Below are 72,089 nucleotides of genomic sequence, written 5' to 3'. Positions count from 1 at the left end.
CTAACCTGTCATTGATGTGGACCCCCCAGGTACTGGTAGGAGTGCACTACTTCTACATCCACATCCTGGGCATGTTGTTTGGGAAGCGGCACACTATCTGGGAGGGTACCACAGTGTCAACACAGAAATCACTGAGTCCCTCAATATCATCCATATTGGCACGTTTCTTCCGTACCATGCCCAAGCACGATTGTCCCCCTTCCCTACTCCCCCACTGGCCTGCACTCACACTGTACATTCACGTTCTGGGCCTGGGCGCATTTTCGTCACTTTTGTGCGACTTTGGGTAAATACGAAACAAGATCCGAACATGGAGTGATTTTCCTTATTTTGTGTTTTTTTTGGGAGTCTTGTGGGGCAGGATAATGCACAGCCCTCGTACAGATTTATTGAGTGTGCAGCATAGCATTTTGCTGCTAGTCATGCTGCACATACAAGAAGATTTTAATGGAGACAAATGATGTTAAGGGAGAAATTTGCAGCTTCTCTTGCAAACTACATAGACTTTCATAGGCTTTAGTTCACGTTCATCTGTAAGGTGGGAATAAAAACCTGTTTTTAACTCAAATTATATTGAATGAAATAATGTTGCATCATTGATATCATGTCTGTGATCCGTGCTCAGGCACATTTAGCGATCACACTCTTCTAGAATCCTACCAAACTGTGCTCTAGCCCACCTCTTCCAAGCGTGCCAGGGCACGATACAGTTGGCTCGGCACAGAGCGATCACGCTAGTCAAACAAGCTAGACAATGGGGGTTTGGGATACAAGTGGACAAACGTGCTCAGGCACGGAACAAATTGCAAGTGTGAGTACACCCAAAATGGCTTGCACAGCATTTCTCAGTCCCTTATTTGGAAGCAGTCATTCAGAGTCATTCAAGTCTCCAGGCTCCATTTCCTCACTATCCTAGTGGTTACGGGTGTGGCAGACGGCCAGGACCCTTGCCCAGCCGGAACGCCTCCTTTGTATATGGTCCGGGGGAAGAGGCATGGACTGAACAGTACCTCCCCAAGGACGCTAGATGGCAGCCTCCCTGGGTGGTAGTGGTGCCTCGGATTCCCACAGGGCTCCATGGAAGATGGAGTTGTCTACGACCCTGTTGGGATCCAGGGTTGCTGCCAGGGGGTGCTGCAGTGGTTCCTGAGCCCATGTGGGTGGTTCTTCCGCCACAACCGGAAGTGCAGCTGGAAATGGGTCATCAAACATCTGGACCAATTCTGGGTGGGCTATAAAAGGAGCCAGCAACCACCACTCCGGGAGCCAGAGTCGGGAGGATGGAGACAAAGCTAGCCAGAGAGGAGTGGTGGAGAAAAAGAGAGAGTAGAAGAATTGTGTGGTACTGTACTTGTGGGACTGTGTTGTACCTGTGGGGAACTGGGAAGGCGTTACCCACAGGCGAAGAAATAGAAAATAAAAACTATTATTTGTTTTACCAGTGTGCCTCCTGCGTCTTTGTGTGTCGGGTTGAGCGCTGGTACAGCGCCTTTTGTTATATGGGTTATCATCTAATAACACTCTTAGAGTTACGGGTAAAATGGATGATTGTGATCAGATCTGCTCAAAGTTTACACTTGTAGTTCTTTGCACTATGTTAGCAAATTCTAATAGTATAAAGAGCTATGTTGACTTACTCTGAGTACCAGCCTGTATGATAGTTTAAGTTTAACAAGATCAAATTAGTCCAATGAGGGAGATGTGCTCTTTACTGCCTTAGTTTACAATGCTGCTGGGACAGGCTGCCCCACACATTTTAAGTGGTCTAAGTAGGTTGGACACTATTACGTAAAGGTAAAATTAAGTTTAAAATGAAGTTTCATGGACTTTAGTTCAGAATTTAACACAACTGTTCCCCAGAAGCTGATTGTGAAACTGAGTGGGTTAAGGCAAACACCTCCATCTGTAATTGGACCTTGGATTTCCTGAAAGAGATGCCCCAGTCAGTTCAGATTGGCTGCCACACTTCCAGCTCCATCATCCTGAATACTGGAGCTCCTCAAGGCTGCATGCTCAGTCCTCAGTTCTTCACTCTGCCAGCTCATGACTGTATAGCCTCACTTGACTTTAGGTAAACCATCAAGTTCGTTGATGAAACAACTGTGCTTGGTTTGATAAGCTGGAATCACGAGTCGGCAAACAGAGAGGAGATAGAACAGCTGGCCATTTGGTGCCGAGACAACAATCTATCACTCCACATTGATAAGGCTAAAGAATTTATTGTTGATAAAAAAACTCAGACTGACGACCTGCCAGTCTGCATCAATGGCTCCTCTGTGAAGACTGTAAAGAGTGCCGACTTCCTCAGACTGTAAAGAGTGCCAACTTCCTCAGTGAGCACATAATTGATGACGTCACATGGACTAACAATACCACTTTAACTAAAAAGGCCAAGCTGAGACTATACTTTTCTGGGTGACTCAAGCAAGCCAGCTTCACCATATTTCAGAGAGGCATGCTTGAGAGTGTTCTGACCAGCTGCATTATGGTTTGGTATGGCGAATGTAGCATGTCTGACTGCAAGAGACAACAGAAAATACCGAGGTCAGTGGAGAATATTATCAGGGTTCCTTTCTCTTCTCTAGAAGACACATTCTCCAAATGCTGTGTCTTTAAGGCCTGTCCAAAACATGTGGGTTTAGAAAATGGATGAATTTCCTTCCCTTAATGTGCAAATCATCTGAGAATTGAACATTGTCGGGAAATGGCCAGGAGCTTCACAAATTTGGATTAATCAGGTGGTGGCCTACAATATTCTACAAAAATATGTGATGACACTGATTGGTTAATGTTTTCCCAAAGTATCAGTCTGCTCTGCCGTAATGACTAATCTGCAATTTCTGACCACTGTTGCTGTCAACAATTTAATCAGACTGCAATCACATGCAGCATTTTTTTTGGGTACCACTAAGATTTGTGTCTATAGAGTGGATCTTATTTTTCTTGTGCATTTCCCTAGATTCATATACTGAATGCCCATTTCATTTTATACTTTAGTTTTCATTGTTTCTTATGGGATTCCTGTTTAAAACTGCTGCTTTCACCAAAACCTTAGACGGCCATTCCTGTTGAAGGGAAGGTTTGTTGAGGAGTGGTGTTGTTCTACTAGTGAGAGATTCCTGGTTCTCACCAACCTTCTCGCAAGCTTTCAAGAAATGGACAAAAGAGCTTGTTGAGAGACTAGTGACAAGTGCAAAAGTGAGACTCTCAACATTAATTATTGAGAAACTGGCCCAATATCTTGTATGTACTGTAGGACGGACTAGCAGTATCCATTTTATCAGGCTGGAACCCGAGTCCTGGCTTAGCAAATTGTTGCCAGACCCTCTTATCGCCAGCAAAAAATCTCAGTTTGTCTGACTGGGCCTCCCTTTGGAATGCAGCATCTGCAGCCATATCTGATTAGACAGTCAATTCCAGACCATGCAACTGCCAGGGACATCTCTCTGTAAGGCACAAAATAGACTCGGGTTCTGAAAAAAGGACCATAATTCCAGGATGAGTAACACTGATGGACACACCTTTGCACCAGTGGTCACCCAAGAGGATGGTCTTATGTGCTCCCAAGAAGACAATAACAAAAGCTCTATTCCTCCCTTTAAAATTCCTTAAACAAACTTATTGCTCTTCTCACACTACGCTACAACTTGACCTGGCCATAACTGGGCTGCCCACAGCCAGAGCCCATAGCTGACAGGGTGTGGGCAAGACAGAGGTTGAAGCCATCCGTTTATTCCAGAGGGCAAATATTCTGGACTGAAAAGGAGGCATACTCATCTGTGTTAGAGTTTGGACGAGGTTGTGATTAGCCCAACCTTGCTGATGGACAGCAGGGACAGAAACAAGAGAGAGATGGTACGTAAACCACACGTTCGCCTTGATAACGATAATCAGTGACGGATCACCAGTTGACTTAGCAGGCACAGCTTTTCTAGCATCCAAGGACACTTTGTGTAAAACCCTCGAAGAGAAGATTGCAGTACCAGCTGCAATCAGAAGGTGTGACCAAAGGTGAAGGAGACCTGAGCAAGGAAAAGAAAGTGCTTATGAAAAATCTTTCCATGTGTCTGAAAAAAGCCAACCAGGAAAGAAACCAAGCATCACTCACCATAAACCATGAGTATACTTTGATTCCGAGAACTATTAACTGCAATTTAATAGACAGGACAAAGCCAACTAATGTATTATGGTATTGGTGTTAACTGTAACTGAAGATAAGAATCTTGTGAAGGATAAGTTCTGGTTATTATAAGTTTCTCTCACTAATACAAAGGAATGGACAGAGCAGCACCTCACACTTGTGCACATTCACACACAGATAGAGAATTCGGTGTGGTAGGAGTGGTCCCTGATCCTGGGCAAATGCTATCTGCTGTGAGCAAATGAATGTCACTAGTCGGCAACAGAAACATTGATAACCAGCCAGAGAACGTATTCATCTTATGCTCATCAAATGAATGTTCAGGATTCATGAGTTGTGTGTTTTTTTCTAAAAAAGAGGAAAGTTTTGTCTACACCAAGAGACAAAACTGACAACTTATGTGTCTTTTTCTACAGGAGAGGAAAAGCTAATCTAAGATTTCATTATTTTATGCTTTGTGTCTTTTGTCTATATATATATATATATATATATATATATATATATATATATATATATATATATATATATATATATATATATATTTGCATATATACATACATCTTCTATTATCTTTATGTTACAAATAAACTAGGCGCCTCCTACTCGCTTCGCTCACCCACCCCTGAGTTTGGCTATCCAGATATACAATTTGAAGAGATTGTTATTTTCATGGGAATTGTTACATACTCTTTCGATTCTATGTTGCATCGCTTGTCCGTTATCATAAATATACTCCTGACCGAATTGTGCTTTCTTCGAAATTAAACTTGTCGTAGCTTTAATTGTTGCGGGAACACAGATTCTCATAGCACATGGTCCATTATTGTGTAAATGAACGTTTTGAGCATTGAATGATGTGAACGCGAAAAGATTATTGTAGACTCGGATATTTTGCCTGTGGTGTTTGTGGATTTCACTTTCACCAAACAACAAATCTTTTAATTCTTGTAGATACGCCTCTTCATTGGGAGGCAACACTACTTTTCCCTGATGGCAACATGAATTAGATGATCTACAAGTCTCCGACTTAAACTTTAAAGCCTTACAATATCTACATACTTCTGAGATATCACCTATGTTCATATATTCGATTTTTTTGCTGTTCCATTATTTCACTGAGTAATAATTTCTGTTTGTTTGTGCTAATGTGATCTTTACTTTCTTTTTTTTTGATACTTGAATTTTACTACTTTCATAATCTGTAACTTGCTCTGCATGCGTTTCGCGTCAATGTTTTTGAACGTCTTTAATTTCTGACCCCGATTGGACCTACGAGGTTTTCAATTCCACTTGGTCCGGGCCGATTATTACTTTCCTTATTTTCAGAATTTGCACATGGCTGCTCTTTCTTCTTCGCTTAGTCGTTGACGTGCCATCTAGAACGTATAAAATCTTTAAGAGCTGGGAGCACATGAAGTGTGTCTGCCAAAAGCATCCCAACAACTGAGAGGTTGGATGTCTGTGATCTTGTTTTAAATTGTTTGTAAGTAGGGCGTGACATGCAAAAGTGACCGTCTCACGGGTCTCGCTTCCAAAAGTTGTATAGTCTAGTCTCGCGGGACGTCAAAGTGTCTTTCCGAGAAGATCACGTCTTGACCCAAGATTTTTTTATTATAATAGAGAGATTGTTTTATTTTGTGCATTTCAACAAGCATGTCTGAGTTATTTGTGAAAGCAAGTCTTTGGTCACATTTTGTATCACAACAGAGAAAGTGAAAATGTAGAACCTCTCGTCATATTTCTGGCATCCCAGCCTGAACATGAAACAGAGCTCCTATACCCCATTACCTGCATTAATGTGAGGTGGGTGTCTTATTGATTATTAATCATATAAAATCCTACGTTACAACAGTTATTATCTTGTACATATGAGAAATTATCCCATACATATGAGAAAATCTCCTACATAAGAGAAACTTTTACATACATATGTGATAGGAAGCCCCCATAATTTTATTTCATCATGCAGTTCAGATCTTTCCTAGTTTTCACTTTGACATTAAAGACTCTTTCTGTTGATCAGTGTCTACAAAGCCAAATGAAAACCCTGGTGTTTCATTGTTGTATAACAATAAAATGTGAAAACTGTCGAGGGGGTGAATACTTTTTATAGGCACTTGACAGCACATGGACACATCACTAGTGCTGACCTCTGCTTTATCAGAATAAAATTCACATCTATAATGATGGGAGCAGGTAATTTAAAGTTGTTATTGCCTTTTACTTTTTTTATTGTTTTACTTCATTCTTTGTGTTCTTTTAAAATTGTCTGTCATTTCCACCAGAACATAAGAAATTTGATGATTAAAATTTGGCAGGAGGACAAAACTTTCATCAGGATGTTTATCACACGTTCATTCTTTATCACACATTGTCTTCACTTTCTTCCCATTTTCACTGAATATTTTCATTAGTGGTTACATTTCATCCTAGACAGTTAGTAATTGAAATGTCTATCATTTGAGGCTAATGTTCTCAATTCAAACATTAATTCTCATTTTAACATTAAGAGACTGTAACACTTCCTGCTTTATTTTTGACGTGAGGACTTTAGCAGGTGAATCTGAGCTGCCATGTCATAAAAGAGCATGCTTGTACTGCTAACTCTGAAGTCTTTGACTACCAGCCAAGGCCGAGAAACACTTCTGGTGTTAAGCACATCCCTGCTTTTGCAATCAGGCACCAGGGCAGTGGTCCCTTTAGCAGCTTTGGGGCCTTCAGCTCCTGGGTAAAAAGCCAAGACTCCATGACAGGCCTCTCACCGCCGTATCTCCTTACCTGGCAACAGCCTGGAACTCTGTGCTGCCCTCCATCAGTCAGGAGGCTGTAAATGGAAAAAAGTGCTTGAAAACTGCCTGCCTGTTTAACTAGGACATCCTGACATCATTTGTACCAGCACATTTAAATTATAAATAGATTGTGTTATATTTTAACTTTATATTTTGTTCTCTGATAACTGTTTACACATGAGAAATCTTATTTCTGTGAACTAGGTATTTACTCAAGACTTTTAATGAACTATTTTGGGACTTTAGATAATACTTAATGTCATAGGGATGTTTAGATGAATATACCATTTATTTGTGTGCTGATTGGTGTAAATTAAAAAAATATTTAAATGTGTTATGTAAATGAACCTAAACGATAAGTCAGTCAGTCATCTTCTAACTCGCTTAGTCCTAAACAAAGGTTGTGTTGGTGATGGAGCCTATCCCAGCTAGCACAGGGCACAAAGCAGGAACAAACCCTGGACAGGGAGCCAGTCCATCACAGGACTGACACACAAACATACACACACACCCCAACAACACATTAGGGCCAGTTTAGCACTGACAATCCAGCTAACCTGTGTGTCTTTGGACTGTGAGAGGAAACTGGAGCACCTGGAGGAAACACATGCAGACACGGGGAGAACATGCAGACTCCACACAGTGAGAACCCAGGACGTGAACCCTTTACTACAAGGAAGCAGCACTAATTTTAGTCAGTTTACCATGTTGCATTGAACAATGGCAAATGGAGGTTCCATCCATTGGTGTAAAAAAGGATGTCCATTTTGAATTTCATTTGCAACGATGACTCAAGTCTATTCTTCATTTACTGAGAATTTTCTCTGAAGAGGTCTGTTAATCTGCCAGACATCCTGTTTTTCTTTTCGAATAAGGAACTGTAAGCATTTGCTTGGCTCCATGTTCTTTAATGTCCTGGGACAGCATTACTGGTTTCTTCTCAAGTCATCCATCCGTCTCTCTATCTCTTCATTACTGGTCTCCTTACCCATAGTGCTTCTGGGACAACTTGTGCATACATAGGACTGGGGTCAAAGGCCTTATGCAGTCTGCTATCTGCTTACTTGGCTGCCCTGCAATGTTGACGCCATGTGTGGCATCAGCGGCTTCTTCCATGCAGCTCCACATGCTCTCATCTACCTCAGTCATTGCCTAAACATTCATACCACCAGTTCCACCTTGCACCTCACTTGGGCTCAAATGCAACACTGTCTGCCTCATTGCCTCCAACTCTGTGACACAATCAAAGCTAGGATCTTTAAGAAGACTTGCCGGTGGCCATGCACCCAGACTAAAGAACTTCTGCAGTAGAGAAACATCCCCAGTGTTGGCAGGTCTGAGCTCTCTGTCCGTGCTGCCTCTCCTATGTTCTGCACTGGCTCCTTTCATGACTGAGTGCTTCTGATTCTGCTAGGTGCTGTTTACTTTCTTCCACTTCTGCCCTCTCTATAATCTACATTTTACTTTGTAAAGATACTGTTTTACAAACAAAGCCAAAACATGGTGCCAAGGAAGGCTGGTGCTAGTTAGCACTTCTCATGGGTGTCAGCTAACCCCACGTAAATTTCAGAGATTCCCAGGCTCATGAGTTAAATATGGTGTACAACTTTAAATTACTTTGGATTATGTCTCCCCAGCTGGGAGAATGTTTTGGGTTTTTATGGCTTTACATTAATTGCAAAACTAAAACACATCCAAAAACATTCCAATTAATTATTGCTTGAATGTGCATTCCTATCCGAGCATTGTTGCCCCACTATGTGCATCTCTTCATTGCCAAAATGTACCCATCTTCTAATGGCTACTTCCAGCTAGACAATGCACCATGTCACAAAGCAAAAATCGTCTCAAACTGGTTTCTGGAATGTGACAGTGAGCTCCGTGTTCTTCAGTGGCTTTCTCAGTAACCAGATCTGTAGCCAATGGAACACATTTGGGATGTGGTAGGAGATTTGCAGCACGAATATACAGCTGACAAAGTGCATGATGCAATCAAGTCAAAATGGACCAGAAACGTAAATGGATGTTACCTAAATCTTTTGGAATCCATGCCATGAAGAAGCACGGCTGTTTGCAGAGTTAAAGGATGCTCTACCCAGATCTGTTGAGCATGACCTCTAATAAACACTACTGTACTACAATTTCTCTTTCCTATTAGAAAACTTCAGGATTACTTTAAAACCTCATCCACCAGATGAAGAACTTACAAAGCTGCCAACTTAGCAACTTTCTGATATGTGTGTCATACCACATACTGTTGTCCTTATTAATTTCAATACTAGGGGGCTCTGCCCCTTGCTCACTTCACTTGCCAACCCAAAGGTGGGCGCTACGCGCTAGCCACTTCGCGGCTTCCCATATGCATAATAGAACTAACTATTTTACATTACAGCAAGTAATTAACCATAGTAAAAAATAGTAAAACATAATAAATTGAAAGAAAATTATGTTTCATGTTGCGTTAGAGGTATTCATTGCATTATAAGTTTTTGTTCTGTTTGGCTTTGAAATTAACATGCAAATACTTTTTAAACTTATACTTTTACTGTAAAACTTCAGTAAAAACAATATTTTGAATGAACGTTTCGTCAATATTGCATTGAATTTTGATTCTGTGTTTCGAGTTACATCGTGACAACGCAATGTATAACTGCCCATGAGTGAATATCATTTCTTTCTCTCTAATAAATAAATGACTTTTTCAATTGTTTGTCCCTGTGATTTATTAATTGTCATAGCAAAAGCTATTCTAACGGGAAACTGTAAATGTTTTAATACGAATGGCATATCAAGATCTCCTTTGGTGTCTAATGTTGTCCATGGAAGATGTACTACATTACCTTTCTTGTCGACTTTTAAAATTACATGTCAGAATTATTTGACCAATTTTGAATACAACTAGTCTTGTCCTATTGCATATCCCATCACTCATACATAAATTACACAATAACATTATCAAGATAAGAACATTTCATCCTTCTTTCAACAGTAATTCGGCCGGTGGAAGACCAGACGGTATTAATGGTTGTAGAAATTCTACGGGATATTTTAAGTTGATATTTTCATCTTCTGCAACATCACCACCAACTGTTTCAGCAGTCTATTGATATGCATTTATCCAATTTCCCAATTAGATCTTAAAAATTTATAAGAGCTGATAGCGCAGGAACTGTGTCTGACAAAAGCATTCACATGAATGAGAGGTGAGAGGCATGTGGGCGTGGGCCGTTAACCTGAAATGGTTGACAGGAGGGCGAGACTTGAAAAAATCTCTTGGCAATACTCTCGTCTCATCTCAAGATTTTCTTTTATAATACAGAGATATATGTTTTGGTGGGGTTTATCCCCAAACAAGCTTTTGAGGTCTGTGCCATACCTGATACAGTATTCCTAAAGCCGTTTCATAAAGTATGTTTGTGGAGTATCACATTCTTCTGGAGTAGCCGGTATTAAAGATATGCAATCTGTTCAAGCAGAAGATGACTGTGATAAGGATGTCACTTACCTAGAGGTGCGTGTGACATGCAGTGCTCAGTCCAGCTCTGCCATTGTGACTTCAGGCTTTTGACCTGCTTACTGCTACTACCTTAAACGTTTCCAGTCCTGATGTTATACCTCAATGGCGAGACCAAGTTGCCCATATCTTTGGTTTGGGTTGTTCTTTCAGCAGTTGTTTAGGAGACATTAAGTGAACTGTACTGTTAAAAACGTAAGAGTATTTAAGTGCAGTATATTGCTCCGCACATTACCTTCTGTCATGCTAATGTCCACCACACTACTTTGTTTACCATATTATTTTTCCCCACTTGAATATTCAAACCCACTCAGTATAGTACACTGGAAAAATAATGTCCTGTATTACTTAAAATTAGAAAAAAAATCAGTTTCAAGTAAAATGATTGCAGTGATATTCCTCAATTCCTACAAGCCTTTTAAGCTGTTGAACTTCTTTATTCGTACTCTCATCAACTCATGTTCTCTCCTTTCAGAAGTGAAAGGGGATTTGATTATGTCTATTAGATTAAATATTTAATACAGTACTGTAATAGGCTTACAAGACTTGTAATGTGCATTGACATGTTAAAATCTAAAATAAAACAAAATTTACACGTAATATAACAAACTATATACTGTATAGATTAGCATATTGTCTGCATACAGGGAGTAAATGTGCTGTAAATTTAACCTGCTGGATGGTATGGCAAGATGAGAGACGGCTCCTTCCGCGAAGGTCAGAGTGTGTCTGCTACCCAGTAGCGTGTTCAAACCCCCTGTACACTCAGTGGCAGCATCCCACTGGTGGAACACCCAAGTGGATACCCGCTGGGTGGGCTATGAATTGCAGACCCATGGGACAACCCTGTTGGGGTTCTTGGAGCTGCAGGGGATCAATATACCCTCTTTGAAGGGTTTCCGCCTGACCCAGAAGTACTTGCAATGTGCAGTGGCGTGGCAACAGAAGTACTGCTCAGTCCAGCAAAAAAAAGCCACGTTTCCTGCATGAGTAGTCAGATTTGGGAGAAGGTGAATGAGACTACGTTGGAGAAGTGAAAGGAGGAGGAAAATTATTACTTTTTTTTGCAACCAGAAAGGGCAGAAATTGGAACCCAGTGGAAGTATTGTGTCGAATAAACACCTTATATTTGAACCCAGGACTGTGTTGTGTAGATGTGTCTGGGGTCTGGTGGTCACACCTGCAATTAACCTTAACATTTGCACCATGTTATAAGATGACAATAAGATGAGGCAATTCACTGGTAAAGGCAAAATGAAGAGAAAAGATATCCTTTCCTTGTACCTCATCTTAACAATGAAAAAGTCAGACTGTAAGTAAATACAGTAATCTGTATGAATTAAGACTTTGAGAGCTAGGTTGTTCAACCTTGTCTAGTATAGGATATTTGGACCAAAGCTGAAAGCACATGCTGTGGGAAATAAACTGCCCCATTCAATTATATAAAAAGTATTTCTTAATGTCTATTGACTATGAACTTAATTTCACATCTCTGGAGCTTTGAGGCATCCATCTTTACGACCATGCCCTCTTAAATAGTCATCGGTTTATCTCTTGTTGTTCTTATAGTAAACAAACCTTTATATGAATGTTACAAATCAATGTGTTTTTACAGGATTTGAAGAAGGAACATAAATAATCCAGATTGTTGACTTTTATTGTCAATACACTTAAACGTCACATAAACCTTTGTTTTGCTGAGACCATTTAAAAGCAAAAGGAACATTAACAGAAATAGCAGCAACAATCACAATACACAATTCAAAAAGTATTCTGCCATGTCAGGCAACAGAAATGCTCAAAATACGCTACTGGAATAGACTGCAGCTCCCATAACCTTGGAATGCAAAAATATGAATAGGCTGATATAAAAATATTAAAGTGCATTCTATTAAAAGTGACATTCAAACACTTCATTTAGGAGAGGCTGGTTTATCTCTTGACTGGCACGTATGACATATACTGTACCTTTGATCACAATAAAATAATAAAATATGTTAATAATTTAAAGTGGTTAATTGCCACAGTTAAACACTTTCATATGAATGACTTCAATACATACAAACAGGTCAATGGAGATATGATTCCCTAAGTGAACTCTTCCACATTTCTTGTTCTTCATTTGGGAAATATTGTTTAAAGTAGCATCAAAATAAGTACATACTATGCAATTAAAAAAACGTGAAATGGTTAAAAAGACTTTTTTTTAAATAACTACTTAATTAATCAACCATCCTGGCAGATTGACAATCTGGTGACCAGAATACAAAAGGTCCAGATAAAGGAAAATATAAACTGAAATTCTGGACTTACATGGAAAGAGAAGTAAAAAGTTCTCACATGTATCTTCCATGTTAAGTTCATAGAACACACAAATTATAAAAATAAATTATATTGAAGTGTCTTGTAATCAGTATGACAAAACACTTTTAACATATTCAACATTAATGTACTGTTAGTGTACTAAAGTGAGAAAAGAATATGAGAATCAGCATTGAGGTACATACTTTAACTTTTTAAAGTATTGACACTAAACATTTTTGTGAGATCACAGTAAGATTCAGTAAATCCAACAGATGATTTTTCAAGTAAGAACAAAGCTTTTTTGCTTCTATAAAAGTATACCAGCACACATATAAAGTACCATCACCATGTTGGTGTATTGTAGCCACAGTCAGTTTTACATGACAGTTGTTCAAAATTCTTTTATTCTTTCAGCAATTGAACCATTTTTCTTGCTATTTCAAAGGGTATAAACTGACTAGACCCAACTGGATCGAACCGTCCATGGTTTGTATTTCATTATAATGGAGTTATCTGAAATCCCATACTTATTTACAATTCACAGTTTTTAATAATAAACTTAGATTCAGTTTTCTCAATAGATTCCATTTTGGAGAATTCAATTTAAAATAATATGATAAGAGTGCATTTTAAATTAGGTATGTTTAGTTAGCACTTTTAACTTTTGTAATGTAGAGAAAATATATCTGCTATCAAAATAATCAAAGGTTATAAGGCTAACAAAAATCCATTCTGTTGTGTTAATTAAATCTGGAAATGACACACTGGAGACTCACACTGGTGAGGGAATGTAAACACATTATGAACACTGTAAAAAGATAGTGGGAGAGGATTTTAGGTGAAAACAAATAGTAAACCTTCATTTTCCTAAAGCTATTGAGTATATACTACCTATCAAGATTAAATATATATTAAATAAACATAGCTTTTAAAAAATTCAAGTCTAAAACACAGTTTTCACTAAAAGCCATTTAACTACAAATCAGAATCAAACTCACTTCCTTAAAATAAGCACTGCAAGCCATTGTAAGTGATACAAACTCGAAAAGTAGTGTTGAGAATGTGGGAGTGTCGCTATGGCTCAGTGCTTATTGTACTTGCCTTGCAACTCTGTGGACCTTGGCTTGACTTTCTAGTCTCTTTCTCTGTGGAGTTTGCTTAATCTCTCTATTCTAGGAGTCCCCAATTCTGGTCCTGGAGGGCCACAGTGGCTGCAGGTTTTCATTCTAACCCTTTTCTTAATTAGTGACCTGTTTTTGCTACTAGTTAGCTTCTTTTGTATTAATTTTAATTGACTTGCTCAGACCCTTTTATTTTTATTTTTCATTAATGAGAAGCCAAACAACAATGAGATACAAAATCAGCCAACACATGACCAGCAAACTGTGTCCATTATACAATATCTGAAAATAAATAAAGAAGAAGGAATGTTGATCTGCTCAGGTCCACAAAACATTTTAACAGTGTTCTTAGAAAAGAGAAAATCAACAATTTTGGAATTCTATGCTATTGCACAATGAGAGCAGCAACAAGCCATGGAATTAAAGAACAGGTTTAATTAACAACAAGAATCGGCTCCTAATTAAGCAACTGGTTGAAGTGAAATTGGTTGGAGTTTGAGGCCCTGACTTTGATGATCTTTTGTTGGGTCACTCACTTCATGTTTCATTTCTGTTTGGATGCCATTTAAGGGAAGACACGAAGCGATTCAGATCGATGAAGAAATTCAAAGGAACAAGTCAATTAAAATGAATGGAAAAGAAGTTAATTAGCAGAAAAAACTGGTCACCAATTAAGAAAAGAGTTATAATGAAAATCTGCAGCCACTGCATCCCTCCAGTTGGAGTTGGAGAACACTGCTCTATGCCCACATACATTTTCCCAGGTACTCCAGTTTCCACCTATGCAGTATCTAAAACACACATATGTGAGGCTAACTGGTGCCCCTAAAATTGCCTGACATTAACAATGAATGTGCCGGAGTATCCCCTGCCTCCGACCTCGGTCATATTTGTGGCCAATTCCCAGATTTGTGCCTGATTGTCCAGGGATATAGTCTGGTAATGGAAAACATAAGTACAGTAATTACATTGTTATTTTTTGACTGACGCCTTTATCCAAGACAATATTTGAGAAATACAATTCTCTACATTTGTTTTGTATTTTTCCAGTTGAAGGAAAGGCAGGTAAAGTGATTTGCCCATGGTAGTAGTGGGATTTGAGTCCACATCATCAGGGTTTGAAGTCCAAAGGCTTAAACACTGTGCCATGCTTCCTGCCTGACAGATTATTTTAATAAAAAGGTACACAAACATTATCACTATCAAAAAGAGATAAAAGCCGCAGAAATATTCAACTTAAATTAGCTACAAGAAAACTTGAGATCAGGATATATGAATGATGTTTAGGAGATAGACATACTTTCAGCAGAAATTGTATTGATGTTTTCTAAATCCATAAGACTGTCTCAGAGACATTGACTGGGGATGGAAGAGGAATGCTGCAAAACTTTAGGGTAGGTTTATTTGTTTAAATGAAATAAGAATAAAGGGGTGATTAATCATGAACTTGATCTGTCATTTCAATTTTTAATGGGGTCAAACATCTATTCTAACATAACATGTTAATTGACCTCTGGTAGTGTTACTCCATTCCTCTGTTCATCCATTTGCTAAATCTTGTTTATTTATGACTAAATTGAAGCTTATTAGTATTGGGCACTAATAAGAGCAGGAACCATCCCTGGACAGAAAGTGAATCCACCGCAGGTCAGAGTCTCTTTTACATGCTAATTTTGATTCACAAGTGCACATAACTGTGTCACTGGACTGGGAGAGGAAACTCCACACTTATGACACTCCACTAATGAATCAAACTAGAATCTAAGTGTCTTGAGACTTCAGTACTATTCACTGTGTCCTCCTGCCACCCACCTACATTTTTCTTTTGCACCCATTAATTATACTTATATCCCTATCTTAAAAATTGTCAGATGCTATAAAACATATTATAATTAATCATTAAATTTTAAGTTAATTTGAATATAATGTATAAAAGTATTTCAGTAAGATTATCAAGATATGTTAAACTATTTTGTACTGCACAAGTACAATGTGTTAGTTAAATGAGTCCCTTTCATACTGTACATTCTATAGCTACCCTAAGGTTTAACTTCTGCAGGTCTGTTTGACTTTACTTAACTCAAATAAGCAATGACTGTAGTGAAAAGGTGTACCTTTAATATCAACAATTATTGTCATTTTACTGTACAAATTACACAGAGCCAAACTCATCCATCCAAGCTTTATACTTCTCTAGGTCAGCTGCAGAAACTGATTTTGATATTTTCTTCAGTGCTAATTCGAAGTCTTCTACTGTTACAGGCATCTGCAATTCATCCTTTGACAATGCCCGAATCTCCTCTGGAGTCAGGCCTTGTATGCGCCGTCGCATTGCCATCATAGAGGCATCACTACAAACAGAAAGGGTATAAATATTAATAGATATTTTTAAACAAACAGTTCAACAGGTTTCTTCACAAAGTATGTTGCTTGGCATTTACAATTACACTTTGAATTCTCTTGACTGTTGAGTAATATCTATGTAAAATTTGTGAGCCTGCTGTTGTGTGCAATAAGACCTTAAGAAAGAGAGCAAAGGATGTGACCATGGGGCAGTATAATGGAGCAAGACCATAGGCAGCAGGGAGAAAATCAAAAGAACACAAACGTGTTGGATAAATGAGAGTAGGCAATCCAATCCATAAAACTCATTTGTCTGGCTAATATCTAAAATATCCAAAAACATTAAAAGATTTCCTGACCATCCCGGGGCAAGAAACTGTGTAAAGCTAGTAGAGTGGTAAACCAATGATAAGAGGTAGCCCTTTTAAGGTAACCAGTGGCTCAGGAGTGCAGGAACATTAGTGGCTCTAGAGCGTGCTTAACTAGTAGTAATTCTGGGGCTTAACCAGAAGCAACCCCATGATGGGTTTAAAGCCAACTCAAGCCCACAGACTTAAGTGATCCCATAATGGGTTTAAAGTAAATTCAAGATAACAGACTTGCTGTACTTGGAGGTCTGAGGCAGGTCAAAGACAAGATCTCAACTGATGAGAGGAAGAGACAAAGCACAAGAAGGCAAATGGGAATAACAGAGAGAAACAAAGTGTGTTTGTGAGAATGTTTGAATATTTTAAGGTAAGCAATAGAATAAGCTCACTCAGCTGGTAGAAAGGAGTCAAGACCTATATAGGAATGCCAAGAGGGCCTGCGCATTCTGTTGCTTTGTACTGTTTATTTGATATTCTAATTCTAGTTTTTTACATGTTCAGTCTCTTTGGTGTTACTATGGGTTTAAAATTGTCTTTCTGAATTCCAAAAACCAAGTGGTTTCATCAGTAACTTAAACATGGCTGTGAAAAGATAAACCACATTTACACAGATGGATGCATGCTTGGAGTAAATTTGAGCATTGTAATAAACATGTTCTTGGTGTGACTCTATGTTCGAAAGACAGAAAGACAATTAAAGACAAGACCACAGAAGACATAATTATAAGCACAATTGTACAGTTCTCGACTGTTAGACTGCAGTGAAGTGGTGTATATGTGACAATAAGTTAGGAATTATGTTATGTGGCAGCAATACACTCACATTGTGAAAGCACAATGCAAGAAGGTAGGGTAGCATGAAAGAGTTTGGGAAAGTTTTATATGGTAAGCAATATAAGACATTTACCTTGACTAAAGTAAGTGTCTGTTCCTGTGTATAGGGATGCATCAGTAAAAAAGTAGTATGCAATATCACATTTGTTTACCCTTAAAATATTTATAGTATCATTCTGTTATAAGAATTGTAATGTGACATCAAATTGAAACTGTGGTTATCTGCAACTTTACATTTACATCAAGGCTCCATTTAGCTAAAACTGACATTTTTAAAAGAGATGGACAAATAAATGAACAATAGACAGAACATGGAACAATAGCACTGATATAAAAATATTGTAATTAATCCTGTAAATCCTGTATACTTACCGACAAACATTAGTAATATCAGCACCTGAATAGCCTTGAATTTTTTCAGCAATCACAGCAAGATCAACATCTGGAGCCACTTCAACCTCTCTCAGGTTTATCTTCAGCAAATCTGCTCTACCTTGTGCTGTTGGAAGTTTAAAAATATAAATGTATTATTCTGAAATAAATTTAAGTAAACAAAAATTTAATAAAAAATGTTTATGGTACCATATTATTTATTTAATATACAGTTAGGTCCATAAATATTTGGACAGAGACAACTTTTTTCTAATTTTGGTTCTGTACATTACCACAGTGAATTTTAAATGAAACAACTCAGATGCAGTTGAAGTGCAGACTTTCAGCTTTAATTCAGTGGGGTGAACAAAATGGTTGCATAAAAATGTGAGGCAACTAAAGCATTTTTTTAACACAATCCCTTCATTTCTGGGGCTCAAAAGTAATTGGACAAATTAAATAACTGGAAATAAAATGTTCATTTCTAATACTTGGTTAAAAACCCTTTGCTGGCAATGACAGCCTGAAGTCTTGAACTCATGGACATCACCAGATGCTGGGTTTCCTCCTTTTTAATGCTCTGCCAGGCCTTTACTGCTTTCAGTTGCTGTTTGTTTGTGGGCCTTTCTGTCTGAAGTTTAGTCTTCAACAAGTGAAATACATGCTCACTTGGGTTAAGATCAGGTGACTGACTTGGCCATTCAAGAATTTTCCACTTCTTTGCTTTAATAAACTCCTGGGTTGCTTTGGCTGTATGTTTTGGGTCATTGTCCATCTGTATCACGAAACGCCGCCCAATCAATTTGACTGCATTTAGCTGGATTTGAACAGACAGTATGTCTCTGAACACCTCAAAATTCATTCGGCTGATTCTGTCCTGTGTCACATCATCAATAAACACTAGTGTCCCAGTGCCACTAGCAGCCATGCACGCCCAAGCCATCACACTGCCTCCGTGTTTTACAGATGATGTGGTATGCTCTGGATAATGAGTTGTTCCACGCCTTCTCCATACTTTTTTCTTGCCATCATTCTGGTAGAGGTTGATCTTGGTTTCATCTGTCCAAAGAATGTTTTTCCAGAACTGTGCTGGCTTTTTTAGATGTTCTTTAGCAAAGTCCAATCTAGCCTTTCTATTCTTGAGGCTTATGAGTGGCTTGCACCTTGCAGTGCACCCTCTGTATTTACTTTCATGCAGTCTTCTCTTTATGGTAGACTTGGATATTGATACGCCTACCCCCTGGAGAGTGTTGTTCACATGGTTGGCTGTTGTGAAGGGGTTTCTCTTCACCATGGAAATGATTCTAGGATCATCCACCACTGTTGTCTTCCGTGGACGTCCAGGTCTTTTTGCGTTGCTGAGTTCACCAGTGCTTGCTTTCTTTCTCAGGATGTACCAAACTGTAGATTTTGCCACTCGTAATATTGTAGTAATTTCTCGGATGGGTTTTTTATATTTTCGCAGCTTAAGGATGGCTTCTTTCACCTGCATGGAGAGCTACTTTGACCGCATGTTGTCTGTTCACAGCAAAGTCTTCCACGTGCAAGCACCACACCTCAAATCAACTCCAGGCCTTTTATCTGCTTAATTGATAATGACATAACGACGGACTTGCCCACACCTGCCCATGAAATAGCCTTTGAGTCAAGGGATTGTGTTAAAAAAATGCTTTAGTTGCCTCACATTTTTATTCAATCGTTTTGTTCACCCAACTGAATTAAAGCTGAAAGTCTGCACTTCAACCGCATCTGAGTTGTTTCATTTAAAATTCATTGTGGTAATGTACAGAACCAAAATTAGAAAAAAGTTGCCTCTGTCCAAATATTTATGGACCTAACTGTATATATATATATATTTTAAACAAGCATACAAAAACACCAAAAGCTTTTTTTACAATAGTTTGCACAGCGCTGAAATGGGTAGCAGATACACAAAAAGCTCAGAAATATTTGGGCTTTCAAATGAGCACAGACACTCACATGAAAACAGAAATTACAAGGAAAGAAAAGTGGTCCAGAGCAGGCAGGGTAAAGATGACGTACTTAAATCAGGTAAGGACCCCTGGAAATTGTTTGAAGACTGCAACAATGAAAGGCAAATGGGTTTCTACATTAACAAAGAAGTTCAGTATTTTTGATGACTTGGCTAATTTAGAGATCTAATTTTAGCCAATGTCAGTAGCCAAAAATATCTGTTGTTTCTTTAAAAGTATATCTGCCTGTTATAAAAAAAATCTTGGAAGGTTGGAAGGAGACAACACATGATTTTCTCACAGAGACACTTTCACGTCCCACAAGACAAGTCTTTGTGCCAAGAGATTAAACCCGGCCCAGGGCCGGAAATAAAACAAAGAGTAGATGACAAAGTAAACCGTCGTAAAGAATTCAAAAACATTGGCGCGGTACACATGCAGAGCAGGTTAGAGATAATGGAAGTATGAAAATTTGAAAGTCTCAAAAAAAGGATAGTAAAGATCGCATTAGTGCAAACAAATTGAAAGTATAACTCGGTGAAATAATGGAACAGCGAAAAGAGATTGAATATATTATTCGGATTTAAACTTTAAGTCGGAGATTTGTAGATCGTATAATTCGTATTGCCATCAAGGAAAAAAAGAGGAGTGTTTCTCCCCAATGAAGAGGCGTATCTGCAAGAATTAAAAGATTTGTTGTTTGGTGAAAGTGAAATCTCGCGAGAGAAATCATTTCTCATTTGTGCGAATGCTATTGTCAGACACAATTCTTGTAGAGAGAAAGAAACGATATTCACTCACGGGCAGTTATATGATGCGTTGTCACAATGTAATTCCAAACGCGGAATCAAAATTCAATGCGATATTGATGAAAAGGTAAAAGCGAAAAGAGATCGAATATATGGACATAGGTGATATGACAGAAGTGTGCAACACGAGATGCAGATCACACGGCATGGCAGCAGCAGCAAGCCAGCAGCTGATCGAGCAAAGAGGAGGTAAAAAAAACTATTTCCTATTGTATCACCGTTTAAGAAGGGGTTTCGGAGGAATGACTGCATCTCCTTGGGGTGCGTTCAGCCCCCCTCTTCACAATGCAAACAGCAGAGATCCAAAGTGGCTGGCACGCAGAACAGTCCGGGGGTTGGTGAGCAAAGCAAGCAGGGGGCAAAGCCCCCTAGTACCTTAATAAGCTTAAGTTACCTTCCATCTCCCCCCATATAAGCCCATTTAGAACTTGTTTTTGTGGCCACGATGCTCATTATAAAATGTTTTTTAATAAATGATTTAATTGCTTTGCAATCAAGGCATATTTTCTGCTGTTTACATTTTTAAGCTTAGTAGATAACAAAGTATAAAATGGCAAACTTCAAGTCGGGGTTTATTATCTGGAAGTGGCAAATCTATTAAGCATCTCTCTGATGATCAGCTTATTTCATTATTCTGAAAATGTAATGTAGAAAATGCCTGACAGAAGACAGAATTTCATGGGATTACAGGTCATTTGGATCACTCCTTTGTCCTTCATGTCTTTCAGTGATGTGGCATGAATTGTTATGCCATCTTATCAAGTATGGAAACAGGGGGGAGAAGGATAAAAGAAGCCATGGGCAAATAGGAAGAGTGAATGATAGGAAAAAGAAATCTCATTTATCAAATAAGCATTAAAAGCAACATAAGGTCTTCATAAAATTTAATTCGGCTAGTATCAGACTAAGCATTCACCAAGCACATGGTTTAAAATAAACCAAAGGCCTCAAAAAAACATATAGTGCACAATCCACTCCTTCAAACTGTGCATATGCACTGAGCAATGAATATTGCTCTATAGTACAGACAATGTTGGGAGAAGGAAAGTACAGTAATGAAAAAAGAATAATGTAATTTTGGGAGAGAAAACTCCCGAAGGGTTCTGTACTCTATTACTTTCTTTACAAGTGAAAGAGTAGTGGACACTGGCAAATGGAGCAGAAGTGATAGGAGGAGAGTCCTACGAGTTCCCAAGGTCTTTCCTGACCTTGAAATTGATTACTGAGATGTACCCAGAGTGGTCCATGGCTTGGGCTTAAAAGATTCTTCTGGTCAGTCTACCACAGAGCTCCAAGACGGGAGGTGAGTAATTGGCAAGGACTCAACTGGCAGTAGATTAAAAGAACAGTTTGCAAAGAAGAAGTGCTACTGAGGAAGTTGATGAAGGAGTGTTTGTGGAGTGCAGCCACTTTGCTTTTTTTGAGTTTGTGCTCTTCTCGCTGTATTACCTTTTCATTGCAAAAATCAATATATGGTTTTGTACACCTTGATCTTATTTGTGATCAGGGGTGGCTTAAGACTATCCCATATGGTTTACAGCCTATTTACGGTTTATGTATATTTGCTTTACTCAAAGAAGGTTTGTATGGTACATGACTGGGAAATAAACTGTCTTCTTTTTTGCTTCAGGATTTAATTTGTTTCAAGTACAGTGTATTACATAACTGTGCCTGAATTTGCATTTCTATAGATGTACCATAAATATGATCTTTACATATCATGAGATACAATCTAATATGTACTTAATATGTATATACAGTGATCCCTCGTTATATCGCGCTTCGCCTTTCGCGGCTTCACTCTATCGCGGATTTTATATGTAAGCATATTTAAATATATATCGCGGATTTTTTGCTGGTTCGCGGATTTCTGAGGACAATGGGTCTTTTAATTTCTGGTACATGCTTCCTCAGTTGGTTTGCCCAGTTGATTTCATACAAGGGACACTATTGGCAGATGGCTGAGAAGCTACCCAGCTTACTTTTGTTTCTCTCTCTCTCTTGCACTGACTTTCTCTGATCCTGACGTAGGGGGTGTGAGCAGGGGGGCTGTTCGCACACCTAGACACTACGGACGCTCGTCTAAAAATGCTGAAAGATTATCTTCACGTTGCTACCTTCTGTGTGCAGCTGCTTCCTGAAGCGACATGCTGCACGGTGCTTCGCATACTTAAAAGCTCAAAGGGCACGTATTGATTTTTCACTGTTTGTTTTCCTCTGTCTCTCTCTCTCTCTCTCTCTCTCCCTGCTCCTGACAGAGGGGGTGTGAGCTGCCGCCTTCAACAGCTTTGTACCGGCGGTGCTTCGCATACTTAAAAGCCAAACAGCCCTATTGATTTGTTTGGTTTTCTCTCACTTTCTGACATTCTGTGCTCCTGACGCGCACTCCTTTGAAGAGATATGTTTGCATTCTTTTAATTGTGAGACAGAACTGTCATCTCTGTCTTGTCATGGAGCACAGTTTAAACTTTTGAAAAAGAGACAAATGTTTGTTTGCAGTGTTTGAATAACGTTCCTGTCTCTCTACAACCTCCTGTGTTTCTGCGCAAATCTGTGACCCAAGCATGACAATATAAAAATAACCATATAAACATATGGTTTCTACTTCGCGGATTTTCTTATTTCGCGGGTGGCTCTGGAACGCAACCACCGCGATGGAGGAGGGATTACTGTATATATATATATATATATATATATATATATATATATATATATATATATATATACACTTTTCTATGTATTTATTGCATGGTGTTTGTGTGTTCAACATAGCAATTTATGTGGTTTCTTTCTCTGTTATAATTTTAAATGTGCACTCTGCTCTAAGCATTAAACAGATATGAATTAACAGATATACCAATGTATACCAAGATACATGAGTATTAATTCCAGTCCCAATTACTTAAAACTTTGACTTTTCTGACATGAAGGATGGCTAAGGGCAGGAAGACGCAGCAGTGCATGGTGGTACAAGAATGTATGGAGTGTCTTTTGACTAAGAACAAGCTATATCCTTAATTGTCATTAATCCTATGTGTCTGTGAGGTGAGCTGAATTATCTGGCAGTGAGCATATGTACATATATCTCAGTGAGAACTCCATTAATTTGAAATGTTCTAATAACAGCTTTCTACGTTATGATAAGTCACTGGCTGATCATGACTGGCTGATTTTTACTTATATTTTACTTTTTAATATAAAATAACCAGGCACAATACTCTACAGTATATATGGCTAGCTACTATAGCGACTTCACTTATGTCAAATCTGAAATAACAGTCAAGTAATGCAGTCACTATCCTAGATTGTCATTGTGCTAAGATTGTGAAAAAAATCCCTGTTATTCCTCAAAAGCATAGTGAATATTTCATTACTGCCTCATTAATCATCCATAATTATGGAAAAAACAATGATTATTGGCTCGTGAGCCAGTTAAGAGTCCAAAGTTAAGTTTCATAAGAGCATCCCAAATGACAGTGATATGGACTGGGAAATGAAGGGCAGTAGTAAAAATAAAACAGTGGTCAGAAAGTATGCCAAAGTTTAAACCAGACAAACAAAAATGAAACTAAAAATAACTAAACTAAAAATAAGTAACAAAAACTGGCACACAAGCAATTGTGGGTCAAACAAAAAGCAACATGGTCCTAGCTGCCATATGATCATTTTTCATTGGCTCCATTTCTAGGTTGCACCTGGTTTTTATTATTGTTCTTGCAGTTGTTGTTATTGCAGGATTATTATTTATGTTGTAGCATATACAGTAATGTTTTGGACTCCCAAAGTTTATGACAAAACGGGTCCCAGGATCCTTTCCCTGCATAACTAGTATTGATTCATTTACTGTAGTTTTGAGTTTATCCATATACTTGATGATGAGTTTACTGCGATTCCTCCTTAAATAGAGAAATAGCAATGACGTCACTCATCGAACGATCTACAATCATATGGCATTAATCAGGTGTTTTTCCCAAAAATAACAGACCTGCTGCCAAATGGGAAAACCTTAAAATGGCAGCATACACAATAAAAAGCAAAGCACAAAATAGTGGCAGGATAATATCATTGAAAAACTGACAAAAAGTTATTAACAAAAAGAAAGACAAAATAAATATGCAAAATAATAAAAAAAACTGTGTCAGGAGGTTCAAAAAGCTATGCATAACTGAATTAAACATTTCCAAATATATACTTTAAATAAATAAAATTAAGACAAAATAGTGATATTTATCATCATAGAACTTAAGTGAAATTTAACACTGAGGATTCAGTGATACTGCACTGAAAATTCATGTTATTTTCTCACAATGATTTTATTAAAGAACATTAATTCTAACTGCAAAACATTCCTCCATTAAATGACCTTTTTAAAAAGAGGAACATAGAAACATTTTTTTCTAGGAAATAACCCTAAATGTAAGAAAACAGCTACAAAAATAAATCCAACCTGTTGGCAAAGGGATGTATATACGTTTTTCGAGTCTTCTCCTTAGGGCTTCATCGATATCCCATGGAAAATTTGTTGCTGCCAGCACCATTACCATTTTTGAAGGATCATCATTTTCCATAGCACCACCAACACCTAAAATAAGAATTAAATATTCATGTTTACTACACATAGAAGCAAAACAAATTAAGATAATTTGTGCAAATTATATATACTGTAAATGGTCATTCTAATTTCATTAAATATTGTAAATCAGCCTCTAAAACTGAGATACTGTACTGTATATGAATATTGTGTGCATTCATTTGATGTCATTTTATATCAGGATTAGGCTTCTAACATAAAAATTACAGCCTTTCACTGGATTTCCTTCCTCAGTGGCCTGACCAGAACAAAAAAAATTAATCATAAAAAGACTGCAAAAATTTGTGTCAATGTCTATTAATAAATAAAATACCATTTTTACTCAGGTTCAACACAGAATATGGATAGTGGACTCTAAATTGGTCCTTTCTGAATGTGTGTGGGCATGTGCATTAAGTGTGTCATGTGATGGATTGGCACCCCATCTAGAGTTTGTTCCATTCTTGCATGTCATGCTGCTGAGCTCCCTCCCACCAACTATGGCGTCTGAACTAGATTACACATGTTCAAAAATCAATGCATTTAAGGATGGATGGGAAAAAGAGGCTGAAGACAAATTCAGAGCATGACATTTTCAAAAAGATGATCAAGTATACAAATGTGTATATTTTATATCTATATGCATGACAAGAAAAAACACATGTTCATACGTTTAAATGAGTAGTATTTCTTTGATAATCTAAATTACTACGTTGTTTGCTTTCTGAAGCCTTTTGTCTGACGCCTATTTGTGTGACAAAGATATCATACTGTATATGACAGTTTAAATTATATCCACCTACACATACTGCACTTTAACTGATCTCATTCTGATAATTCAAAGCATTCCACTTCATAAAAGAAGCACAGTGTTCTAGGAGCTCATTTATGGTGTTTCATTCTCAGTCTGTATTTCTAAAGAGCAGGTTGTCATACTTGATCTTAAATGTGTCTTATACAGCAGATTTTTATTAGTATTAGACAGCATTTCAGGACTTTTCAATCCTGGCAGTGATTTAAGCACCATTTGTGCTGTCACATTAATGAGATTTGTACTACAGTATTTATTTATTGTCCATCCACTTCATTGAAATGTAAGTTATTTTTCAATAGACAAGTGCATGACTTAGATTTATTGTCTATTACTTACATTTCTAGCCAAAATATATCACACTATAAACGAGTAAAAGAAACAGCATAGCTAGTTTATGCAAAAATACAAGTTGAATTTCCAATCTTCATATTTGAGCTCAAAGGTAATACTTCCAGCTACATTTCCAAAAGTGTAGTTTTCAGCAGTTTACAAAATGCATTTGTCTGTATAATTTGACAATTGGTGAAAGTCTTAATTTTCATTCTAATGATGCTCCTAACATGCAAACTTTTATTATTTTTCAGTTTCTCCGGTCTTTTACAAATGTATTTGGATAGAATATTTGAGAACTATCTAACTCAAAGATACAGATTCTATAGTGATCGTGTCATTTTCCTGCCTTAATCCTTTCACTTTGTCCTATTCCAACAATTTCCTATTTTGGTTCTAGACCGGTGCATATAATATAAATTTTCTTATTTCACAAAACAGTACTTTAGCAACACACCCTGGACAGAAAAGTAAGACAACCACAGTACTTAATTTTAACATTTCCCTGTTTTCTAATGGCTACGGCATATTTTTCATCATGACTGTTCTTACCATCCATCTGCACAAGAAGCTCAGATTTCACTCTGCGGCTGGCTTCATGTTCATCAGAAGTCCCTCTGCGACTACAAATGGAGTCAATTTCATCAATGAAAATTGTAGTGGGGGCATAAAATCTAGCCTAGGAAGGAAGACAGAGTAAACATTTTTGGTTCAAATAAAATAACAAAAGCAATGTATTAATATTTCAGTATGTCTCAAATATCATATTTATCATCACTATTTATCATATCATTTTCCATATTAGTGGGCTGACAAAACTGTTTTCTAATTGTCCCTCTCAATCACTATGAGCTTTGAAATGTATTATGTTACATGTACATTAGATTATGTGACTGTGAAAAAGGTATTAAAATTAGTGTACAATAGACATTACTGTTTATTTTTTAAAATATTAATCAAATTATATGTTTGTGGGAGTCTGGAGTCTAAATTTTCAAATAAGGATACCTTATTTTTTGCTGTTATGTACTATAAATGCCTAAAATGTCTTGAAAAGCAGACAGTCAGATTTACTCATTAGCTAATTATTTAAAACAGCATTCTGGAAATGTGGAGTTGACAAAGGGTAAAACACATATTGAACAAAGACATCTGTCCATTGAGGCAACACTAACTGCTGACTTCTGAGTAATGAATGTGCATCCAAATTATTAATCTAATGTAGAAAACATGAGATACTACTTCTTGCCTTTCTGAATGCTACCCTTGATCTGCTGAAAACTAATAAATGACATAAGCAAGTAGAACCATAACAAAATTTTTGACAAGAACAGGACATTTATCAAAGCATATCACACCAGTTACACTCCTTGGTAAATGATTCCCTATATTTATGCTTGAAAAAATAAAATAACATTTTTGTAACCTGGTATTTTGCCAAACCACTATGAGATTTTGTTTATATTGTCAGAACTAAATACTAATAGTTTAATAATTTCTATCACTTGACGTGTATACTGATTACTGAAGAATTTCTAGCCTGGATAGACTTTTCTGTTGTTGGTGTTTTTAAAATGCTGTGTTAAAAAACACTCCATGATTGTGCATCTATGACTTTCTGTTCCTGTGTTATGATATTTGGATTTTTGTTTTTCATTTTTATCAGTTGGGTAACTGAAGTCCCCCATCCCTTAACATCCCCCAGTAAACTGTTTTTTTCAAATTATTAAAAAGTTTTACATTGATGCATTTATCTGACTTTGGGAATCTACAGAATATTCCTTGTGTCTTGCTTATGTCTTTGCTACTTCTTAGTCACATCCAAATTTGACTAAAGTAAGTTGTAGCCTATCACATATCAAGAACTGCGCATAATACACTTAAGATTAAAAATTAAGACAAATAGATGCCTGTAATGAGGTTAAAATCAAATTATTAAAATGACAGAAAACATAGTCTAACAAATAGGTACGTTGTAATGCCTAATGATAGCTGTGAAAATAAGATATTTGATAGCTCTTTCTGGAGCAATGTGTATACTTAAGAGCATTAAGACCGTATCTACTACTACAAAAACCCTTAGGCATTCTCAAAATGTACAATTTCTAGCTTCAGGTCCCTGTTGTGTACTTTTATTTAATAGTTTTGCTTGCTTACAGATACCACTTATCTGCCAATATCTCAAATTTGTCTATAGGCATTCTTCTGATTCTAGGTTATCTATATATTTACATTATTATCTAAAAAAACCCAAGCTTTGACTGCTGCATAACCTCAAATTTAACCTGAACTTAATTAGAGAAAATTCCTCTGACCATAAGGCATTATTTTATGTGTTTAAAGGACTCTTCCACACGCTACTCCCTGAATACCCATGGCTTACAGTTTTGTAACCAGCATCTTTTCAAAAACAATAATATCGTAGGTTCAATTACAGTAAAATATTTTTGTTTCTTCTTCAAAAAACTGTAGAATCCATATAAAACATTATCTTCTCATTTAAGCCTACATTATCACACCTGTCCTGCATAACTTGTTCTTATTCTTACAATCCACAATTACTCTAATTAATCCCCTTGGGAGATACGCTAATTAATCTAGAGATACCAGAGGCAGCATGATCACCTTTATCATATAATGGGCCAAAGTTTGCTAATTTCCAGTCTTTCAGAAATCATCAATGGAAAGCAAAAAACTACATATTCATGTGAATATTTCTGCTGTTGGTCAGCAAACTCTTACAGCTGTTATCACAGCTGCGTGATAGTTCCAGAGCACTGGGCTTGAATTTTACCTCATCAATCTTTGTGTACAATTTGCATGTTCTCCTCCTTCATCCAAAACATATGAAAGTTAATTGGTGACTCTAAAATGTTCTGTTATGAATGAATGCTGCCAGCGTATGGTATGACTCCCCAGAAATCTATCATTGAATGAAGCACATTTAGTAAATAGATGGCTAAATGTTTGGGCTTGGCAAATAATAACAGAAATAGACACACTCAAATCAATGAACTATTTTCACAATGTCTGTAATTTTCCTCCAATACAATCTTTCAATTGTAGCTCTTTTGAATGTATATGCTAAAGTAAAAGAGTAAGTATAAATATTAGAAAGGAAACTAACAGACTGTCATGCTTTTCTTACTATTCAGACAAAAATGCCACTCACCATCTCAAACAGAAGTCTAACCAGCTTCTCAGACTCTCCTCTGTACTTGGATGTAAGTGTAGAAGATGATACATTGAAGAAAGTTGTTCCACATTCAGTGGCAACTGCTTTAGCTAACATTGTCTTGCCTGTACCTGGAGGTCCAACCATCAACACACCCTGAAAAAATTATTTAAAAAAGCGGTTTTCATGTCAAAGATCAAATTCAAGTTCAAGTTCATGTTTGTTACATATACAGAGTACAATGAATCTATCTATCTATCTATCTATCTATCTATCTATCTATCTATCTATCTATCTATCTATCTATCTATCTATCTATCTATCTATCTATCTTACTGTTATCTGGTAAAAATATAGGTAAAATATACTTTTGCACTTGAATTAAAAATAAATACTCTAAGCACTTGGTTCAAAGCTACTCTTCACTTCCATTTGTTCCCTAATTATACAATGCATAACTGATATGTAGGATACTGATTAAAAATAAATGTTTTGTAAATGTCTGAAAATATAGCTTCTTGAAAAAATTTAATTCTGTAAATATTAAAAATTTCTATTACATAAATAAAAAAAATCAGGAAAAACAGGACTTACTAAACATCAGTTATCTGTTTTAAGGGGCTGAAATGAGTCTAGATAGACTTTCATTAATAAGCAACATACTACCTATTTTTTTACAAAAAAATTTTGTCTGAGGCATACATCTACTTGCACATGCACTAAAAATTAGTATATTAGTATTAATAATTATTTTAAAATGTAAGCCTAATTTTAGGCCCATTTAACTGTAAGTATCACTATAAGAATTTATTCACAGTCTACAAGCTTTTTATTAATTATGCTATTGACAACAAATAATTATTATTTAAAATATTAGGATTCTTGAGGCATATTACAATTATTTTGCACTGTTTCATGTCATGCTGAAAAGACTTTTTTTATAGCATGCATTGTATCCCAAGTTATAAAATAAACCTAGTTTACTTGGACAGTCTGTCCTGCAAAAATATGTATGAATTTAAAGAGGTATCATAAAGTGTGTTATTGAACATTCTTCTCATTGGCTTTACAAGTACATACATACTACTAGAAAGTTTAAATACTGTATTTTGAAATATTTTGTAAATATTCAAATAAAATAAACATCCTTAAAGATACACTAGTATAATAATAACACAATTTTACAGTGCACTATAGGAGTTTAAAAATGAAAATAAGAAGTGTCAAGCATTATGTTAGATCAGGGGTGGGCAATGTCGGTCCTGGAGAGCCGCAGTATGTGCAGGTTTTTGTTCCAACCCAGTTCCTTAACGAGAACTCAATTATTGCTGATGAAGCACATATTGCTTAAGTGACATTTTGATGCTTCATTTTAGTGGTCTTGCTTGTTAAGGTTCTCCAACCTTAATTGCTTATTTCAATCTTAAACTGCTGCATTCAGTGTTTTAATTGCTCCTTATTAGCAATAAGATGTAAAAGATAAAGCAGCCAGCAGTTCTCCAGCTAGCTTTTTTCCAATTACATCTGTGTGTGTTCATCATGCACTGTTTGATTTAATAAAACACTTAATAGAAAAATGTGACAGACTGAAAATGATCTGTTTTAGGCTTCAAATCATTTGGATGATATCCTTGGAAAGGAGAAAAATCTACGATATAAGATCCTTACATTGCACAGACTAACAAAGCCATACAATTAAATAAGGTCTGAGATTGGCAATGATCGGTTTCTAATTAAGCAATTGTGTTGGAATGAAAACCTGTAGCCATTGCGGCTCACCAGGACCGACATTGCCTACCCCTGTGTTAGATCAACAATCAGAATCAGCAAAGCACAAGATATAGACTAGTGGCCTGGCCATTTACTGTAGTTACCATGTTGTACATGTAGTAGCTTAATTTTTATCAATGCACCACAGAAACACACATTCCAGTATATACAAGAGTTATGTACTAAACAAAACAAGTTTAAGGGTAATGTAGTTTCACAATATGTTACTTGTAATTACTTTTTAGCTTTCCTCCTTTCCACTTTCTCACCCACACAATACCAGGTAACTTTGCTATTAATTTATAATACTTTCGTAAATCCATACACATTTTTACTATAAACTATTATAAATAAATAAGTGATATTTAATAAGTTTGAAATAAATAAGTTCATAAAAATTCTGCAAGTCTTTTTAAATTGATATGAAATATAGATAGATTTTCATCGATGATTCTTTTTTTGGAAATTTCATGATATATAAATTAATAGACCATCAGCTGCTTATAATCCATAAATAGATAAAAGTTTATGCAAATTTCAGTTCTCCTGTTAATTTCACCTAACATCAACCTTAGCCTGAAAAATTATGTGAACAGAAACAATTAGCAGCTATTGTTGTAATTCACTAGTTTCCACTTTATTATGACTCTTTTTGATTTTAAATACAAATTCAGGAGAATTTTATTAAAATATACAGAAACAGAGTATATTGTACTCAAAAAAAAAAAAAAAAAAAGATTAAGTATTTTTGAAAGTTTTCCAGTAGCACCACCTACTGGGCAAGGATAATTACACTTTTAAGTCTTAAAGTGTATATTTTTTGCTTTCATGGTTTTTATAAGTCTTTCTATTATAATAAAAAAATCCTGGGACGAGATGAGACTTTTAGCCTGGGACGAGACGCGACTTTTTCGGTGAGATACTTTATGTCCCGCTTGACAAGACTTTGTGCCAAGAGATTTAGCCACGCCCAGTGCCGTAAATGACAAAGTAGAACGTCGTAAAGAATTCAAAAATGTTTGCGCGATACACATGCAGTGCAGGTCAGAGATAATGAAAGTACTAAAATTCGAAAGTCTCAAAAAAATTATAGTAAAGATCGCATTAGTGCAAACAAGCAGAAATTATTACTCGGTGAAATAACGGAACAGCAAAAAGAGATCGAATATATTGTTCAGATTTAAACTTTAAGTCGGAGACTTGTAGATTGTCTAATTCGTGTTGCCATCAGGAAAAGTAGTGTTTCTTCCCAATGAAGAGGCATATCTGTGAGAATTAAAAGATTTGTTGTTTGGTGAAAGTGAAATCCACATACGCGAGCAGCAGAGATGCAAAGTGGCTGGCGCGTAGCACAGGCCGAGGGGGTTGGCAAATGAAGCGAGCAGGGGGCTAAGCCCCCTAGTATTAAAAAAAAGAAATACATTAGAGGGTCGGCTCAGGTTGGACGGTTGAGAGACAAAGTCAGAGAAGCGAGATTGCATTGGTTTGGACATGTGCAGAGGAGAGATGCTGGGTATATTGGGAAAAGGATGTTAAAGATAGAGCTGCCAGGCAAGAGGAAAATTGGAAGGCCTAAGAGGAGGTTTATGGATGTGGTGAAAGAGGACACGCAGATGATGGGTGTAACAGAACAAGGAGCAGAGGAGAGGAAGATATGGAAAGAGATGATTCGTTGTGGCAACCCCTAACGGGAGCAGCAGAAGAAGAAGATAAAAAAGAAATATAAGATGGCAATTGTTTTCTTTTAAAATATGTAAACATTAAGTAATAACAAATACAGAAAAAAAACAAAAATCATAATTTTATTATAGAGTGTTGATGTGGCTGTTTTAAATTTTTTTTTTCTTTTAAGTATTCTTACAAAGAATGGCCAGGTGGCACAATGGGTAGTGCTGCTTCCTCACAGCTGTACTAAATAGAGTTCATATATTAACCATGTCACTGTCAATATGGAATCTGCACCATCTCCATTTGTTTGCACAGGTGTTTCTCCAAATACTCTGGTTGTTCTCTCACATCCTGAAGATATGCATATTAGGTTTACTTGTGACTCATTAGATGGTATGAAAGTCAGCATGCTTTGTAATGGAGGATCACTTCATCAGGACAGGCTACAAATTTGCAAATGATGCTTTCAGAATAAGCTAAGGTTCTTTCTGATCCTATACATATACAATGCTAATGAAAATTAAATGAAGTTATTTCTGATCACTGTTTAATTACATTCGACTTGACAGTGTGACATCTGGATTATAACTGTCAAAATTTGCAGAAATTTTGAGAAACTTACTGTAAGCATGATTGCTGAAAACAATTGGTATCAACTAATAACAAATAATAATGAGACCCTGAAAAAAAGACTTTGGATACAATAGTTCCCATCAAAACAAAAGTGATTAAAGAGCATAGAAACTCACCCTGGTTTAATGAGGGCACTCAAGCTCTTAAAATAAGAATTTCAAAAACTGCAGCATAGATGGAGAGCAACAAAGCTGCATGTCTTCCAAATTGTTTGGACAGAGAGTGTTAAAAATATAAAAAGCTCTCTTTAAAGCCCACATGGACTACTATTCTAAATTAATAGGTGCCTAATCTAACAAATGGGAATTCTAAACTGCAATGCAAAATACCTACAGACATAAGAAGTGCAGACTTTGTGAACTTTTTAATGAGAAAATTGACAATTAATTTCATTTCTAAAATGAAACCAACTACATCTTAGAACCAGTACACACTAAACTAGTGAAAAGCTCAATAGATGTTCTGGCAGCACCTATTCTTAGAATTATCAATATTTCACCACTGAATGCCACATTTTCTGTTGAACTAAATGTGTCAGTTATCAGATCATTACTTTAAAAGTGAGAACTAGACACACATGCATTTAATAATTATAGACCCATTTCAAATTTACCCTTTCTCTCTAAAATACCTGAAAAAGTAGTTGCCAATCAGCTTCAGTCTCACCTTACACATTACAGTTTATTTCAAAAAGAACAGTCTGGATTCCGCACCAGAAATCATTCATAAACGAGACTAACGTGTTGTAAATGATACTCTGATAACCTCTGATGAAGGAAATTCCTTATCAATTATATTGTTAGAATTAAGCTCAGCATTTGAAACCATTGATCATTCTATTTTATTACTGAGGCTGGAAAATTACAATGGGCTCACAGGCACTGTGCTTGTCTGGATTAGTTCTTATTTATAAAATCGTTACAAGTATGAACAGAAATGTGCTGACAGTACCCCATCATTATACACAGAAGTGAGATATGATGTCCCACAGGGCTCTGTACTGGCACCTTTACTGTTTTCAATTTACATGCTTCCTCTGGGAAATACTATTAGAAAACATTACATTAAGTTTAAATAATATGAGGATGACACCCAATTATACCTTTCTTTGAGACCAAATGAGGTTTATTTGATGTTGTCCTTAATTAGATGTGTTAGTGAGTTAAAGGAGTGAATGGATTAAAACTATGTGTCTCTGAATACTGGAAAACACAGAAATGTTAATTATTGGAGGGAATGATGCTAACTGAAACAATGTTCTGTCACTCTTTAACCGAGTTGAAATCACCACTAGTTCTACCCAGTCAGCACGCAATTTAGATGTTATTTTTGACACTAGCATTTAAATTAAAACACACAAAACTATCCAAAACATACTTTTTCCTTCAAAAAATGTTGGAAGATTAAATGTTTTATAAACTTTGCACACCAAACCCTCTGGTCTGCACTACACGCCAGCCACTTTGTGTCTCTGCCGCTCGCGTTTGTGGATTTCACTTTCATCAAACAACGTATCTTTTAATTCTCGCAGATATGCCTCTTCATTGGGAAGAAACACTACTTTTCCTGATGACAACACGAATTAGATGATCTACAAGTCTCCGACTTAAAGTTTAAATCTGAACAATATATTCAATCTCTTTTCTGTGTTCTGTTATTTCACCGAGTAATAATTTCCGTTTGTTTGCACTAATGTGATCTTTACTATCATTTTTTTGAGACTTTCAAATTTTAGTACTTTCATTATGTCTGACCTGCTTTGCATGTGTATCACACCAACGTTTTTGAATTCTTTATGACGTTCTACTTTGTCATCTACTGTTTCTCATTTATTTCCAGCCCCGGGCATGGTTAATCTCTTGGCACAAAGTCTCGTTTTGCGGGACATGAAAGTATCTCTCTGAAAAAGTCATGTCTTGTCCCAGGCTAAAAAGTCTCATCTCGTCCCAGGATTTTTTTTTTTATAATAAGAGAGATATTACAGATACTGAGAAAATATTGTAATTCATGTATATAATTCTGGTAGGAATGCATATTGCAATGTGTTATTCACTAGATGTTTAAATCATTCTTTATGGAGCTTTTGATTAATTCAAAAAACTGCTGCAAGAAGTATTACACGAACCAGAACATAAAAACACATGACTCCAGTTCTCAAGTCCTTATGCTGGTTCTAGTTAAGCTTAGGGCTGATTTCAAAATCCACTTTTTAACTTATAAACCTCAGAATAGCCAATGCCCTACTTACATATCTAAATCATTACTTACAAACCAGAGTGCACACTGAGATGTCATGATGCTGGCCTACTTATTAAAGATTAATAAAATAACTTTGGGGGGTGAAGCTTTTAGTCAGTTTTAGTTACAGGCTCCAAAGCTGTGGAATGATCTGCCTGCTAATATAACAGATGTCCCTTGAGTCTCACCTATTAAGTCCAGGCTAAAGACTGACTATTTTAGTCTAGCATACCCTGACTAGAGTAGCTGATTAGCTGTGCATAATGAATTTCTATTTGTTAGTGATTTGTGCAGAAATATAAGTAATACAGTATTTATAAACTATTACTAACCTGCCTATTTGATGTTTTTTGTCAGTAACTTGATGTGACACTTGGTACAACTGCTGTACTGCCAGGCAGTTCTCCTTATATGGAAATGTCATGTTGGATAAAGAAGCGTTGGAATCACTGTTTGGAAAGATTCTCTCATCTGATTGGACAGCCAGCACAGAATCCACTACAGAAAACCCAGGTGTGGGTAAGCAAGCCAGTTGGTGTAGGTCTCCAGAACTGTGACTTTATTTTTAACTTTCTATTTTACAATTTAAACCTCCACCATTGGCAACTGGCCATAGTTCATCAATTAAGTAATAGACACACATTGCTGGTTTTGATTTATGTTTAATGTATTTTAACAAATCTCCACTTATATGTGTACCAGTTCTGTATTAATTAATTAGTATACTTGTACTTTAACTGGGAAATGTTCACAGCACTGTGCGCCTGCTCAGTGAAGGGCGCTACACAAAAAACAAGTTGCACTGTATTGTATTATTCTACCACTGTGGATCACACCTTTGGTAAATTCAGCATCTTAGATTTGGTTTCATTAGGAAGAGGATATAAGCACCAATAAGCTCCTTGTATTCTGTTCAGGGCTTTTTTTGCGTTATTTGGTTTCAGAAAAATATTTTTACCCTTTTACTGTGTATACAGTTAGGTTCATAAATATCTGGACAGAGACAACTTTTTTCTAATTTTGGTTTTGTACATTACCACAATTAATTTTAAATGAAACAACTCAGATGCAGTTGAAGTGCAGATTTTCAGCTTTAATTCAGTGGGGTGAACAAAACGATTGCATAAAAATGTGAGGCAACTAAAGCATTTTTTTAACACAATCCCTTCATTTCAGGGGCTCAAAAGTAATTGGACAATTGACTCAAAGGCTATTTCATGGGCAGGTGTGGGCAAGTCCGTCATTATGTCATTATCAATTAAGCAGATAAAAGGCCTGGAGTTGATTTGAGGTGTGGTGCTTGCATGTGGAAGATTTTGCTGTGAACAGACAACATGCGGTCAAAGTAGCTCTCCATGCAGGTGAAAGAAGCCATCCTTAAGCTGCAAAAACAGAAAAAACCCATCCGAGAAATTGCTACAATATTACGAGTGACAAAATCTACAGTTTGGTACATCCTACGAAAGAAAGCAAGCACTGGTGAACTCAGCAATGCAAAAAGACCTGGATGTCCACAGAAGACAACAGTGGTGGATGATCGCAGAATCATTTCCATGGTGAAGAGAAACCCCTTCACAACAGCCAACCAAGTGAATAACACTCTCCAGGGGGTAGGCATATCGATATCCAAGTCTAACATAAAGAGAAGACTGCATGAAAGTAAATACAGAGGGTGCACTGCAAGGTGCAAGCCACTCATAAGCCTCAAGAATAGAAAGGCTAGATTGGACTTTGCTAAAGAACATCTAAAAAAGCCAGCACAGTTCTGGAAAAACATTCTTTGGACAGATGAAACCAAGATCAACCTCTACCAGAATGATGGCAAGAAAAAAGTATGGAGAAGGCGTGGAACAGCTCATTATCCAAAGCATACCACATCATCTGTAAAACACGGTGGAGGCAGTGTGATGGCTTGGGAGTGCATAGCTGCCAGTGGCACTGGGACACTAGTGTTTAGTGATGATGTGACACAGGACAGAAGCAGCTGAATGAATTCTGAGGTGTTCAGAGACATACTGTCTGCTCAAATCCAGCTAAATGCAGTCAAATTGATTGGGCGGTGTTACATACATACAATAGCCAATCTTGGGATTCAAACCCACTAACAAGTATGCCAATGCATTATTATTATTATTACTATTATTAAAAATATTGATTTTTAATTCAAACATTGTCTTTTTATTTCCTTGAACTTTTCTTTACTCCAAGAACTTGCTACCAAAATTATTCCCATCTGTCTCCACAGTTTAATCAAACTAAAAATAACTACACTTAGCGGTAATTAAATAAAATAAAATTTAAAAAATTCAAAACACAATGAACTGATTATACAAAAATGCAATGTTTTTGTTTGTTTCAATACACTGAAATTGACAAAACCAAATACATGTGTTTCTCGCATAAATTCTAAAGCGACACAATTTATTTCTTAACACTAGAGGGCAGTATTGTATAGCAAACTGCAGCACTGTGGTTACCAAATTTTCTTCAGTGCTATGTGATGTGCACTTCTATAAACGAGTCTGCTTTTGATACTGTATCTTCTGCATAATTTTATTTAATGATTAATATTATTTACACAATATATTATCATATATTAAGAAAGCTGCCATTTTTTATTTATACCAAACTCAAAGCATGTTTTACTTCTATCAGTATTATTAGTCTGTAATAAATTATGTTTTATTTATATAACTGGTACATAAATGTTATCTAACACAATTTTTTTAACTCAGTCAATCAAGTTTTCTTTCCAAAACCACCTTTAATGTTTAGGTGCTTTATATACTGTAAAAATTCACAGTCAAATGAATCTAGTAATGCCAGAATTTAGAGTATATAACTAAATATTGACAAGCAGTGCAGTAAGGCTAACTTAACCAAACACAAAAATGATTACCATTAGACATATAATATATAGGATAAACACAATACAAAATCAAAATAACTATGTAGCCATTTAAGAAATAGAAAGAAAATTATAACAAATTTTATTTCCTAAAACATATTCTAAACAACTTTTCATTTAAGTACAACAAATAAAAACTTAAACTTGTCCACCTTTAGTACAACTGATTATACTGAATGCAAGTTTTGATGGAACATACTGTTAGCGAATCCTGTAAATTTATAATGTAAGCAGCCTTGAGGCTTAGTTAGAGAAGGGATGTGGTAAACACAAACCAATGCGGAGTGAATTATCTTTAAAAATAGCATGAAGGGAAAATGATTGACTTGCAAAACTGTTCTGCTCATAGCATTCTTTTCTAAAAAAGAACAAATAAATACCATAAAATACAATTTTATAAGTATTGACTATTTGTTCAAAACATAAAAAGCAAAAAACTAAATGCATCAAAAGTGTATATTGTAATAGTCACCTTCCACGGTCTACGAATTCCCTTGAAGAAGTCTGGCATCCACATTGGCAACACCACTGCCTCATTCAGCAACTTCTTTGCATCCTCAAGATCTGCTATGTCATCCCTAATGATGCATTTAGATAAAAAAAAATCACTTTCACTCTAAGTCCTTTAAGTGCTTTGATATGTTTGTTACTAAAGAAGAAGACACTCCAGAAAGTGGAACAGCAAATTGTGTAAAGTATAAACCCCAACTTAAATTCTGAGATTATAGATTAGCAACACAAGAAGGCATCAGTGCAGTCATTTCCCATCAGGGGTATACTACTAGAACATAACTATCTGAGACAGGAGCTGGAAGAGACCTGGAAAACACTGGAGGGATTCTATTTCTCTTTTGGACTTGCAGTACAATACATAAGGAATTCCCCAAAAGCAACTGGAAAAAGTTCACTTATGTAGGTAGGTCTGGTCTGTCCACCTCAAAATGTTGCCACTGAAATCTCTAATAAGGATAAGCAGGTCAAAACTGATCTGAAGTGAAGATATAGTTATGATCTCACTGTGTTTCTATGACTTTCCACATACAACTCTGATTTCTACTCACAATGAAATACATGCTAACAGTCTATAAATTCCATACATTTGACTAGTATCTAAATGATTTCCTCAGGTGTTGATGCTGCCAGTAAAGATAAAAAGGAGACATAAGTGTGTGAATAAGTTCTGAGAATATGCCTTCTGATTATACCATTCCTTTATTCGTTACATTAACACTACTTGTGTCGTTTTGTCTACTTTGCCAATCAAGATCAGGTGCCTAAAAAAGGTGTCTATAAATTAATAGTTCCACACTGCTGGATGTTTTCTAAGTTTATACCCCTGAATATCATTTAAGTGATTCCATAAAAGAAGAGATAAGGTTGCACCCATTAGAACTTACATAAGGTGATTTTCAGCATGGTGACAGAGGTGCTCTTGCAAAATGTAATATATAACATTCTTAAACCTGCTTAATAAAATTGAGGGTTGCTGAGATCCAGGGACTATCCCAGCAGCACTAGACACATGACAGGGAATAGCCAGGGACAGGGTACCAGTCCATCTTGGGTAAGGTCATTTACTTCCTACTGTACCATAAGGTGAAAATATATCAAAAGTACAATTTTGACTCCACTTACACATATTAAAAATGTCTGGCTATATTATGTTACAATAGATGTTTCATAAGAAACATTTTGAATGCACTGTAATGTTGTATAAAATAACTATTTATAGTAAAGATTTAGTATCTTGCAGCACTGAAACTTTATTTCATATAGTTTTTCATGTTCAAATATTTTTTCATGTTCTAGTCATTTCCACATTAGTTTTCTCTGGACGCTCTATTTTGTTCCTGCACTTCAACGATGAGCATGTTTGCTTAAATTGGCCCAAAATGAGTGTATGTATGTGTGTGTGTATGTGGGTGGGTGGGTGTTTGTGTGCGTGGTGTGTGTCTGTGTTCCACAATGGTCTGGTATCTCTTTCAAAATTGATTACTGACTTGTCCTTGAGTCTCATAGGATAGGCTGATCTTCCATAAACACTGTACTGAATGTAGTGGCTTCTGAAGACTAACAAAGAGTATAAACTACAATATTTCCAAACCTGGTGGAAAAGATGTATGCAGTGCAAAATTATTTTTTGATGAACAGCACAGAAATTGTACAATTACTATATTCCAGCATATATGTTTCAAAATAGAAGGGTCATTGTGACAAATTTGTCACCTCATTCTGAAAACTCAGACAACATGATGAATACCTTGGCAATTCTATCTTAAATGTGGTTCATAACAAAATAATTATAATAATGAAGTAATTTACAACAAATCTTTCTTTCCAAACGTAATCCAAAAATTGAACTGTGTAGGGTTCTTTCCTAATACAAAGACAGTAATATTTTGAGAATCTGCATAAAACTGTCAGTTTTACTTCAGATGAGTCTGCTGAATTGTTCATTCAACATCTTAACCCCTGGAGTAGAAAACGGAAAAAATCAGCAATATATTTTAAAATATTCATATTTAGTGTACATAGAAATAGGGCTAAAGGAATGGACTAATCAATAAAAAAAATCAAATAACATTTGTTAAACATTCTTAACATACTGTACCATCTACTGAATTTTTATGAAAATGCCAACTTGATTTATGTACGATTGGTGATCATCTTTCCAGATTGGCTGTCCTCAACTTATATTGCACTTAGTGTGGTTTAGTAGAAAATTAATTTAATAAGGAAGGACATTTATAGATAAGCAGTGAATGAATATAATCAAATAATAGAAATTGTGAATATAATGCAAATGTGCTTGAAAAAATAAATAATTGTATGGATGAACATGTTTTACACAGTTTAGCATTAGGTAGCAAGCACTGAATTGTTTTTTTTCTTTTCATGACACAGTAGGACATTCCATTGGTAAATTAACACAGTTCATAAGCAACCATCTAAAAACAGCTTACCTTTTAGTATTCAGTATAAAAATAAGATTTTGTAATGTTTAATAAAAGCTGGTTTGTAGAGTTCAATTTAAAAACAGATTTGAATATAAAAAATGTTATTAGCTTACAAATACCTCTCTGACATGTGTTACTGTAATTATTTACACATTTAAAAATGCATGCAATGTGCTAAAGCATTCCTTCTGGCTATCTGGCATTATTACATTTTAGAACAGCATATTTTTCTTTAGCTAAAATATACTTGAATATGTCCTAGAAATAAAAAAAAGGTATTCATATTTAAAAATGTTAAAGAAATAAAATATGAATTTAACAGATATATTACACATGCAGTATTGTAAGTAACAAGAAACCAATCAAATAAACTGACTGCAGGTAATCATTAGGGTTTCACCCCAGAGATTTTTTTTCTCCTGTGTCAGGTTTGTTTTTCTCTTCTTTAAGCCTACTGGTTAACCATTCTTACTTTCTGCCTGCTTGACTATTTTATAAAATATCAGTTTAAAGAACCTGGTCTTATTTCAAATGACCAATATGTTTATGTGTATTGCAACAGACTGGCACCTAGTTGCCACCATTTACCTACCCTTCAGCCTTAGAAAATAATAGACAACAATAGGTCACAATGCAGAATAAGACAAATAGATAATACAGTACAATGACAACCACAAAAAACAGAGTTACATAAACATACCACCGGGATTACTAATTTGGTTACCTACTATTAGAAAGTATAGTTCTGTTTTTTCTTGACTTTCTGCTAAATGTACAGGGTAATGTCTCATTTCCTAGAACTGACTCTATTCCCCACTGCTTTAATTGTACGTACAGTATTACAAAAAATATGATTGTGTAGCTTCTAATTTAAACTAATCTCTTCCTTTTACTGTCTGCTGATGGAGTATTAGAGTTAGCTGAACATGAAGATCAGAGAACTGTTTAGGAAAAAAGTAAGTGATTTGGATGTTGAAAAAAGCATTGGGCAAAAGGCAGAAACCAGCCCATTGCAAGGGACCCTTGTGCACATACTTACAGGAGGTGAACTAAGTTAGCCTGCATTTTTGTGAGAAACTGACAGGAAAATTGTGTCTACTCCCTATAGCTGTGAAGAAATAGCATCAACCATTTAAACACTGTGCTGGCACACAGAATATCTGCAATATCTTGAAAAATAACTGATATTGTACTTAATAATGACCACTGACCAGATTGGTGAGATTAAAAACAAATAAATAAAGTAGCTGTCACCAAAATCACCAACAACCTTCAAAGTGCAGGGTTATGGCATGCAAAAAGTGTAAAACTAAGCCAATACATTTCCTAAAAAATGAGTTATGGTAGAAGAGATAGAGATAAAACCTCAAACATAATGACAGTAAGGCAAGGATGTGTAAAGGTAATGTTATGGCCTAGGCATACATGAACACCTTCAGAACAGGCTCGATCATCTTTACTGATAATATAACTATGGATGCAGAAGAAGAAGAATGACTCCAGAAACACACAGAAAAACATGCCTACCTATATACAAAACAATATCTTCATATTCATTGTCTGGTGCTTCACATGCAGCCAGACAATGCCATCAGAACCAAGAAGGTCATCTCAAGGAAATAAGAACAAAGTTTTGGAAGGGCTACGTTTGTCTTATATTTTTGTGGCAAACTGTGTATGCATTTCACTTGCTTAATGGTCAGAACCAACTACAGCAAAATATGACAAGAAATGGCTGCATCAATGATATTGCAAAGCATCTCATATTAAGAGTATGATGATATTGGAAGGTCAAAGGCTCCCATATTACATGTAAAGAATTTGCAACTAATTTAGAACTTTAAGTCTACTTAATGTTAATTTGCCCCATTGCTTATAGTGTGCTCATCTCAAACAGTGGTATAAGGCAGAGAAAATACATTTTGTTAAAATATGAAGGTATACAGTATATGCATAGAAATAAGAGATCTTAAAGATGCATTCTCCATAATATTTTTTCCTTACAAAATTAAATTGAACATATATAAAAATAATCTTTTTGACTTCCTCATCTATACTCATGGATTGCTACCATAGAGTATCTTTGCAAACATTAGAGGATGATCTGCACCTTTAAGCAATATTCCTTGTAATAAATAAACACATTAAAATCAGTTTTCTTCAATAGTATTTTTCAAAGTGAGTAAATAAAAGAACTTAATCTTTTGTCAATTCATTAAGTGGAAAAACCAATAATCAACATATGTTCAACAGGAGGTCCATATTAGTAACCTTAGTATTCTTCTGATTTACTTGGCTGTACAATTTGCAAAAGTGACTTGTAGTGAGTATTTAGCATAACTAAATTACTGAAATTACTGTAATTTTAAATGACTAAATTCTTAGTGACTGCTTGAAGCTCACATATCATGTACTTGGAACTCAAGTTATTTTTGGTTCAAATAGTCTAACAATAATATGAAGATAAACTTATTTTTTTGTAGCATACAACATTAAACTATCTAGTTGGTAGACTGCAACACAGTTATGTTTGAGGTTTTCTTGGATACAAAGCTTAAACCTTCAAAAATCAACGATGATGAAAACTATTACAGAAAAATACATTACCAGTGAACATTTGGATTCCTGGAAACAATGTCCCTTTCGAGTGCTTCCACCAAATCTTTGTCATATCCAGTACCATCAAATTTACGAAGGTCACCATCACCTCCAGCATCCTGTGGATTCTTTTTTCCCTGTAATAAAATTAAACATTTGTAAAATGTTTCTAATAATCCCATTGCTTTCTTTAAAAAGGTTTGAAACCACCCAAATATATGTAACAATACATAATTATTTATAGACCAGAAATGGCGCACTGCACGATAATGTGCAGTGAATACACTTGACTTGAGCATTCATAGTTTTCATCCTCTTTCTCTGTACGTTTAGCATTCATTTGCTCAGAGGTTGATGCGCTTGCTGCTTCCTGAGCAACTCTTCTTTTCTCCACCATAGCAGTCCGCTTTTCTCATTAAAACAGATTAAGTTAGTGTTTATGTTGCAATTGCTTAGTACATTTTCCTTAATTTTTCACTTGAACTGGCACTTAAAAAAGTCTTCAATCTGCCTCAAGAATGATTTAAGATATGAAGAGGTAGGGGAAATGACAGTGAAGGTGGTAAGGATGAGAATGCTGCCCATACGCATGTGCTGCACTGCCGCCCTGCTGGCCACTGCCGAGAGTTGATTCTACAATAACCTTGGAGGTTAATCATCACCCCGAAAGCAGATAGTAGACTTCACGTAGTATATGTGTACCAAATTTCAGGTCAATAGGTCAAACGGTTTGCAAGCTACAGGTGATTTAAAATCCTGGACAGACAAGCAAACAGCCATGGTAGCGTATTATATATAAAGATTTTCTCCTTTGAAATGGTGACATTTTTCTTCTTAAAAGTAAACAGCAATAGATTAATGGCTTAATTTCACAACTTTGTACATTTCACATGAATAGTGACCAATTACATCAATTGAGTAATGGTAATAGTATAGGTGAGTGAATACTGTGATGGAGAACCATCCACTGGAAGCATTTGTATGAAATACAGCTTTCCAAAAGCCTGTATTGGTATAAAAGTATCATCAGAAAATGGATAGATGGATGCATGAAAAAAGACAGAAAATTGCATGACTTTAAAATTCAATTGGTAGTTAGATGATCAACATTTTAAGTATCCTCTAGAGACAGCTTTCAGACTATTGATGCACTTTTCTATTTTTACGGCAGCAGAAACACATTACAAAAATACCTATGACTAACCCTCCTTTTATGACATCCTCATTTAACAGTCTTTGGCTATGGTCTCTTACTGGTACAATAAATGGGAAAGTATTCACAGCGCATCACTTTTTCCATATTTTGTTATGTTGCAGCCTTATTCCAAAATGGATTAAATTCATTTTTTTCCTCAGAATTCTACACACAACACCCCATAATGACAACGTGAAAAAAGTTTACCTGAGGTTTTTGCAAATTTATTAAAAATAAAAAAACTGAGAAATCACATGTACATAAGTATTCACAGCCTTTGCTCAATACTTTGTCGATGCACCTTTGGCAGCAATTACAGCCTCAGGTCTTTTTGAATATGATGCCACAAGCTTGGCACACCTATCCTTGGCCAGTTTTGCCCATTCCTCTTTGCAGCACCTCTCAAGCTCCATCAGGTTGCATGGGAAGCGTCGGTGCACAGCCATTTTAAGATCTCTCCAGAGATGTTCAATCGGATTCAAGTCTGGGCTCTGGCTGGGCCACTCAAGGACATTCACAGAGTGGTCCTGAAGTCACTCCTTTGATATCTTGGCTGTGTGCTTAGGGTCGTTGTCCTACTGAAAGATAAACCGTCGCTCCAGTCTGAGGTCAAGAGCGCTCTGGAGCAGGTTTTCATCCAGGATGTCTCTGTACATTGCTGCAGTCATCTTTCCCTTTATCCTGACTAGTCTCCCAGTCCCTGCCGCTGAAAAACATCCCCACAGCATGATACTGCCACCACCATGCTTCACTGTAGGTATGGTATTGGCCTGGTGATGAGCAGTGCCTGGTTTCCTCCAAACGTGACGCCTGGCATTCACACCAAAGAGTTCAATCTTTGTCTCATCAGACCAGAGAATTTTCTTTCTCATGGTCTGAGAGTCCTTCAGGTGCCTTTTGGCAAACTCCAGGCGGGCTGCCATGTGCCTTTTACTAAGGAGTGGCCACTCTACCATACAGGCCTGATTGGTGGATTGCTGCAGAGATGGTTGTCCTTATGGAAGGTTCTCCTCTCTCCACAGAGGACCTCTGGAGCTCTGACAGAGTGACCATCGGGTTCTTGGTCACCTCCCTGACTAAGGCCCTTCTCCCCCGATCAATCAGTTTAGATAGCCGGCCAGCTCTAGGAAGAGTCCTGGTGGTTTCGAACTTCTTCTACTTACGGATGATGGAGGCCACTGTGCTCATTGGAACCTTCAAAGCAGCAGAAATGTTTCTGTAACCTTCCCTAGATTTGTGCCTCGAGACAATCCTGTCTCGGAGGTCTACAGACAATTCCTTTGACTTCATGCTTGGTTTGTGCTCTGACATGAACTGTCAACTGTGGGACCTTATATAGACAGATGTGTGCTTTTCCAAATCATGTCCAATCAACTGAATTTACCACAGGTGGACTCCAATTAAGCTGCAGAAACATCTCAAGGATGATCAGGGGAAACAGGATGCACCTGAGCTCAATTTTGAGCTTCACGGAAAAGGCTGTAAATACTTATGTACATGTGCTTTCTCAATTTTTTTATTTTTAATAAATTTGCAAAAATCTCAAGTAAACTTTTTTCACGTTGTCATTATGGGCTGTTGTGTGTAGAATTCTGAGGAAAAAAATGAATTTAATCCATTTTGGAATAAGGCTGTAACATAACAAAATGTGGAAAAAGTGATGCGCTGTGAATACTTTCCGGATGCACTGTACATACCTGATGCCACATTATTTTTACTGCTGGATATCCAACAGACTGAAAATACTTCTGCATTTGCCGAATTGCGTTGTAATATTAAATCATGATGGCTCTATTTAAATTTTAAGAACCCAGTTGTTTTAAGACAATAAGAAAATAACTGATATATTTGGAATTAACTTCATTACCTTATCATCTTTGGCTTTAGTTCTTGCATCTTTGCTGTCCTTGATTCCTAGCTTGTCTCCTTTAGCTATTGGCTGAGCACGGCCAACAGGCCCTCGATGTTGCACAACAGGAGACTCTTTTTTCACAGGTTTAATTTCTCTGTTAGGACGCTTCACCTGATTGGGTGCTCTGCACAAAAAAAGGGATTTATATAACTGTTTGATTATTTCACAAATTCTAGTTAAAACAATTTTCACCTCTCTTACTTAATTTACCTGTGCTCAGCTGGAATTGGTGGGGGCCAAACAGCAGGGTCTTTCAGGGCTTCCTCTACATGTGGTGTAGAGAATTCTACAGGTTTATCAATGCGGAAACTTTCCAAAGTGTGCACAATGCCTTTTACTTGCTCATACTCTTCTGTTAACTCTTGTCGAACCTGCATTGAGGAAAAATTAATATCTAAAAATTGTTATATTTTATACAAATGCAGTGTTTTTTTATGGCATGAAAAGTCTGGTGGGACCATACCAGAATGTTCCTTTATTTGTGTAGATTTAAGTAACATTAACATTAAATTACCTAATTAATAACATCAATTCATGTTTTGCTAATGACTACTGAGATATTAAAGTTTGTGTAACAAAATTCAGTCCAACAAAATAGGTCACTGGTGAAGCTACAGAATTACAGAGAAAACTGGCAGAGAAGACTTTGCCTATATGGTTAAGACAATGGGTACAGAGTCTGTAGCTGCTGCCATTGTTCAGCTTGAGTATAAGATCAGTAAACATGTTAGTTGAGATGTTCTGTGACACAATGGGGAAGTCCACACGAGAGTCACTTCCTCATAAATAATTGCAACAATAACACTGAGACAGCACAAAGCCGTGATAGTCATTGGTAAAGATGGAGAGATGCCTGTGCACTCAAGGTCCCTTGGAAAAAGACATCAGATGAATGGCTGCTCCAAATTGCTAACAAGTAAATAGTAAGGAGACTGGCTACCTGAGAGACTGGGAGATGGTTGATTTTTGAAATTAAAGACTTTTTGGACTGTACCTTATTCAGAAACATTTGTTGAACATACAGTATCGGAGATTCTAGGAAAAGTCACTTTTGCAAGCTGTTGTACATTGGATTAAGGTTCTTTCTTCTGCATGTTACTTTATACTGTGTAATGAATATATGACAGCAAAGCGTGCCACACTGCTGAATCATGACATTATGAACCTGTATATGTTGTTAAGTACTACTGACTGAAACAAAGCTAACTTCCACTTCTGGAAAATAAATTCCTACTTGTGAGTAATAAAGACAACAAATTCATAACACTCTGAATTGGTGTTACTATGACACTAGCATGTAATTTAAAACACACATCACAAAATTATCCAAAACATATTTTTTTCATCTTAAAAATGTTGGAAAATTAGAAATTTAGAAATATGGAGGATACTGAGAAATCAGTTCTTTTGCATGTATTTCTAGTAGGATTGAGTAATGCAATCCATCATTCAATGGCTGTTCAAATCGCTCATTATGCAGCTTTTAGTTAATTCAAAATGCTACTGCAAGAAGTATTACACAAAACAGAAAATATGAACACATACCTCCAGTTCTCAAGTCCTTGCACTCTCTCCCAGTTAAGCTTTGAGCTGATTTCAAAATCCTCCTTTTAACATCTAAGGCCTTAAATGACTAAGGCCCTATTTGCCTTTCTGAACTTATTATTACTTACAAACAAGAGCGCAATTGAGATCTCAAGATGCCAGCATACTTAACATTCCAAAGATTAATAAAATATTGGTGGGAGGTTGAGCTTTAACTTTAAGGCCCATAAGCTGTGTAATTATCTGCTTGCTAATATAAGAGATGCCCCATCAGTCTTGGCTTTTAAATCCAAGCTGAAGACTTACTACTTTAGTTTAGCATACCCTGACTAGAGCTGCTGATTAGCTGTACCTGCTGCATATCTGTCTGTTAGTCATTTGTACAGAAATATATAAGTAATACAATATTTATAAACTGTTACTAACTCTCCTCTATTCTGCTTTTCTTCTCAGTATATTAACATGGCACTTGGTGCCACACCCGCACTGCCAAGCTCCTCTCCTACATTTGGAAAAGTCATCTCAGATAAAGGAGAATTGGAATTAATTAGATGGAAAGAGTCTCTCATCAGATTGAATGGCCCAGCACAGACTCCACTATAGAATACCCAGAAGGGCATAGGTGGCTTGTTGGCCAAGGTCTTCAGACTCTGATTGTGTCTGACTTTGTCTTTGACTTTTTCTATTAAATTTTAATATGCTCCGCTGTCAACTGACAGACAACGGACAGATATTGTTGGTTTCCATTTATGTTAATCAGTTTCTGTTTTGATTTCTGTGCATTTTAACAAATCTGTGTTCTTATATGTGCTAATTCTGTATTTAGTAATTAGTATAATCTATACTTGTATTTTACCTAATGTTTTGTTCATGAAGCTCAGTGCCTACACTCAGTGAAGAGTGCTATACAAAAATAAGTTGTATTGTATTGTATTGTAAAACAAAATAATTCTTTCTATACCATATATATATTGGAAATATATTGGAATAGTCATAATGCTGATATTGCTAAAATAATAACTATCACTGATGTTTTTCAAAGATGGCCCTGTATACTTAGTATTTAGCACACAAATGACAAAATCCACAAAGGCTGGAGATCATGGAAAATTTCAATTAAATCTTTACGTTCATCTTTATGATCTAGGAGTGTGGCAGTAATTATGCAGATTAATACATACCTGGTGCCATTTCACCTTCAGCGCTGGATCTCTAATTGATTGACAGTGCTTGTATATCTGCTGTATCACACCTTGATAGTAAACCATTGCAGAGTCATAGTTTCCAAGAAGGGCATATTCCCTGCCTTTTTTTGCATTGTCACAAATCTCATTCAGATTCATTCTAGAATGCAAAGAAAACAAATAAAAACTGAAAATAACCTTTAACATATGCATTAAAACTTATATTTAATCATGCAAATGAAGTTCTTGATAAGTATTTAGGATAATGGAGTAAGAAACTTGTAATTGAATCAGTTGTTCTCAATGACTTCACTCTATAATATGGGTACTTTTTATCATTTGCAGTACATCTAATAATGTTAAAGAGAAACATCAATCATGTGTTTGGGTCTTGGTTCCCCTACTTCACTGTTGTCCTGTAGGTACCCTCTTTATGACACTTAAGAAGAAGCCTTCAATAGTTCAATAAATTATTCAATGGTTCTATATTAATGAAGAATTCCAATGCTCACATAAAGAAAATTTACAAAGTAAAGAATGGGCTCCTTTATACAACCATGCCTGAATTATTTTCAGGCTGTATGGAAATTTGTTATTATTCAATACAGAATTAACTTTCAATCTGAAGTGGTTTGATGTCTGTTTTTTATTGTATCTTGACATTTGCTGGAGATGGGAACCATTTAAAAAGGCAAACAACGTGCATTATTGTTTGATATTAACATAATAATATTATAACTTACAAAATGTTATACAGGATGTCAAAAACTGTTTGTGAACTACTTGTGTATGTATGTTATTGAGATATGCAGTGTGAATAAAAATTCTAGATGAATTTGTTATTGTAATCTTAGTCTGCTGTGCTGCTGCTTTGCAGTAAGGAGACTATGGAAGATTGTGGGTTCGCTTCCCAGTTCCTCCCTATGTGGATAGCGCTTTGAGTACTGAGAAAAGCGCTATATAACTGTAATGAATTATTATTATTTATTATTATTATGCTTCACTCCAAAAAAGGCCTTCATACAGCTTGTTGCAGGGACTACAGCAGTAATGTAGAAAATGCTCAGAGATTGCTGCTGGACTCCACACACTAGAAGACTGCACCAGAAATGGTATTCAGTAATGTTATAAAGATGATTAAAAATTCAATGTGATTTAAATTTATTACAATTTACAAATCTATATAAGTATTAATGTTTAAAGGCAGAACTGCCTCATAATATTAATACTACAATACATACCTACCAACAAAAAACAGGCAAAAAATTTACTCACCATTCTCCTTCTCTCTGTCTTATTCTTAAAAAGAGAGATTCAGTGTGCACTATAAAAAAACTGGGAATTGGTTTGTGGCTCTGCATTCTTTTCCCTTGTGGCTTAGTTACAGCACATAATGTGCCTTTTTTGTTTCATCCGTATTTTTTTTACCATGCATATACAAACTATGCACCAACACCAAGTGTTGATTAATACTGTAAACTTTGGCTACATTTACACTACTGCTCTGAGATATAACTCTAATTTTTATCTGACAGATCAGATTTTGGAATGAACACCCAATATGCACATGGTAGCCATTTTTTTAGGTCGAATACAGGCCACTTATGAATGTGGAACTGACTTTTGCTTCACTTCCAATTGCTCATATATGACCTATGTTTATATAATCAGATTTTCATTTAAGGATGTGATTTGATTATGTTATTTTTTGTATCATGTAACATGCTAAAACAATCAAAGCAGTACTAGCAGAAGCAAACATGTGATCCATGTTTATGCCATATCTGTGTTGTAAGTCACAACACATGTGCAGTGCATATATACTACATAAGCTGAATGTATATGTATAAATTCAGACCACATCTAGGCCATGTAATGTAAACACAACAGATATTGGATCATATTTTCTTCAACAATACTGATTTAGGCACTAAGATGTGGTATTATATGTGTGGCCTTTCAAAAATCTAATGTTTTGCTATGACAAAAAAACTTTCAAGCAGTGTAATCAGTTAAATTCATGCTGATGTCACGTGTGCAAAAGTTCATTGAAATTTTATTTGCATACTTTGCTTATTCAGCATTAGGCAAAGACATTGCAGAGCCTGAGAAGATTCATTCTTCAAAAAAAGGAGCCTACACTAGTGACTGGACAGACCCTCCAATTGCCAACGTTGTTAAACAGTTACTGCACCAGTGGACAAAATAAATTATGTGCCTAAGGGGTGTCCCAAAAGTAATTACTCTGCAGGGTCTGATATAACAAAGAGGCTCTTGAAGAGTCTGATGTAGCAGAGAGTTCATAAAGAATGGAGAATTACCAGAAAACAAGGAGAGTTACCTCAAAATGGAGGGTAGCAGCAAAGGGCCAGCTCATGGTAAAGTCAGGTCCTGTTGCATGTTATGGTACTGAAGATGGCAAGGATGCTTTAATTGTGAATTAGTTACTGGGGATACAACATAAGAACTTTCACAATGCATTCCTCACTCAGTACATGATTCCTCGTGTGGTGCCAAAAATAATCCAGGGCTTGGTTTCAAAGGACATTCACTGCCAGTGGCACATTGAATTTGGAGTGGAGGCAAATTGGATAAAAGCTTGCCTATCAGAGACATACTGTAGGCAAAGCATAATGAAAGAGAAGGAGCTGAGAGGGAGAGTGTTTTAACAAGTATGAATTTTATTGTACTCTGTACACCTGGCAACACAACTACTAGGGATGTCAAAAGAACAGATATTTTGTTGCCAAGTTGATATCATACTCCCAGAAATATAACAGTACTAACTTTTTTATAATATCGGGCACACAATATGAGTGTCTACTCAGTACTGCATTAAGGCATGACCATAAGTAGAAAAATTAGGGTGTAGGGTTCAATCATATGTAAAAAAAAAAAAAAAAAAAACTGTTAAAACTACATATGAAAATACCCCACAGTGGAGATGCTACAGCACCATATTAACACATGTAAAAAAGAAAAACAGCAGAAGACACATCTGGAAATGCTTTGTGTTCAAGGCAGGAGGATTTCAGAGAGCAAGACAAAACACACAAACACAGGCTTTTGTTATTGCCACATCTACCCCATTATGGAGTTTGATACTGTAGATTAATGCGTTCTTTAAGAACACTGTGATATTACTGATGACATGCAGTCATTTAACTTGTAGTGTCACATATTTATAACAGGAAATGAAATGACGAAACAATTCATTGTTTTTTAATGCAGTGTCATACACAGTCCCGATAAATTCACAGAAGCATTGCATTCAATCTCATATTACAAGTCTACAGATGTCCATCTAAGCATCCATGCATTTTTGAACTAGCGTATACAGTTCAAAGTCATGGAGGAAAATTTGCAAACATCCAGAATCACACATATTGGACTGTGGTATGTTGGAGGAAACTACACGTTTTAACCAAGTGGCTACTTAGCTTATCTATACAGTCAATGAAATGAGCTGTTTCATTTCTTAATACCAAAACAAAAGGTATTTATTGTTTAAATGTTTTGAGGCACAAGGAATATCTTACTATTGATACAACATGTACTGTATTAATAGAAATGCCTAATCGCAGAGACGCACATACAGCTGGCAGAACTGCTAAAGCACCATACCTCATGGCTGAATACTAATCAGCAAAGGCTAAATTTGTGCCATTCTTTGGGTTTCTGACGGATAGCTAATGTTCAGGAGTATAATCTCTAAAATGTGACGTATTTAGTGAAAGGGCGCATATGTCATATTTTTGAATGGTATGTTGGTGAATGGGATGCAGTCTCTCAGTTTGGAGTAACTGAATATAAGCAACATTGGTCAGGTTAATTTTCTGGATTTGTACATGGACATAAACAATAATAAAATATAATGCATGTAAACACACCTAGACTATAACAGAACAAAGGCTATTTTACAGGTGTTCTGAAATAATAGATTAATGTAATATGATTCCTGATTTCATACAGGATGCCTTAACATAAGAAATGTTAAAAATGTTAAAAAAAAAGGAGAAGATTTAAGAAATGAAAACACAAGGGGTTTAAGATATTTGAAAATTGTATTAATTTGACTCATTTGTTAAACATTATTCTTCAGTTAGTTTCTGAACCAGCTAATGTAAATGTAAATGTTGCAAATGTAAATCTTACAATAGCAAATGTTACAAACCTAACAGAATGATTCTCTGACAAACCAGATTCTAGTTGATGTAGTTACAAAAACACCTTTAAAGAGTTTGTTTAGATGAAAATAGCCTGAATAATCTTGGAATTTATTAATACATGTTATTACACAGAGAGAATCTCTAAGTCTATCATAAACTAAATTTAAGCCCTGAATTGTATTTGGATATTTATGGATATTAATACTTAAATGATAGTTGGGTAACTACCTGAGTAATATACCCTAATTTCAAAGCTGTTGTTATTGTTAATATTTATATAGTTCATATTGTATTACGTTGGATATCTATGAGGCCACGGTTCTTGAGGCTGATCCTCCAATTAGCTGTGAACCACACAATCTCACTGAGATTGCACAGGTGGTAAACCAGCTTAGGGGGGGAAAGGCTGCAGGGATCTGTGGTATCCGGGGTGAACTTCTCCAGGCTGGTGGTAAGGCTGTCCTCCTGGTTTTGCAAGCAATCTTTGCTTCCATTTGGGAGACTGGCATCATCCCAACTAACTGGAAAACGGGACTAGTTGTCCCTATCTGGAAAGGGAAGGGTGATCGCCTGGACTGCAGCAACTACAGGGGATAACACTGCTCTCGGTGCCGGATAAGGTCCTTGCTAGGGATGTCTTCAATAGGATCCGTGATCACTTGCTCGCCTACCAGCGACCGGAACAGTCTGGTTTTATGCCTAAGAAGTCTACCATCGACTGCACCCTGGCACTGATGGTTCTCATGGAGTGCAAACGCGAATATCAGCAGAGTTTCTTTGAAAGCCTTTGTCGATATTCGCAAAGCGTTCGACTCAGTAGATCAAGCTGCCCTGTGGGACATCCTGAGGGTTCGCGGGATCCCCTTGAGGTTGCTGGATATCATGGCTGGCCTGTACACTGTGGTACTGTGAGTGCTGTGCACAGTGGAGGCAGGACCTCTGCGTTTTTCCCAGTTGATTCTGGGGTTCGTCAGGGGTGTGTTCTTGCTCCTACTCTGTTTAATGCTTGTATGGACTGGATGTTGGGCAAGGTCGTGGGGTCTAGCGGCTGTGGGGCATCTGCTGGTGAAGAAAGGTTTAAAGATCTTGACTTTGCTGACGATGCCGTGATCTTCGCAGAGTCAATGGAGGCTCTGATTGGGGCGCTCGAGAGACTGAGCGAGAAGTCTCAATGTCTGAGCTTGCGAATGTCCTGGATAAAAACCAAGATCCAGGCCTTTAATGACCTCTTGGGCACAGCCATCAGCAGTGTGTCTGTTTGCAGAGAGAGTGTTGACCTTGTTGAGAGGTTTATTTACCTTGGCAGTGACATTCATGTCTCTGGTGACTCTTCCTATGAAGTCAGTAGATGGACTGGGAGAGCATGGGGGTCATGAGGTCGCTGGAAAGGGGTGTGTGGCACTCCCGATATCTATGCAAAAGGACGAAGGTCCAAGTCTTTAGAGTTCTGGTGCTTCCTGTCTTGCTATATGGTTGTGAGACATGGATGCTATCCAGTGACCTGAGATGAAGACTGGACTCCTTTGGTACTGTGTCTCTCCGGAAAATCCTTGGGTATCGTTGGATTGACTTTGTGTCGAATGAGCGGTTGCTCATGGAGTCCCGAATGAGGCACATTACCTGCATTGTGAGGGAGCGTCAGTTACGGCACTACGGCCATGTCGTGCATTTCCCCAAGGGTGATCCGGCTCATAAGATCCTCATTGTTGGGGACCCGAGTGGCTGGACCAGATGAAGGGGTCGCCCACGTAACACCTGGCTGTGGCTGATAGATGGTCATTTCCGGAGGGTGGGACTGGACCACGTGTCTGCCTGGGGGGTTGCAAACCGGGATCCCAAGTTGTTTCGTTGTGTAGTGGGTGTGGCAATGCACTGTACCAGTGCATGCTCCCCAACTTGACTTGACTTGAACAATGGAGATACTTTTAATTCAATGAATGGGATTTTACTGTTTTTGCCATGGTATTGAATAGGTATCAAGTATCATGAAATTCCACTGTTATTGGTGTCAAATACAGAAATTTTGGCATCATGAAATCCGTAACTACGACTACTACAACTACACCTTTACAAACAATATGGACAGTTGGCTAAAGAAGAAATGGTACCTCACACCATGTCACTCTTGTTCTAGTAGTATGTCATTCAAGAATTTTATCTAGATTAAACCACTATGTACATCACCTCTGTGTGCCAACTCAAAGGTAATCAATCCTGACAGAGAAGCAGTACATGTTGCTAAGGATAACACATAGCCAGCCCATCTCAGTCCAGGCTTTTCAAGCCTTTTAACATTCTGCCAAATTTTGGCAATAATGTTCAATGACAGATGTTGTAAAAAAGTCCCATTTGTAGTCTACAGCCTTAACTGTTAATCAAAGCAAATTATTACATTTTTATAGTAATCGTGATATGAATCCTTTTGAAGGCTGTCGTGAACAAAGAGTTCTGTATACCTGGCCATGTTGATCTCTCAAGGCAGTATTCAAAATGAGCCAATGCTTTCATTTGTAAATACAACTAGCTGTGCTACCTATCTAAGATAGGTTGAAATCTAAGTAATCAATGTAGCCCTCAGCATTAACGTTTGCAGTGGACCATCTATTGTAATGTATTTTGTAATGCATGTAAATAATAAAATAAAATAAAACTGTTACTCCAAAAGATGGTGCATCAAAAACATTTGCAGTAATAAAATGCATTTAACACAAATGTTTGTGAGGTGCCATCTGTTAGAATGACAGAGAAATAGCAACTGGATGGACACACAGACACACAGACGTTTGTCCTTTTACCAAGATCCATGCCTTGTACGATCCAATAGAATATATGAATCTACTATAACAAACACTATACAACATAGGTCTGAAGAAAAATCAGACTTCCTTATTCTCTGACTGATAGTCAACTTATTCTTTTTTTTATAATGCACCTTATTTACATACCAGTAAGGACGCACTGCACGTTACACTTGACTTGAGCATTTCATACTCTTTCTCTGTACGTTTAGCATTTGTTTGCTCAGAGGTTGATGCGCTTGCTGCTTTCTGAGCAGCTCCTCTTTTCTCCACCCTAGCAGCCCGCTTCTTCTCTTCTTTCGTCAGCATCTTTTCGTGTTAAAACTGATTAAGTCAATGTTTGTGTTGCAATTACTTAGTATGTTTTCTTTAATTTGTCACTTAAGCTGGCACTTACATCTTCAATCTGCCTCAAGAATGATTTAAGATATGAAGAGTTAGGGGAAGTGACGGTGAAGGTGGTAGAGATGAGAACGGCGCCCATATGCATGTGCCGCACAGTTGCCCTGGTGCCCGCTGCCGAGAGTTGATTCTACAATACAATAAAATAAAAATAAAAAGAGTAATAATTCCAAAACTGAGCAGCTCCTCTTTTCTCCACCCTAGCAGCCCGTTTCTTCTCTTCTTTCGTCGGCATCTTTTTGCATTAAAACTGATTATGTCAGTGTTTGTGTTGCAATTACTTAGCATATGTCCCTAATTTTTCACTTAAGCTGGCACTTGAGGCAGATTGAAGACTTAAGAATGATTTACGATATGACGAGGTAGGGGAAGTAACGGCGAAGGTGGTAGGGATGAGAACGGTGCCGGTACACATGCACCTCACGGCCACCCTGCTGGCCACTGCCGAGAGTTGATACTACAATAAAATTAAATAAAAATAAAAAGAGGAATAACCTTGGAGGTCAATCTTCACCACGAAAGCAGATAGTAGACGTCACATAGTATATGTGTACCAAATTTCAGGTCAATAATTCAAACAGTTTGCAAGCTACAGGTGATTTAAAATCCTGGACAAATGGACAGCCATGGTAGCGTATTATATAAGAAAGATATAAACAAAACATAATTCACCCAGATGACCCATCATGAGCTAGTGCTGAAGCCCATCCAATCGACCAATTAAATTAATTATAAAGCAATAACTAGAGGTTGGTTGGTCTGTCTTTGATTCACATCTGTGCTGAGTGGTACCCCAGTTACCTAGTTATCATTAAACAACAACGGAACAATTCAACAAACAGAAAGACAAGTAAATAAATTTGGATGAACAAAAACCTTACCATCACACTGTAGTACTAAAATTGCTCGGCTTATTTACATGTTGCATCACCGCTAGCCTTCCCTGGGAATGGGACAAAACATGCAGGCTCACAAATATCTACAAAAGATGCCCATGATCCTTAAGAGAAGCCTAGTATCCTAGCTTATCCATTACTATGATACATTAAAAAAAAGAATAATAATCTCAGTTACATATGTTTTATATGTATTTTTCTATTACTGTAATTTAAAATATATATTTAAAACATTCTTAATTATCTCAAATAAAATATAAACCATGTTGAAAGGAAAAAGGAATTTAAATGAATTATTTACGTCAAAAATGTCTTGCCATCCATTTCCCAACCAAATTTCAAAGGTCAGGTTTATGGGGTGGGACCGAGCCTAGCAATCCTATAGGAGTTGGCCTTGTACAGCATGCCACTTTCCTTTTCAGCTGTGATGCAGCAGTGCCTATCACTGTGCCACCTAAATTTATATCATCTAAAATGAGATGTTAAATCATGATTATGAGAGCTAATTCAGGACTAAGTCATAATGATGAGATATTAGGTTGAAACTGTGAGATACTAATTAGTAATTAAGAGAGAGAAAACCATAACTAAGAGATTTAAGAGAGAATTATAAGTTTTAAAATCATAATTCTGAGGTATTATATAAAAATTAAGAGACTAATTTCAAATTAAGAAACTGTAAATCACAATTATGAGTGACTATGAATTTAGGAGATTCTAATTTTATAGAATGTGATAGAAAGCTATATGTCAAAATTGTGAGATACTAAGTTATAATCTAAATTTTGGGATGTGATTTTTTTTCTTTACTTGGTAGAAAAATAATAATAAAAATAGCATGATATCTATTTATTCCATTTCAAAGAAAAGTAGATGAAGTATACGATGCTTATGTATATCATCCATATTAGTACAAGGAAAAAAGCAACATGGCATGTCCAGACTAGACAAATTGTATTTTTACATACTGACATTTCATGTTTTTTGTTGCATTGCTCTAGGGCAGGGGTCTCCAATCACAGTCCTGGAGGGCCGCAGTGGCTGCAGGTTTTTGCTCCAACCCAATTGCTTAATAAGAAGCACTAATTGCTCAAGTAACACTTCTGCTTCACTTTGGTTGTCTCGCTCATTAAGATTTTGAATGCTTATTGCTTATTTTCATCTTAAACAGCTGTATTCATTCAGTTTTTAATGGATCCTAATTAGCAATAACATGCGAATGACAAAAGAGACCAGCATTTCTCCATTTGGCTTGTTACCATTTACGCCAGTGTGTATTTATCTTGCATTATTTGGTTTAATTAAATACTTGGAAGGAAAGTAAAGAGAAAAAAGTGAATGATTGAGAATTGCTCGTCCATTTTAGCCTTCAAATCATTTGGATGATATCCTTAGATAGGGGAAGAAAGTCTAGGATATGACAATGACCTGACATAGCAGAGTTAAAGCACTAACAAGCCATGAAATTAAATTATTGGCAGAATTGCTTTCTAATTAAGCAACCGGGTTAGAACAAAAACCTGCAGCCACTGCGGCCCTTCAAGACTGTGATTGGAGACCCCTGCTCTAGGGCACGGGTGTCGAACTCCAGGCCTAGAGGGCCGCAGTGGCTGCAGGTTTTCATTCTAACCATCTTCTTCATTAGTTTTTGCTGCTAATTAACTTCTTTTGCTTTAGTTTTAATTAACTTCACTCAGGCCCCTTAGTTGTCTCTTTTAATTAGCAGCCAAACAATAACCAGACACATAACAAGCCGCCACATGACCAGCTCACCTGTGCCCGTCACACAATATCTGAAAATAAAGAAACGTGAAGGTCTCAGTAAGGTTGGTCTCTCAGGCCACCAAAACATTTTGACGAACAGAAAATCAAAAGTTTTGGAAATGTCTTCTGTGGCAGAATGAGAGCAGCAACAGGCCACAGAATTAAATAACGGGCTTATTAACAGCAAGAATCAGCTTCTCATTAATAGATTGGTTGGAGTGAAATTGGTTGGAGTTTGAAATCCCAGTTTAGCTGCTCATCTGTTGGCTCGTTTCACAATTCATTTCTGTTTGACTGCCATTTCATGAACAAACTAATCAATTCAGATGACTGAATCCTTAAAAACAGGGCTATTAAAAGTAAGGGAAAAGGTGTTAATTAGCAGTGAAAACTGCTTACTAATTAGGAAAAGGGTCAGAATGAAAACCTGACACCACTGTGGCCCTCCAGGCCTGGAGTTTGTCACCCCTGGTCTAGGGACAAGGCAAATGCCCCCTGAATAGTCTACATTTCCTCACAACTCTAATGTTGGATTAAACAGGTAACTGGATGGGGGTTGTTATACATTGTGTTAAGTGTTCATTAAATTTAGTTGTCTTTATATAGAGTACATTCAGAAAGTATTCAGACCCAATCACTTTTTGCACATTTTCTTATGGTGCAGCCTTCTACTAAAATTGTTTAAATTCATTTTCTCCCTCATCAATCAACACTTAATATCCCAGAATAACAAAGTGAAAACAAGATTTTAGGAATCTTTGCAAATTGATTAAAAATAAAAAACAAAATATCACATGGACGTGAGTATTCTGACTCTTTCTATGATACTTGAAATTAGTCTCAGGTGCATCCCATTCTATTGATCATCACTGAGATGTTTTTACACCTTTTGAATTCCACCTTTAGTACATTCAGTTGATTTCATGTGATTAGGTAAAACACACATCTGTCTACATGATGCCCCTCATGTGTATCAGAGCAAAAGCCAAACCATGAAGTTGATGGAACTGCCTGCAGCTCTCAGTGAGAGCAGTATGTCAAGGCACTGAACTGGGGAAGTTTTTGTAAAACAAATTCTGCGGCACTGAAGTTTCCTAAGAGCACAGTGGCCGCACATCTTAAATAGAGTAAGTCTGGAACAACCACAACTTTTCCTAGAGATGGATGTTCAATAAAATCAAATAATTACAGCAGAAAAGGCTTGTTGAGAGAGGTGTCTGAGAACCCAATAGTCACTCTGGCTGAGCTCCAGAAAACATGTGTGGAGAATGGAAAACATTTCAGAAAGACAACCATCACTGCAACACTCCACTAATCTGGGCTTTATGGCTGAGTGGCCACAAAACACATAAAGCTGGCTTTCAAAAAAGCACCTAAAGGATTCTCAGATTATGAGAAAAAAAGACTATCTTGTCTAATGAAGCAAACATTAAACTGTCTGACATCAATTCTAAATGTGACATTTGGAGAACACCAGGTACAGCTCAGCGCAAAACCATTCCAACAGTGGAACAGGGTGGTGGCAGAATCATGCTGGGGGTTGTTTTTCAGTGGCAGGTACTGGGAAAATAGTTAAGGTTGAGGGAAAACTGAATAGAGCAAAGTACAGAGATATCCTTAATGAAAACCTGCTCCAGAGCACTCTGAGCCTCAGACTAGGCCAAATATTCACCTTCCAACAGGACATTGACACTAAGCACAAAGCAATCCCAACACAGCAGTGGCTTATGGATAACTCTAAATGTTGTTGAGCAGCTCAGCCAGAGCACAGTCTTGAACTTAATCAAACATCTCTGTTCAACCTGACAGAGCATCAGAAGGTCTGCACAGAAGAATGGCAGAAAATACCGAAATGTTGATGTGTAATACTTGTCCTTCGACTCCAGGCCATAATCGCTGCCAAAGATGCTTCAACAAAATACTGAGTAAAGGGTCTGAATACTTGTGTTAATGTTTTTTTGGCTTTGTCATTTTGGATATTGAATGTAAGTTTGTATGGGAAAAATAAATAAAAATGATTTTAGCATACAGCTGCAGCATAACAAAATGTGTAAAAAGTGAAGAGGTCTGAATAGTTTCTGAAGAAACTCTATATTATGATTTCTGCGAGCCTTGATCTTGAAGAATACCGAAATTCAAATTATATTTCAGGAATTTAAAATCTGAGACAAGAAAATCGTTGAGGTATTATAGCTATGGCCAAACCCAGGCAGCGTCTTCAATGGTCAAATTAAAACATTCTTATCTGTAAGTGTGCAAAGGTTTGGTGCTTCTTTTCACATTTTATATATGCTTTGTGTGAAAGGTATTAAAATAAATACATAACTAATTTTTTACTGTCATAATTTATGATGTTGCACAGATCTTATGTCTTTAAATTTCTTAAACTAAACTTTATCAACAATCCATTATCCATCACAGACAATGAAAATGTAATTTATGCAAGTGAACACGGGTATTTGAAATGTACAAACAGCATCCTGACAAATTCAAAACAACAATATATAGCAATACTATTAATTTGGTGATTATTTGTTGAGGAAAATGACTAAATGCTTATATATTTATGGTAATTTCATCCATCCACTTTCAAGATCCACTCTATCCTGTGCAGGGCCGCTGTGAATCTGGAGTCTATCCCTGCAAGCATAAGACACAAGGCATGAATAAACCCTAGACAGGGCAGAAGTCTAGTTAATTTTTGATGATACTAATTTGTATTTAATCCAAGCCTTGGATAATTCTTTGAATAATTTGTGTTTTTTTACTAAACTAATCTATAATTAATGTAAAATACTGGCATTTATCAGTACGGGCAATTGTGTGGCAAACCCCTGAATGAATTTTCAGCATTCTGTCACAAAGGTCGATTAAAATACAGTATGTACTGAGTTATTGGGAACGGCTTAATTACGAACGGTTTCTTCTATTTTATATACGGGAGAGTAATTATTTTTAAAAATACTATGTTTTATCTATTCCTGTATCGTTGCTTTACAAATAACTAGAATGTGCATGTAATATTTAGTATACTCACAATAGTACACAAAAGTATTTGGTGATTCTTTTACTGACATTATATCTGGTACATCAAATAAAACAAAGATTATTAATTTAAAATAACATGTATATAACCTCTAAAACGATTTAATAAATCCAAAATATTTCAATTATTAACTAACGACTTTAAGAATGCTACACTATGTTAAAATGAAAAAGCGTTAATACCGGTACGAAATGTGGGGTAATTGTACTTTTGGCATTTCCTTACCACGTACAATATTATATCAGTATAATATTAAAACAACAAATACGTGCGTATCTAATTTAAATAATATTTCAAGGTATTAACAACCTATTATTCTGAATACTTCTAATACAGACAAACCTTATTCTAATGGGAAGCCAATTTCAAATACTGAAACAAAAATGAAAAACAGCCACCTTCACAATCAATGACAGCTACAAAGCCAGCTGGGATTCACGGACTATGTAGTTGCATTCGCACATTTCTTTGTTGATCTGCCCCTTTGCGAGCTTTAAAAGAACCACATTACCCATGTACCCTTGCAAATGTTTACGCCCAAATCTAGGCCACACAGAATATCTAAATACAGATTGGCAACGCAACGTTCCTGCGCAAATTGTTAGCGTCATAATTTCAGTTGCAAATTGTAAAACCTGCAGATGATTCACGCAATATTTGAAAACATTGTAATTACAAAAAATGTGATACTCTTAACAAATTTACCTCACGCAGCAACACTGTTCTCTTTCCTGAAGCGCCGCAGTCCGTTAGTCATGGTGACATTGCCATAACAACGAAAAGACGCCAAAGATTATACAGTGACGGGGAGGAGAGATTGCTGAGCTCAGGTTTGGTATTAGCAAATGAAATGGGCCGAAGCTGAATACACAATATAACAGGGGTATTGTAACTGCGTTAGCGGCTGCATCTATGTCTACTCTTTTGCTTAAACAGATTCTTATAAGCAAGCTGTTTAAATTACCATTTATAAATTAATAATGAGCTAAATTATAGAATAAATGTGAAATATTTAGTGCATGCGAGTATACGATGCTTCGCTAACAAATACTTGAAACAAGACATAGTCAACTTTTTTAAAGAACAAAACACAATCCAGTCAAAATAAAAACTAAATACAATCCATGAAACTCATCAATCAACCCCGACTGGACTCATAAAGGTATGTCTCACAACAGGCCCATCCAAAGGTGTTCTTCGTATGGAATAAAACAGTAAATAAAATAAAAATTGTCACATATATTATATCTCTAAATTGTCCTTGTATGAGCAAATCTACTGTAGGAATGTGCTTAAGTGTGTCCTGTGCCAGGGTTACTTCATGCCCAGAGTACATTGAATTGTATGAAACAAGTCTAATAATGGGTGGATGAATGAAGGCATTCCCCAACCTTTTCAAATCTGTACTTTTTTTGTCACCATTATGTATTGTGAAGATGTATTAACAGAGTTAGATATAAGGCAAGAGCTAACCTTATAGTACAAATAAAAAGAGAATATAAAAATGGTAATATGCTATCTGATGAAAATTGTGAAACTAAACATTATTAAGTATTATAAAATACTTTATAGATTTAAAATGTTGCTGTATGTTACTGGACATTACTGTTGCTATTATACAATATATTACTAGTTCAGTTTAGATACAGATAAGATATTGATGTTTCTAAATGTTTGTGGTAATTATTTCTTTGTCCACTAGTACATATTTGGTGTTTCTTTTCCTTGTTCTTTATCATTTTATCCACTTCCACAAAGTTTTCCATCCTGACCTTGAAATTAAAGATTTCACTACAAAACAGACCCATTGTTTTACTCTGCAAAAATCAAGGTCTTTAGTTGGCCATTTTAAAGTAATGATTCATGCTGTATGTTATTTTCTGCTTTATTTTAACAATACTTTACTTGCAAGTGTGTTCTGCACTCTTAGCTTATAAATGTGAAGCTTACCTTATAAAAATGAATTGAATTGAATTATGATTAATAGAACTGACATTCCTTCCAGAGTTAGTCCAACATTATGAACCCAGTATTCCTGAAAGGTGTGCACATTACTGCAGTGAGCATCTACCCGGTCACCTATCATAAGTGAGTGTGGAATGCTGTATGTAGAAATATGCTGCATCTTGAACTGGCATAAAGTACATGAATGTTCACTGATGTCCCATCCAGGGTTGTCCCTACTGTATGAGAAAATCTTCTTGAAACTGCCTGCCTGTTTAACAAGGACATCCTGACTTTTGGTGCCAGTACATATAAATTAGAAAATTAGATCATATACTGTATAACATTTCACTTCATATTTTGTTCTGCTTTTACCTCATGCTCCCCAATTTTTCAATTTTCAATATTCTTTCTCTCTGTCTCTGTCTTTCTTCCTCTTGCCTTTACAGTCTGAATAGCCTTTCTGTTAATTATTTGAACCGCTAGGTTATAGCACCTTCTGGTAGCTCCTAGTCTTCCTGCAACCTGAACCCAGTCACTTAGGGTGGCATCCTTTCTTATTGCCCTTCTCAGTAATTACTATGATCCTGCATTTTGCTTCTTTAGCCACCTTAGTCCTGTCTGACCCGCAAAATTGTTCCACTATGCATCAGAGAAACTCCACAAATACAGTGGTACACACCTACATCTGTGGATTATTCCTCTCTTCAGCTTTCTCATTTCAATCTCCATTCTGCTGCCCTTATAAGGACTGGAATGTAAACAGTACTACAGAGTTATGTTTTCTCTTCTTTCAGCTCATGGGATTTTGGCGAGGCTTCTTAATTCAAGAATTTAGTGGTATGACCTTATATTGCTGCCCCCTGGAGGCTCCTGGATACGTGCATGTCTGTTCAAACCATCAATCACACGCTGTGCATTCTTTGTTAATTGCTATGACTCTTCATTCTTCTAAGATAATGCATTCTTCTTGAATTACTGTATTTCCGTAGTCCAAATTGTTTCAGTCATGCCCAATTCAATTAATTCCTTACCCCCACCACCCCCATCCTTTCTTGCCTCAGTTTTTCTGTCCCGGACCTTCTTTCCCACTCTACATCACTTCCTTTCAAATACAGTGTATGCACACACAGGGCTTACTGCTTAAGTGAGATTCCATATTGACTATCCTCATCAATGTCCTTGCAGCTAAGACAGATGTTATTTGCTTGGGCAAAAGAAGTTATACAAAGGGTTGGACAGTTACACAATACCATACAACTTATTTTTGTATAGCAACAACATCCATCCATCCATTATCCAACCCACTATATCCTAACTACAGGGTCACGGGGGTCTGCTGGAGCCAATCCCAGCCAACACACGGCACAAGGCAGGAAACAAACCCTGGGCAGGGCGCCAGCCCACCGCAGATAGCAACAACAACATCATTTATTTATATAGCACATTTTCATACAAATGATGTACCTCAAAGTGCTTTACATAATGAAGAAAGAGAAAATAGAATTAATAAACACTAATTAACACAGAATAAAAGTACGGTCAAATGGCCAGGGAGGACAGAAAAAACAAAAAAAACTCCTGGAGAAAAAAAATAAAATCTGCAGGGGTTCCAGGCCACAAGACCGCCCAGCCCCTTCTAGGCATTCTACCTAACATAAATGACCTCAATCAGTCCTCATTATATTCAGGGTTCTCATGGAAAAACTTGATGATGATGGTCATGTGGACTTCTAGCCTTTAAATGTAAATTTCCCCTTGGGATTAATAAAGTATCTATCTATCTATCTATCTATCTATCTATCTATCTATCTATCTATCTATCTATCTATCTATCTATCTATCTATCAATGTACGAACATCACGGTGCTTTGATCAGGTGGTGGTGGCGCAGATCGTCACCACAGAAAACCAGAAAAAGAACAGCAGAGAAAGTAGGGGTTAGTACGGATTATGGAGCCACCAGGAATGATAAAGATAATTAAATGCATATACAGAGTATTAGGATTAAACTAAAATGAAGCTATGAGAAAGCCATGTTAAAATAATGTGTTTTTAGCAGTTTTTTAAAGTGCTCCTTTTAGCCTGACAAATTTCTATCAGTCAGCTATTCCAGATTTCAGGTGCATAACAGCAGAAGGCTGCCTCACCACTTCTTTTAAGTTTAGCTCTCGGAATAATAAGAAGACCCTCATTTGAAGATCTAACGTTACGATTTGGAGTGTAAGGTGAAAGGCATTCTGAAATATAGGATGGAGCGAGATTATTAAGGCTTTGTAGACCATAAGCAGTATTTTAAAGTCAGTTCTAAATGACACAGGTAACCAATGTAGTGACATGAAAACTGGAGAGATGTGCTCGGATTTTCTTTTCCTAGTTAAGATTCTGCTAGCTGCATTCTGCACTCGTTGCAATCGATTGATGTCTTTTTTGGGTAGTCCTGAGAGGAGTGTGTTGCAGTAATCTAGTCGACTAAAAACAAAAGCGTGAACTAATTTCTCAGCATCTTGCAATGTTATAAGAGGTCTAACGTTTGCTATATTTCTTAAGTGAAAATATGCTGTCCTAGCAATCTGATTAATTTGTGATTTAAAATTCAGGTCAGATTCAATAATTACCCCTAAATTCTTTACCTCCATCTCGACTTTTAATCCTAATGCATCAAGTTTATTTCTAATAACCTCATTATATCCATTTTTGCTAATCACTAAAATTTCTGTTTTCTCATCTCAGTGTGCTTCACTGAGTATAAGCACTGGGCGCTGGCAACAAACTATCATGGAAACTACAAGTATAGATAATACTAATTACTAAATACAAAATTAGTACATATAATTGATACAAATTTATTAAAACACACAGAAAACAAAGTATACACTAATTAACATAAATGGAAAACAACAATATCTTTCCATTAATTAACTGATGAACTATGTCCAGTTGACAATAGTGGAGATTGAAAAAGAGTAAGTCAAAAAAAACAATAGAGGAGAATGACAAAGAGAAATTCAAAAACATAATCAGATACAGTCACACTCCTGGAGACCTCAGCCAACTACCCACCCCTTCCTCCTGGGTATTCTATACTTGAGTCTGTGCAGGGCAGTCCAGTCTTGTGAAAGACTCTTTCCATCAAATGATTCCAGCACTCCACTATCTGAGATGACTTTTCCATGGGCAGGAGAACAGCTTGGCAGTGTTATATTTCAGCCAGGGACCCTCCTGGCTGGAGTTAACATTCTTGTTTTATGTCTTTTTTGTTTAATTTTGGGTCTTTTATTTATGTGACTGTTATTTTTGTTAATTATTTGGTTTATTTCTTGTGCCAGTGTTATGCTCTTTGTGTTTTGTGGGTGGTTTCTGAAGAAGCAGGGTCACCTGCCCATCACTGAAAGGGACTGCCCCCAATCCATTTTTTGTCATATTCAAATCTATTATATCCTAATACATTAAGATCTGTGTCCTGTATGTGCCTTGTCCCTTAAAGCAGTCTGATTGGTCATTCTGGCTTTAGTGACGCGATTGAAAGAGGAAGTGCAAGTTAGTGAAACACACGAGGAGGGATAAAGGCATAGGAGGCACATGGACAGTCGCCTTCTAAGATGGGAGGTATAAATGTGGATAAACGAGGCAAGCAAGGGACCTTGAAAATAACAACAGAGTCTGAGAAACAGGCTTTACAGAAATGAGCTTGACAGACAGAGTGTTTGGACAAGAGAGTTTCAGCCTCATGCAGATACTGAGGAAAGTCACTGGTACACAAAGGGCAAGAGATATTAAATACTTTTACATTTATTTTATTACCTATAATGTGGCTAGTTATAGATTAAATACAATATGTAGTAAACTACTTAGCTGGTGAGTGATTCTTGTGTATTTCACTATTGATTATTTGTAAATTTCTAGATTTTTTACTTTTTTGCTCAAATTGTTTGACTTTGTTTGCTGAATTTGTAATTGGGACTTGTTTGTCTTGAATTGCCTCTGTCTTTCCAGCAACAGTTTTAGCTTCTTGTGCTCTATGGAGCTTTATTTTCTTACAGAACAATTTCTGAAGAATGAATATTTTTATTTATAAATATCATGTGTTTGCTCTTATTACTGGTTAGGTTTTAAAAGTTTCCCTCTCTAGTGGGCATTTTTGAGTATTCTCAAGTCTTTGTGCTAGAAAACTCTCCATTTTCGTAGCAGAAGGTAGATCAGTGGCAAAACGTGCCACATCAATTTACTGAGAAGAGAAACAAAATAGAAGAGGGTTAGTAATGGTTTATAAATATTGTATTACTTAATTTTTTTATAAATGACTAACAAATAGGGATGCAGTATGCAGAGGTAATCAGCAGCTCTAATCAGTGTACGCAAGACTGCAGTAGTGAGCCAGGATTTAAAAGCTGAGACTGAATGGGCACCTATTATTAGCAGGCAAATTATTCCACAACTTTGTGGTCCTGAATCTAAAAGCTTGACCTCTCACTGTTATTTTATTAATCCTTATAATCTTAAGAAAGCCTGGATCTTGAAATATGCACTCGGGTTTGTAAGTAATGATAATTTCAGATAACTAAGCTATTTAAAGCTTTGTATGTTTAATGGGAGACTTTGAAATATGCCCTCTGTTTAACTGGAAGCAAGTGTAAGGGCTTGAGAACTGGAGTTATGTGTTCATATTTTCTGGTTTGCATAATAATTTTTGCAGCAGCATTAATTAACTGAAAGCTACATAAGTAATGATTTGAATAGCCAGTGAATACAGGTAGGTCCATAAATATTTGGACAGAGACAACTTTTTTCTAATTTTGGTTCTGTATATTACCACAATGAATTTTAAATGGAACAACTCAGATGCAGCTGAAGTGCAGACTTTCAGCTTTAATTCAGTGGGGTGAACAAAACTATTGCATAAAAATGTGAGGTAACTAAAGCATTTTTTTAACACAATCCCTTCATTTCAGGGGCTCAAAAGTAATTGGACAATTGACTGAAAGGCTATTTCATGGGCAGGTGTGGGCAAGTCCGTCGTTATGTCATTATCAATTAAGCAGATAAAAGGCCTGGAGTTGATTTGAGGTGTGGTGCTTGCATGTGGAAGATTTTGCTGTGAACAGACAACATGCGGTCAAAGGAGCTCTCCATGCAGGTGAAAGAAGCCATCCTTAAGCTGTGAAAACAGAAAAAACCCATCCGAGAAATTGCTACAATATTACGAGTGGCAAAATCTACAGTTTGGTACATCCTGAGAAAGAAAGCAAGCACTGGTGAACTCAGCAACGCAAAAAGACCTCTCAGTCAGAAAAGTATCAGAAGTGGAATTTGCTTCAAGAACCAAGTCTGGGCAGGTCATCTGTCCATCATAGGGGCCAATCTTGCACATACCCATACTCACATGGAGCCCATGAGGAAACCCTGAGTAGTTTGCATCCCCAGGATAAAGTAGCTTAAAATCTCTAAAAATATAAAATGGTAGACTTCAGCGGTAATAGCATGAACTTCATCCTGTGCAGGTGGAACATCATTTCTCAGAATTACTGATAATGTATTTAGTAGAGATAGTGCAGGGCTGCTTCAATGTGCATCTTCAAAGGAAAAAAAGGTATTTTTCCACACTAAACAGAGAAAAAGTTTAAAGAGACAAATGGTTTGTCTTTAACCTTCTTTCCTTTTCAGCATATACATTAATGGATCTGCAAAAACAGATGAATGCATTCTTTATCCAGGCATGAATCCATCTGTAACAGTCTCTTAAACATGTTACTATACCACCTTACAAAATATAACATTAATTCCAATGACTAATCACCTGTTGTCTGTTGTCTCATGCTAACTATTGAGATACTGTTAAAAATATAAAAAAACACTGTTAATAAGGATTTCATACTATAATAGCACAGTCTTAATAGTTTCTCCGCACTATTTAAACATTAAAGATCTGTAGGCTGCTAAGCCAGCAGTACTGTTGTAATTGTCTATTGAAGCACACAGAGTTACTCTAAAAGCATACTGCTTATTCAAAATGCAATACAAATACAAGAACAACAGACTGAGTCATCTGTCAGTTCTCATGTTATTCACTCCCATTCTCTTTTTAACATATCCTGTAACTAAAATGGGGCTGATCGCTTTAATACGTGTATGCCAATTAGGGATTCTTTAATAATGCAGATAGCGTTACACAGTGCAAAAGGTGCAGGAGCATCACAGTATAATAGAACCACTGGGGTTGAAATTGCTTAATTGGTGGTTTGCCGATTTGCTCCATGCTTGTTATGTGAGAAGCAAGGGTGCAATGATACACTGAGTGCTGTTGGGAAACAGCCTGTTAAAGGGCCTGGCTACATTACTGGATTTATTGTGGAAAAATGTTATTCTGAAAGGGAGACATGCCACATGATTATCATGTTGCAGTTGACTAGGCAGCACATATTACACAAAAGCTATATTTATAGCACTAACTACCTTGAAGAACAGAAAGTTGAAAGAGAATACTACCCTTCTCACCTAGAGGCAAAGAAAAAAAGAACCATAACAAAGTACTGTGTAATTAAGCATCCACATGCCTTAAAGAAGCCTTCAGAGATCAGCTAAACTCCACAAAAGTGAAAAGTTTATTAAATGTATGTGTTAATAAAAATAATTGTTCTTGCTCAGTATAATGCTTACATTTTGTTGCCCTTTGCTAAGTCTGAATAAGAGAGGATCAAGGGTGGTTATTATACTTAGTTTGTCTTGACGTATCTCATTAAAATGCTTCCCAGATGTGTTACTGTGACTTATATTCATTTGTTTTTGCTGAATATTCTTTTATCAAGGAATATCCATTAATCATTGGTAAAGACCATCTCAGAAGAGACACCTGTAGGGCACACTCAGGTTAAAATACTAATTAAATGGACAGCATGCTTTGACATATAGGAGGAAACTGGAAATACCATACAGAATGACTAAGCTGCAGGTTGCTAAAGCTGTGAGGCAATATTTTTAACAGCTTTCCATTAAAAATAGCCTTCC

The 72,089-nt window shown here is 36.6% G+C and overlaps 1 protein-coding gene across 1 annotated transcript; it reads right to left on the bottom strand.

Annotated features, from left to right (window-relative positions):
* Positions 1-12,083: 12,083 nt before the first annotated feature.
* katnal1 (katanin p60 subunit A-like 1) lies at positions 12,084-63,923 on the bottom strand. The gene is made up of 11 exons (XM_028799340.2): positions 63,846-63,923; positions 50,063-50,225; positions 47,547-47,707; positions 47,292-47,460; positions 44,239-44,366; positions 39,147-39,252; positions 29,455-29,613; positions 26,835-26,961; positions 25,016-25,150; positions 17,787-17,913; positions 12,084-16,220 (listed from the first exon to the last, which is right to left on the bottom strand). The coding sequence occupies exons 2-11, from the start codon at positions 50,222-50,224 to the stop codon at positions 16,022-16,024; spliced, it is 1,473 nt and encodes a 490-aa protein (XP_028655173.1). The 5' UTR covers position 50,225; positions 63,846-63,923; the 3' UTR covers positions 12,084-16,021.
* Positions 63,924-72,089: the final 8,166 nt, after the last annotated feature.

The sequence above is a fragment of the Erpetoichthys calabaricus genome, chromosome 4 (genome assembly GCF_900747795.2).
Source record: "Erpetoichthys calabaricus chromosome 4, fErpCal1.3, whole genome shotgun sequence".
Taxonomy (NCBI): domain Eukaryota; kingdom Metazoa; phylum Chordata; class Cladistia; order Polypteriformes; family Polypteridae; genus Erpetoichthys; species Erpetoichthys calabaricus.
Note: the sequence above shows the minus strand (reverse complement) of the source record. Positions and strands in the feature narration are given on the sequence as shown.

Excerpts from the sequence above, each read along its gene's own strand:
- katnal1 (XM_028799340.2), bottom strand. The coding sequence starts at position 50,224 with ATGAATCTGAATGAGATTTGTGACAATGCAAAAAAAGGCAGGGAATAT. Across the intron at positions 44,367-47,291 it reads CTAAAGCCAAAGATGATAAG|GGAAAAAAGAATCCACAGGA; the intron begins GTAATGAAGTTA and ends ATTTTATTACAG. Across the intron at positions 29,614-39,146 it reads GAATTCGTAGACCGTGGAAG|GGTGTGTTGATGGTTGGACC; the intron begins GTGACTATTACA and ends TAATTTTTTCAG.